This window comes from Hyaena hyaena, unplaced genomic scaffold, assembly GCF_003009895.1.
Source record: "Hyaena hyaena isolate Hyena2069 unplaced genomic scaffold, ASM300989v1 scaffold_60, whole genome shotgun sequence".
In the NCBI taxonomy this organism is placed as follows: domain Eukaryota; kingdom Metazoa; phylum Chordata; class Mammalia; order Carnivora; family Hyaenidae; genus Hyaena; species Hyaena hyaena.
This window is the reverse complement of record NW_024080692.1, coordinates 544,354-605,546: the sequence shown is the minus strand read 5'-3', so window position 1 is coordinate 605,546 and position 61,193 is coordinate 544,354. Positions and strand designations below refer to the sequence as shown.

Below are 61,193 nucleotides of genomic sequence, written 5' to 3'. Positions count from 1 at the left end.
CAGAGTGATCCTTTTAAAATCAAAATCAGGTCGTGTCTGCTCAAGGCTTTGCATGGCTTGTTTCAGAATAAAAGTGAAATTTACAATGGCGAACAAGTGCCTGCTGATATGGCCCCAGTTACCTCTCCTTGTTGATCTTCTCTTCAGCTCATCCCCTCCCTTGCTCTCCTTCACTCATGTGTCTCCGCATTGCCATGTGTGTTATTTGACAGTGCCGAGCATAATCCCACCTCAGGACCTTTGCACACGCTATTGTCTCTGCTCAATTGCTTTTTCTCCAGAGATGCTTAGGGCTTCCTTGTTCACCTCATTCAATTCTCTGTTCAGTTCCCTGTTGTACCTTAATTAATAAGCTCCTCTGACTGCTCAATTTAAATAGCACATACTCCCCATTGGTGCCTTACACTCTATGTCTCTACTCTACTTTGATTTTCTCCATAGCAACTGAAGTGTTATACATAAGTTTGTTTATGTGTATATTTAGCTTTATGAATAAAGGAACTCTGGGTTGTTTCTGAAGCATTTCCAAAACAACAACAAAATACAGGCCATCTCTCCAGCATTCGGGTACACATTGGATGCTCAACAAATACTTGCTGAAAGAATAGTAAAGTAGCAGATAAACTAAGGTGTTGATGGCTGTATCATATTGCTGAAATATTTGCATTGTCTTTAAGGTTTATGAAGAGGTGCTTTCATCTGAAGAAATGGATAATGAACACTCAGATACTTTCTTTTGTAAGTAAGGAACATAGATTTGGTGGAGAGGCCTCTTGAATTACAGCGTGCCAGAGATATTCTTTCCTTTTCACCTGCCAGCTAGGCTCAGGGTGTGAATCCGTGAAGGAATCTTAGATCTAAGAGTGTTGTCGGATAGATCATCCTGTGACAGGGGAGGTAGTTTTCACTTGCACTTTCCAACAGGGTGCCACAAGCCACAAGTAACTCTCAAGTGCTTGAAGTATGGTTAGTGTGACCTAGCAACTGAATTTTCTATTTTATTTTTTAACAACTCATGGGGCTGAGTCTAGATGATGACCAGAAGTGGACTCTGAAGAGGGGATCCCTCTCCCCTCAGCCACACCCCCCCCGATGGTATACACCAGGCCAGTAACATTGACCTTGCAGTTTCCACCAGATCTAAGAGGACCTGAGAAAACATGATTCCTTTTTCTTTTTTAAAAAATTTTTAATGTTCATTTAGTTTTGAGAGAGAAAGAGAGACAGAGCATGAGTGGGGGAGGGGCAAAGAGAGAGGGAGACAGAATCTGAAGCAGGCTCCAGGCTCTGAGCTGTCAGCACAGAGCCCAACGTGGGACTCAAACCCACAAACCATGAGATCATGACCTGAGCCGAAGTTGAATGCTTAACTGATTGAGCCACCCAGGCACCCCATTTTCTTTAACTGACTAGTTCTATCATATCAATTTCTGTAAGCTCGGTATATACTCTCCAAGAATCTCATGACCCCATTAGATAGCATCTTCTCTCTGTTGTTGAGAATAGGAAACTGATTCACAGCATGACTGCCATGAGCTGAGGCCTCAAAATGATTCATAGAAGATATAAGCCTGGACTTAACAAGACACCAACCCTCATTCCCTTAGCAGGCGGGCGGGTCAGTGACTCAAGTACAAATCTACCAGAGCCTGGGGGTAATAATAAGAGCATTGATGGTGGGAGGGGTGCCTGGGTGACTCAGTCAGTTAAGCGACTGACTCTTGATTTTGGATCAGGTCATGATCTCATGGTTCGTGGGCTCGAACTCCACGTCAGTCACTGTGCTGATAGTGTTGAGCCTGCTCGGGATTCTCTCTCCCCCCACTTCTCTGCCCCACCCATGCTCTCTTGCTTTCAAAATAAATAAATAGACTTTTTAAGAACGAACATTTTTTAGTGTTCCACTATGACAGAGCACTACATAGCGTTCTAAGAGGTTTACATCATGAAGTACATCCTGGCATTTTTCCATTTCACAAATTAAGAAATTTTCATACAGAGAGGTCAAGTTTCCCGAAGATGGCACAAATTGTGTAAAATAATAAATGTTGTTGTTTTAAAAGCTACTACATTTTGGACAGCTTTGTTATGCAGCAATAGCTAACTGATATTGGAGCTTTTGGGACTCTTTGGTGTCCTGAACACAGCAGTATCTTTCGTCAAAGATGACGCAGCAGGTAAAGGCTGAGTGAGGACTCAAGCGCAGCAGTATGACGGCCTAGCCAGTGCGTCTGCCCAGTGCGCTCCATTACGTCTCATGTGGCACGATCTGGGTGGGCACAGGTGGCCTCCTCTCCCCTTCCTGTCATCAACCTGCACAGCTTCAACCAGGCGCTCCTTCCCACGTACGACCTCGCTCTGTGTCCTACAGCCAGAGCAAGTCTCTCCTCCTTCTCTACCATCAATACCTGCCCTTCCTCCTCTCAATAAGTGGCTCAAAGAAGAATCACAGAATAGCAAAATGTGCCAAGGCCGTTAGTGTATAAGACAGAGTTGTGATTTTCTCAGTGGGAAAATCACCATGAGACTGGGCTGATGGGGACTGAAGGCAGTTGGAGGAAGTGAAGTCTAACAATGGCCACTAGATCATGTGATAGTAGATCTTATAAAGACTGGGGCCCTCACCTTGGAGCCAAAGGATTGGATGAGAAGCAGGATGCTACAGAGTCCCCCCAGAAGGCATCAGCATCAGGGAGCGTCTACTGCATGACAAAACACCCAAAAGCTTAGCAGCTTAGTTATTTTGCACAATTCTGTGTGTTGACTGGGTGGTTCTTGTCTAGGCTTGCATCGATTAGGGTGGTCTCACTCAATTAGGGAAGAGTTGAGATGATGGAAGTCTTTCTCCACATGGCTTCTCATTCTCAAGGAAGCAAGCCAAGACTCCTACATGTGGTAGCAGAAGGGTTTTCAGCAGCAAGAGAAGGTGGATCTCAACATACAAGCACTTTTCAAACCTCTGCTTGTCCAATTGGCCAAAGCAAGTCACAAGGCCGAGTCCAGATTTCAGGGACGAAGACACAGACTCTTGTTGTGGGGGAAGAGCTGCAGAGCCACACTGTAAAGTTGCATGCAGTGTCCCCATGGGAAAGAATTTGCAGGCAGCTTGCAATCCACCCATAGTTTTTGAGCGGAATGGTCATTTCCGAGTACTACCCAGAATACATTGGCCATCTTGTCATATTCTGATTTCTTCACCGTGGAACCATGTTCACCTAAAGGGGAAAATAGACATCAAACTTTAAATCTGAAATACATCAACTCTGGAATGATAGCTCAACTTGATGGGAGGAGGTTTGGTGGAAGTATAGAGGAAGGTGCTGCATAGTGGTAGACTTAGAGAAAATCCCAAAGAATTCCAAATTCAGTAAACATGGCAGGACCAGTCCTTATAGTGTCTTTCAGAATTGCAGCAGTTCAGTGGTACCTGGTTGGTTCAGTTGTTAGAGCCTGCAGCTCTTGATCTCTGGGTCATGAGTTTGAGCCCCATGTTGGGTGTATCGATTGCTTAAATAAACAAACTTAAAAAAATCACAAAAGTTCAGTCTTCTGGGCTGAAAGAGAATGAAATTCCTGAGTGAGCCTGCTAATTGGGTTATGATGAACATTCCAGTTAACTTATCTGTGAGACCAAACTCCTTCTTCTTACTTAACTTCTCCTGGTCCTGCAACCCCCATAAGGGGCAGCTCTAGGGACTATGTGACCCCCATCTCCCTGTCCATAGCTGGTCCACAAAGGTAGAGCAACAGAGAAATGGAACCAAGAAGCACAGAGGTTTTGACAAATAGCAGGGGCATTTGAATGGTGGTGGTGGAGAGCTTGGTTGGGACGAGGGCAAGGAAAGCTGTAGGCAAACTCAAACAATAAAAAATCAGAAACCACATACAAGCACAATGTGAGTATTCCGAGAGGAAAATGTACCGCCCATGCAGAAATGAGCATGTCTGGAAGTTTGGTTATGTCTTGTCTCCTGCCTATCTCCTCTTAGTGTTACCTTAAACATGGCTAAAATGATTTGTTTCTTTTTTTTAAGTTCATTTATTTATTTTGAGAGAGAGAGAGATATGAAGGGACAGAAGGAGAGAGAGAGAGAGAGAGAGAGACAGAGAATCCCAAGCAGGCTCCTCGCTGTCAGCGTGGAGCCCAATGCAAGGCTCAAACTCTTGAACCGCAGGATCATGACCTGAGCTGAAATCAAGAGCCAGACGTTTAACCAACTAAGCCCCCCAGACCCCCCAACTATAAGGATTTGATTCTAGATTCATTAGCTCTTCCAACTATAGCATTTATGACTTATTGATTTGCTGTCTCAATACCCCTGTTCCAATTTTTCAATAGACTTTGACTGGTCCAGCTTATCTTTCAAGACAGGCCACACGACATTGTTGTTGGAAGGCCAGTCGTGGCTCCTGTCGGCCCACATGAGTGAAGCATGGTCCCTCCTCAAAGATGCCACCACTGGACAGATGATGGCAGCCACATCCGGTATATAGCCCAGTTCACAACTTTATACTCACATACCCACTCACTCATACGTACATTTCTGTAAGAAACATTTATTGAGCACCTTCCCCAGATCCTTCTCTAAACTTCCCAAGACCACAACGTCATGACGGGCTGTAACTTTTGTTACTAGGCGTGATTCCTTTCGCACAAGCAGAGCTAAAGAGAAGCATTTTTGCATCCCTAAACTCCGGCTCTCTCCTATGTCTTTCCCCTCTAGAGGCAGAAAGTACCTTTGATACACTGGCTGGTTGCCTCATTCTCTAAGTCATGGTATCTTAGCCTTGTCCCAAGTGCTCATACTAACAGCCAACTGGCGCCCATGCCTGTGAGATGGTTCTGGAGCTCCTTGGCCTTGGCAGGCAGCTCTTGGGAGCTTCCCTGGGGCCTGGGAAGAGGGGCCGGATATTCCAGCTGCTGCACTAAGTCTGCGTCACTCCTACTTGGCACGGCCTGCATGAGTGCCACTGTCGTCATTTCTTCTGTGTCTCCTCCCTCTTGCCCATTGGTGTGAGTGATGGCTTCTCTAACAACTTCACCAGTGAGAAGTCAGGAGGGGAATGAACTCAGTCAGGCTGGGATCAAAGTGCTGCACACACTCTGGGTTGCACTTAGTGCCGCCTGTTCTAACCACACCCAGGGAGTGCATTCTGGAGCCGAAGCTTCCCTAGAATGCTGTGATGGGCACACCAGTTGTCCCCCTAAAAATTTCCATGTCCTAATTGCAGAAACTTTTGAATCCCTTACCTTACATGGCAAAAGGGACCCTGTGACTATGATGAAGTTAAGAAACTTCAGGTAGGGAAGGTTATCTTGGATTGTCCTAGTTAGCCAATGTCATCACAAGGGTCCTTACGAGAGGAAAACAGGAGGGTCAGGGTCAGAAAAGAGATGTGATAAGGTTGGAGTGATGCTCTTTGAAGACAGAGAAGGGGTCCAGGACCCAAGGAATACAGGTGGCCTCCAGGAGTTGGAAAAGGCAAGGGAACGGATTGTCCTCTAGAACCCCCAGAAGGAACTGACACTTTGATTTTAGCCCATAAGGCCCATTTCAGACATCTGGCCTCGAGACTGGCAGATAATAAGTCACTAAAGATTGCAGGGATTTGTTACAGCAGCAACAGTGAACTAATGTGGCAGCAAGGTGGCCAGCCCAGCACACACACAGACATCTTTCCTGTGGTTGTATGAGCTGAGGTCTTGGCTCAGCAGCAGCAGAAAACAATGCTTGTGAACACACACAGAGAAAGAATTCATTGATAGACTACTGGCAAGCTCACAGAATGGACAGGAAATCTGAGGACCCAGGCTTAAGACAAGACGGGGCTCAAGGGAGGCCAGCCAACAGGCATCACAGCCAAGGCTACATGACAGAGATGATTGGGTAAGTGCATTGGCCCAGGACATCACTGCTGATGCCGTGAATGGTTTCTGAGTTGTCTTTGCATCATTGTGTCACTTCTTCAGAATCCAAGCACATGGCCACAGCTTCTAAATGGCAGAGCTTAGGTCACTGGCTCGGGCTCTGGCTGATGGAGGGGGAGTCTGATCTCCCCATTTTGGTTTCCACAGTGGGGGGCAGGGCACTGAATCCTGATGATGCCAGAAGAGTCTGCACAGGCAGAGAGAAGTTTGCACAAACATCTGACAAATTCCGAATACAGCAGTCTTCCTGAGCTGCTCTCCTATTTTCGGTGCATCCTAAAGAGAATTCTGAGGCTGGGAGTGTCACCAGGTTCTGATGTCCAAGGGACTGAGGCCAGGAAGAGAGCAGATCTAAGTGGGAGACAGTAGGGAGTGAGGCAGACACCAGTGGTGGATAGGGGAACAGGCACATTACAAAAGTCCCTTGTAGGGTACCTGGGTGACTCAGTCAGTTGAGCGTCCGACTCTTGATTTTGGTTCAGGTCATGATCTCATGGTTCATGGGATCGGGCCCTAAGTGGGGCTCTGTGATAACAGTGTGGAGCTTGCTTGGGATTCTCTCTCCCTCTTTCTCCTCTCTCTCTCTCTCTCTCTCTCAAAAATAAATAAATAGAGAGGCCTGGGTGGCTCAGTCAGTTAAGTGTCCAACTTTGGCTCAGGTCATGATCTCACAGTTTGTGGGTTCGAGCCCTACATCAGGTTCTGTGCTGACAGCTAGCTCAGAGCCTGGAGCCTGTTTTCAGATTCTGTATCTCTCTCTCTCTCTCTCTCTCTCTCTGACTTTCCCCTGCTCAGCTGTCTCTCTCTGACTCTCAAAAATAAATAAAAAAACTTAAAAAATTAAAATAAATTAATAAACTCTATTTTCCTTCTTGTTGCTTCTTAATCTAGCCCCTGATGATTCAATCGAATCATGCTGAAGCCACAGTAAGGGCTCTTGCTGACATCTTGCACACCCCCTCCACTCCCTCTGCCTCCTGATGAACCTTGGTGATTCCCTGTGCACCCATTAACCCATGCATGGCATGTCCCCTCCACTCATGAACCTTGAGTAATAAACTATCTTTCCAATGGCCAATGTTTCCTGATCTGTTGGCCTCACCGTACTTGAGTGATCATAAAATTCCTGCTTAAGAACGTTGAATCACATCCCTGTGGGTGTAGGATGACAAAATTTTGACACCGATTGAATGGTGTTAAGGTATTAGATTTGTCTGTGGATCCACAGATCTTGGGAAATCACAGGACAAGAAGTCTCTCTAATTAACTCCAACTCAGTTTACTGTGTTCCAAGTTACCGTGGGGTTTATTTCTGAGGAAGCACCAGCCTTCTGTGGAGAAGCATAGAACCTCTACGGAGGTACTTCTGACAGCAGGCTCCACCGACCAGCAGCAGGGGCTCCACCCGGGCACTTGTTAGAAATGCAGTGTCTGGGGCACCTGGGTGGCTCAGTTGGTTAAGCGTCCGACTTCAGCTCAGGTCCTGAACTCATAGTTTGTGGGTTCGAGCACTGACAGTGCAGAGCCTGCTTGGGATTCTCTCCCTCTCCCTCTCTCTCTCTGCCCCTCCCCTATTTTCACTCTCACTCTCTCAAAATTAATAAATAAAACTTTAAAGATAATAAGATAAATGCAAAGAATTTAAAAAAGCATTATTGAGAGAAAAAATAGTAGTATCTGTATTCCAACTGTAGTTCAGTGTTGGGAGATGCATACATTTGGATGAAAATGGCTGCCTAGGAACAAGTATCCCTTTTAGGGCAGTGAAGATACTGTATGATATGTAAGAATGGATATATGTCACTACATATTTGTCCAAACCCAGAGAGTGTACAACACCAAGACTGACCCTTCACATAAACCATGGATGTTAGGTGATTATGATGTGTCAATATAGGCTCATCCTTGGCAGAAAGTGTAGCACTCCAGTGAGTGAGGGCAGTGACGGGGGACGCCATGCATGTGTGGATATATGGAGAAATGTGTTTGGTGGGTGGATGGGAAATCTCTGTTCCTTCCTCTCAAGCGTATTGTAACTCTAAAATTGCTCTTTAAAAAGTCATTAAAGAAAGTATCCACCTCTCTTCCTATCCAAATTAATTCTTATGAAAAGCATTTTTGCAGAAGGATCAAGTTAGAAGATCATTGGAAAATAGTGGATGGTCCCTGCGGGACCTGGGTGCTCACCCCCACTCCAAGCTGCTGCGTGTGTGGCTGCTCACGCCTGAGCTCTCTCCAAGGACCTCCCTCAGCTGGGGGAGGCGGGGTGCCCTGAGGTTACACCCTTCTCCTGGGGTCTCCTGCACCCAGTGACTAGTCTCTGTGAGGGAACTCGGTGCCCCTGTCTCCGCTGGGCTGAGGTCGCTGTGGTACCTGCAATCCTATTGCAGTACTGTAGCCGGCTCCTTCCTCTGCCCATTCCTGGGCCCTCACCTCACTCCCGCAAACCTCCTGCGTGCAAATCTGAGACTCAGACTCTTTCCCAGGATTTCATGGGTGGCTCCCAAGCTGTCAGGCCCTGTGTTTGTCAGGCACTGTGCTAAGCCCATGACAGGAAGATGCTACACAAACAGGGAAGCTGAGGCAAGATTTCATGTTACTCCTTTAACTTGGATCATTGAACAATCTCTTCAAGAGTTTCCATCTAACTGGTCATCGAGGTCTTCATCCTCAGTCCTTGGGCCATATAGACTCATTTTACTCTATTTCCACTCAATATCACCTTCTTCCTGCTCATGCTTGCTCCGTGTGTTTGGAAATGTCCCACTCTCCTCTGGCTTCTAATGGGAAAGTTTATCCCACCAACTAGTAATGTTATTAACCCAGTCAGTATCCCTTTGGGTTTCATGACCAGGAATCCTACTATGTCTTTAGCTTTCCATTGACCTTCTCTCAGTTCTCTCAGGGTCTATGCCCTTGGCCTCTTGTTCTGGAAAGCCACCTGAGAAGAATATGATACAGGAGAAGGAGAACCAGAACTGGAGGCAGGAGTTCAAGGTTCAATCTCTACCTCCCACATTTGTTAGCTGTGTGACCTTCCCAGACTCTCCCAAGGCCGCCATAGTTTTTGGCACCTGCTGAGCAGTACACCGAGGCTCACGTTTTACATACTCTCTGCAGTATTTGCCTTTGTCACAGATCACAGCACTCACCCAGCCCAGGATTCCTCCAAGACCCATTCAAGTTGTGGCAACATTCACCTTTACACATCAATGAGACTTCTAAGAGCTGAGGGAGCAAGCAAGACCATAGTCATGTGAACAGACCTCAGGTCTTTCTCTGATGTTGCTATGCTACTTCAGATTTTAAGCCACTTCAGGCTATTTATTCATCTGTCAACTTTACGGAATAGGTAGCTTCAGTAAAATAAGTTAAATTTTATTAAAATTCAAATTAAAAATGAAGTTCTCACAGAAATGAAAGAATGGGCACTTTAAAGTGGACATTGCTGGGAAAGTATTACACTTAAACTGCTATTTTGACATTAGAATAAAGGGGTAAGATGTACTTATTTAGAACATTTCACATTATGCAACACTCTGGGAGCCAGGCATTACTGTACCTTCCCCCTAAGCACACGACACATGGTCCACTACATAACCCTATTCTGGTGGCTTACACTTTACTTGTAAGATTTACTAAATCTTTCCCTTTATTAAAAGATTTTTAAAAAGGAAAATTATTTAAAAAGCATTTGAGGGGCACCTGAGTGGCTCAGTCGGTTAAGTGTCTGACTCTTAGTTTCGGCACAGGTCATGATCTCACGGTTCATGAGTTTGAGCCCCACATGGGGATCTATGATGGCAGCACAGAGCCCGGTTGGGATTCTCTCTCTTCTTCCTCCTCCTCCTCCTCTCTCTTCCCCTCCTCCACTCATTCTCTCTCTCTCACACACACACAATAAATTAATAAACTTAAGAAAGAAAGCATTTGAAATTGTTTGAAATGCTTAAACATTTATAAAGTCTTCCTGAAAGATGCTCAAACTACTGAGGACTAGGTTCCAGAATAGTCATTTAGAAATAGGGAAGATTCTAGATAAACATTAATGGAAACATTGCCAAAATGTGTAGAAGAGTTAGAAATGAATGAGCAATGAAATTAGTTAGAAATTTGAAAAATACAAAAGGCCAGAAATGGTCAAAGATGCCATCAAAAAACGTGCATAAAACAACTTAACTCAGACTTACCCAAGATTCTAAAGAAAAAACAAAACTGCATGAAAACACATTTCTGAAAGGAAAGGAAGGAAGAAAAGGAAGGAAGTCTTAAAACCCCTTCATGGTGGCCTCAGTTTATATTCGTATTAGAATGGTTAAGAGGCCCTGTCAGGTAGGGTGCAGGCCTTTTCCCAACACTGGGTTAGAGCATCATCCAGCATTGCTTGCTGACTCCACATGACCCAGTTCACTAAAGTCCTATCATCTGACTCTCACCCTTTGCCTTCCTCCTGGGAGAGAACTCCCTGAAATCTGCCTATTCCAGATAATAAATCTTTTTCCTCTGAATTTTGCTCCTTGTTAAAAACAAACCAGGGTGCCTGGGTAGCTCAGTCGGTTAAGCGTCCGACTTCAGCTCAGGTCATGATCTTGAAGTTGTTGAGTTCCAGCCCCAGGTCAAGCTCTGTGCTGACAGCTTGGAGCCTGGAGTCTGCTTCAGTTTCTGTTTCTTCAAATTTCTTTGCCCCTCCCCCACTTGTGCGCTATCTCTCTCTCTCTCTCTCTCTCTCTCTCTCTCTCAAAAACAAAAATTAAAAAAAGAAAACACACAGCTAATATCATCCTCAATGGGGAAAACCTGAGAGCTTTCCCCCTGACATTGGACCATGATAGGGATGTCCACTCTCACCACTGTTATTTAACATTGGTGTTAACATCAGCATCAGCAATCAGACAACAAAATGAAATAAAAGGCATTGAAATTAGCAAAGAAGATGTCAAACCTTCACTTTTCACAGACAACATGATACTGTACAAGGAAAACCTCAAGGGGCACCTGGGTGGCTTAGTCGGTTAAGCGTCCGACTTTCACTTAGGTCATGATCTCACGGTTCGTGGGTTCGAGCCCCGCGTCGGGCTCTGTGCTGACTGCCAGCTCAGAGCCTGGAGCCTGTTTCAGTCTGTGACTCCCTCTCTCTCTGACCCTCCCCTGCTCACGCTGTCTCTCTCTCTCTCTCTCCTAGAAATAAATAAAAACATTTAAAAAAAAAAAAACACAAGGAAAACCTCAAAGACTCCACCAAAAGACTCCTAGAATTGATACATGAATTCAGCAAACTCTCAGGGTACAAAATCAAGGTACAGAAATTGGTTGCATTTTTATACACCAATAATGAAGCAACAGAAAGAGAAATAAAGAAATGGATCCCATTACAATTACACCAAGAACCATAAAATACCTAGGAATAAACCTAACCAAAGATGTGAAAGATCTGTATGCTGAAAACTATAGAAAACTTATGAAGGAAAATGAAGGAGACACAAAGAAATGGAAAAGCATCCCATCCTCATGGATTGGAAGAACAAATATTGTTAAAATGTCTATACTACCCAAAGCAATCTATGCATTCAATGCAACCCCAATCAAAATTGCACTAGCATTCTTCTCAAAGCTAGAACAAACTGTCCTAAAATTTGTATGAAACCACAAAAGACCTCAAATAGCCAAAGTTACGTTGAAAAAGAAAACCAAAGTGGAAAGCATCACAATCCGGACTTTAACTTCTACTACAAAGCTGTAATCATCAAGACAAAGTATGGTTTTGGCACAAAAACAGACACATAGACCAATGGAACAGAATAGAGAACTCAGAATTGGACCCACAAATGTATGGCCAACTAATCTTTGACAAAGCAGGAAAGAGTATCCAATGGAAAAAAGACAGCCTCTTTAGCAAATGGTGCTGGGAGAACTGGACAGCAACGTGCAGAAGAATGGAACCAGACCACTTTCTTACACCAGACACAAAAATAAACTCAAAATGGATGAAAGACGCAAATGTGAGACAGGAAACCATCAAAACCCTACAGGAGAAAACAGGCAATAACTTCTTTGACCTTAGCCACAGCAATTTCTTGCTCAACACATCTCTGGAGGCAAAGGAATTAAAAGAAAAAGTGAATTATTGGGACCTCATCAAGATAAAAAGTTTCCGCACTGCAAAGGAAACAATCAACAAAACTAAAAGGCAACTGACAGAATGGGAAAAGATATTTGCAAATGACATATTGGATAAAGGGTTACTATCCAAAATCTATAAAGAACTTACCAAACTCAACACTTGAAAAGCAAATAATCCAGTGAAGAAATGTGCAAGAGACATGAATAGAGACTTTTCCAAAGATGATATCCGGATGGCCAACAGACACACGAAAAGATGCTCATCATCAGGGAAATACAAATCAAAATCATCCTGAGATATCACTTCACACCAGTCAGAGTGGCTAAAATTAACAACTCAGGAAACTGATGTTGGCAAGGAAGTGGAGAAAGGGGAACCCTCTTCCACTGTTGGTGGGAATGCAAACTGGTGCAGCTGCTCTGAAAAGCAGTATGGAGGTTCCTCAAAAACTTAAAAACAGAACTCCCCTATGACCCAGCAATGACACTTCTAGGAATTTATCCAAAGGATACAGGAATGCTGAATCATAGGGTCACATGTACCCCAATGTTTCTAGCAGCACTTTCAACAGTAGTCAAATTATGGAAAGAGCCCAAATTTCCATCAACTGATGAAAAAGCCCAAATGTCCATCAACTGATGAATGGATAAAGAAGGTGTGGCCTATATACACAATGGAATACTACTTGGTAATGAGAAAGAATCAAATCCTTGCAGCAACGTGAATGCAACTGGAGAGTATTATGCTAACTGAAATAAGTCAGGCAGAGAAAGACAGAGGTCATGTTTTCACTCATATGTGGAACTTGAGAAACTTAATGGAGGACCAAGGGGGGAGGGAAGGGCAAGGGGGGGAGGGAAGGGGAGAAAGTTTCAAACAGAGAGGGAGGCAAACCATAAGAGACTCTTGAATGTAGAGAAGATACTGAGGGGTGATGGGGTGGGGAAGGGGTGAGGGAGAGGGGGAAATGGGTGATGAACATTGAGAAGGGCACTTGTTGGGATGAGCACTGGGTGTTGTATGTAAGCGATGAATCATGGAACTCTATCCCCAAAACAAAGAGCACACTGTATACACTGCATGTTAGCTAATACATTTTTTTAAATGTCAAAGGATTTGCACCAAAAAACAAAACAAAAGAAAACAGCGATGGGTGACTGGTAGTTATAGCTCGATGTGATTTAGTTTAAGCCTGCCATACCCTCCCACATCCTTCCTGGTTTCAGATTGGGGTTCTTCCCCAGGGGAACTCAATAAACCTCTGCTGTAATACCATCAGAGACCCACTGTTTATCCCGATTCTGCTTTAAAGTTTCCCATCCACAAGAACAGGGGAGGCGTGCATTTGTGTTTAGTACGCCGTGGCATGTTTGGCATGCTGCCATTACATTTGTTCATGAACATCAAAGACCTTTCTAAGTATTTGATCATCAAAGTTCATAGTTACTTGGTGATCAGTCTGCTGAAGGTCACACATCACACAGTTTCAAGTCTTAGAAAGAAGCAATTCTTGGAAATTCCTTTCAAACAAAATTCTTTGTAGTAGATGTAGCCTAAAAAGGAAAAGTCAAAAGACACTAGCACATTAGTAGAGTTGCATTTAGTCATGAATCATCGATCTGGTTCATCATCTCTTAGGACCAGAATGCCTCTCTGAGTGATGTCACTCAGTGTTTTCCCCCAAATTTCTTATTTCATTTATTTTATAAATTTACATCCAAATTAGTTAGCATATAGTGCAACAATGACTCCTTAATAACCCTCACCCATTTAGCCCACCCCCCCCCAAACCCTCCAGTAACCCTCTGTTTGTTCTCCGTATTTAAGAGTCTCTTGTGTTTTGTTCCCCTCCCTGTTTTTATATTATTTTTACTTCTGTTCCCTTATGTTCATCCACTTTGATTCTTAAAGTCCTCATATGAATGAAGTCATATGATATTTGTCTTTCTCTGACTGATTAATTTCACTTAGCATAATACCCTCTAGTTCCATCCGTGTAGTTGCAAATAGCAAGATTTCATTCTTTTTGATTGCTGAGTAACACTCCATTGTGTGTGTGTGTGTGTGTGTGTGTGTGTGTCTGTGTACATACCACATCTTCCTTATCCATTCATTCATCAATGGACATTTTGGGCTCTTTCCATACTTTAGCTATTGTTGATAGTGCTGCTGTGAACATTGGGGTGCATGTGTCCCTTTGAAACAGCACACCTGTATCCCTTGGATCCCTTGGATAAATACCTAGTAGTAGGGTTGTAGGGCAGTTCTATTTTTAATGTTTTGAGGGTCCTCCATACTGTTTTCCAGAGTGGCTGCACCAGTTTGCATTCCCGATGTCACTCAGGTTCGGAGGCTGCTATTCAACCTCACCAGGTTTCAGAAACAGGATGGGTCTTGGCAAACATAGCTTCATTCTTCCGGGCATCTGGCATAATTGTGCTAAGAGATATTATTCTTCTGCTCTGAGCTCTCTTGAAGCATTCACATCATGTTGGATTCCCCCCATTGCATAACCCACTTATTGATCCTTTTACCCTCAGCTTCTATGTCTTCTTCTCTCCCTTTATCACTTATTTTTACCCAGACTTTTCCACCTTTGGAAGGGACATTAGGTTCAGCTGCTGTGCCGGGCCAGATCGCTGCAGCAATGCTACTCCAGGAAATGCCTTCCCTTGGTTCACTTCCATTCGCATAGGGGAGGATGATCCCAGGGCAGAACCAGCGGGCTGTCCTGACCACGAGGCAACATGGCGTATTCACTGTCAACTCCAAGTTTGCCAGATGGGATGAAGGCACAATTCACCCTATTAGGCCCTTAGGAATTCTGCCATAAAGATGTAAAAGTGTAGTTACAGTTTCTTGCTTAAGAATCACCCCTGGTTCTGGGAGCCTCAGTCACATCCCCAGTCCTGAGACCACTGCATCAGGTAGGAAAAAATAAAGTTGAGCACGTGAGGGAAAGAATTCTATAACTTTCCAGCACCCTCCCTTCACCCAGGCTCCTCTCACCCCTCCCCCACACCGTTTTAGAGAACACGTTTCAACTGCCTCTTCCAATCCTCTATTAAACTATTACTCTAAGGAGGATATGCAACCTGATTTTTTTCATTTGATAATGGACACTGGTAGACATTATGAGCCATAAAGTGTATCCCTTGGTCTGAAGAAATGTAATTTGGCGGCTCACATTGATGCAGAATTGTCTGTTCCAATTTTTTGGAAGTATTTGGAGCACTTGCATCTAGCATTGGGTTTGCAAAGCTAGTCCAGAGTAAGTATCTATTCCTGTTAGGACCCATTTATAGCCGCGGGGGCTACTGGCATCAGTCTAGTGGAACCCATTTGCCAGCTTTATGTGGGACTCTCTTAACTGGGAATCTGCCCCATAGCCATTGGCAGCCAACAACAGTTCCCGTTGTTATTTTGTGCCTTCTGTGAATGCACGAGGAATATGTCTAGCTTCAGGGCACCTTTCTATTGCTGCATCACACCCTATGTCTGCTTGTTTTATGGACTGAGGCGCCCACCTCAGGGGAGTACAGAAATAGGGCCTCCTAGTGGTGCCAATCACCTTCTGAACCGGGGATGGGGCTCTTCTGGTGGGCTCCCACGTGTGTCTAGTTTTGCTAACATTATATCCTTAGCATGTAATACACCACCTGTTAGCAAACTGTATAATCTCGGTAAATATTGAATGAACAAATGAATGAATCAATATTATCTTGGATATTATTTTTCCTCTGTGAATCTTTTTCATTATTAAAACTGATGGATACTAGTATCTCCTTTATAGGGTTGATATGAGATTAGATCAGTCAATGAAAGCACGGTAAGCGATGGTGTGTTAGTTGAGACTCAGGTAGTGGTTTTAAGATTTATCATGTTGCTGCCTTTCTAAGTACTTGGGTTTATCACTAAAATTGTGCTCTATTATATGAATATGATACAATTTGCTTATCCATTCTCTTATTGTTGGATATTTGGGGTTTTTCCAGTCTTTCACTGTAATGAATAAAGAACAAATAAAGCTGCTATGAACATTCTTGAGCCAAAAAACAAAAACAAAACAAAACAAAAAGTGACGTCATCAAGATGGCGGCATAGGAGAATCCCATCACCATCCTCCCACAGAGATCAATAATTAGACAGGTATCCATAAACAAAGACAGAGAGCTCTGGAGTCCATTTAGGTCTACTTAAGAACCTCCGCAACATCATAGAACAAAAAAATCTGAGAATAACCACATAAGAAAGAAAGAAAGAAAGAAAGAAAGAAAGAAAGAAAGAAAGAAAGAAAGAAAGAAAGAAGAAAAGCTTCATTTTAGCTGCATCTATCCCTCCCCCAAGCAGGCACATCTTAGTGCCAGGAGGGTAACTCCTAGTTAGAAAGCCCCTCACCAAGAAAGGGAGAGCAAGGTGAGTGACCAGCTTCCCCAACCTTTCAAGGCACCGCATGAAAGTCCCCTTCTGACCTTACTCTCACCAGAACGGCAAAGCAGAGACATACAGAGATGGTAGGGAACACGGAAGAAGAGGAGTGGGTACCAGTAGCGTCCACATAGTGGGGGCGATTGGCTTTGCCGGGCCGCTGTACAGTCGAATCTAGCAATTCTTGCCACTGAAGAAATAACCGACGGTCAGCACAGCTCCCCGTGGACCCCTGCTGCAGATCTCACCAACTGACGCCAGCCACCTGGGTCCCTCCCCACTCCCCCCTCCTCCACGGCAGCTGGAGGCCAGGATCTAGCCAACATGGACCTCACCAGCACGGCTGGACGTACTTGCCTCAGAGGAGACTGTGTAATCCCCAGAGAGCACACCCAATAGCCAGGGCTCCCATGGCCTCTTGTGCACCCCAGTCAGGTCCTGTCTGCTGACTCTGTCCTGCACCGCTGTGCTCACATGCAGCGAGCCCCGCCCTCAGCCAATCACCTGAAAGTCCCCAGCCTGACCCCGATCACCAGCCTTCACCACTATGCACCCGCATTGGATTCTCTCTCTCTCCCTCTCTCTGCCCTTCCCCTGCTCATGCTCTTTCTCTTTCAATCAATCAATCACTCAGATAATGAAAACAATTCACTGAAAAACCAGTTGATTTAATAATCTCTTTATAAAACGTTATAATGAGGATAATGCTTTCTTTAAGTTTTTATTTTTTATTTTTGAGAAAGAGAGAGAGATAGAGCATGAACGGGGATGGAGCAGAGAGAGAGAGAGGGAAACACAGATTCAGAAGCAGGCTCCAGGCTCTGAGCTGTCAACACAGAGCCCGATGTGGGGCTCGAACTCACTAACTGCGAGATCATGACCTGAGCCAAAGTCAGTGCTCAACCGACTGAGCCATCCAGGCGCCCCTAATGAGGATAATGTTTAAAAAGATTATAATTGTGCTTTTTTTTTTTTAAATATTTTTATTTATTTCTAGGAGAGAGAGAGATAGGGTGAAGAGGGGAGGGTCAGAGAGAGAGGGAGATACAGACTCCGAAATAAGCTCCAGGCTCTGAGCTGGCAGTCAGCACAGAGCCCGACGCAGGGCTCGAACCCACTACCGCGAGATCATGACCTAAGCGAAAGTCGGACGCTTAACCGACTAAGCCACCCAGGCGCCCCAATTGTGCTGTTTTTTTAATCTCTCCATGTAGATGATTTATTTTCCTTTTGTCAACCCAAGGCCCTCATTTCCTGGTGTTGGGCTAGCATCTGTTACTGAAGGATTGGAAAGAAAGATAGTGAGCATTTTCCAGTTTCTGCTATGGAGCCAAAAAACAACAGATGGGAAAGCCAGGTTTTATGTGAGATACTTTTCCCTTCATCCCCATTTATGAACGTGTAGAGAAAACAGCCATGACATTGGAGTCAGGAAAGAGGAACACCTCATGCAGGCAGAAGCATGCCCTCTGGCTCTAGAATGATAGGAAATAAAAAAGAGAGAGAAGGCGGGGAGCAAATCAGATAGGCCGGCATCCCAGACTTCCCACCTCTGGCCTTGCCTGGAGGGTAGGGGGTACGGTAGATGGTAGACGCTCTGACTAATGCAGGAAGTACAGCTGATACCAAGGGTCAAAGGTGCTCTCGCCCCTAATCCCATTTAAAACTCTGCTTCCTGACCTGTCTCTCCACAGCCTATCTCTGCCACACAGTACACTGGGTCACCAGATACTCTCCATCCCTACTCGTGTCATGAAAATACTCCCGGACTCCAAAACATCCCTACACACACACACACACACACACACACACACACACACACACACACACAGCTTTCCTGTGTCATAAAAATCTCCTGCCCAAAGAGACAGAGAAGGAAGCTCTGTAGAAAAGAGCTCTCTGGCCCCCAAAAGATAGTTATTCTTTTTTATTTTCTTAAATAGTTTATTGTCAAGTTGGTTTCCGTATAACACCCAGTGCCCATCCCCACAAGTGCCCTCCTCCATGCCCATTACCCCCTTTCTCCTCCCCCCCACCCCCATCAGCCCTCAGTTTGTTCTCAGCATTCAAGAGTCTCTCATGGTTTGCCTCCTTCCCTCTCCCCAACTATTTTCCCCCCTTCTCCTCCCCCACGGTCCTCTGTTAAGTTCCTCCTAATCCTCCTATATGTGTAAACATATGGTATCTGTCCTTCTCTGCCTGACTTATTTCGCTCAACATAACACCCTCGAGTTCCATCCACATTTCTACACATGGCCAGATTTCATTCTTTCTCATTGCCATGTAGTATTCCATCATATAAATGAACCACATCTTCTTGATCCATTTGTCCGTTGATGGACACTTAGGCTCTTTCCATAATTTGGCTATTGTTGAGAGTGCTGCTATGAACATTGGGGTCCATGTGCCCCTGTGCATCAGCACTCATGTATCCCCAAGAGATAGTTATCCTAAGAGTCCACTAAAGCTACCAAGCTAGATCTGTGTAGAGCAGAGTAAAAGAATGTTTGTACCATCAAGGTACTGGGTGGGTTGAGGAGCTAATCCCTTGTCATGTATGTGCTTCTCCCAAGTTTTCTTCCTCTGGGCAGATTAACAGTAGATGGCAGAGACTCATTTGAAAGGTTTGAGCCTGTGGTCTTCAATTTTCACGACAGCAGTCACATCATAACTAACTAGCTTCTAAGCATAGCTAAGCAGAGAAATACTAGATTACAGCTTCCTTCCTTGACTCTCTCTCTGTCTCTCTTTTTACTATTTACTTTTTAGTGTCTATGAGAGGTTTGGAGCCTATCTTCATTGGGTTCCTGGATGCACATTGCAAAACTACCTCTAATCACAAAGATATGAGAAGTTTGTGGGGTGCCTGGGTGTCTCAGTCGATTAAGTAACCCACCCTTGATTTCGGCTCAGATCATGATCTCACGGTTCATGAAACTGAACCCTGCATCAGGCTCCATGCTATGTGTGGAACCTGCTTAAGATTCTCTCTTTCTCGGGGCACCTGGGTGGCTTAGTCGGTTAAACGTCTGACTTTCGCTCAGGTCATGATCTCGCGGTTTGTGGGTTCGAGCCCCGTGTCGGGCTCTGTGCTGACCGCCAGCTCAGAGCCTGGAGCCTGTTTCAGTCTGTGACTCCCTCTCTCTCTGACCCTCCCCTGCTCACGCTGTCTCTCTCTCTCTCCTAGAAATAAATAAAACAATAAAAAAATTAAAAAAAAAATTCTCTCTTTCTCTCCTTCTGCCCCTCTGTGTCTTCTAAAAAAATTTAATTTAATTTAAAAAGATATGAGAAGTTTGTTCTTCCTTTGTGTAATGCCAGTAACATTACCCAGACACCGACCCCACCTACCAGGTAAATTTAGAACAAGCTACATATAACAAACAGAACAGTCCAGTCCTTTTTCTGGAGGACTAACCATTGTTTATCTTGAGAACATGTATGGAATGGGTTGTAGCTGTTTGGTGATATAAAAGAGTGAGATTTCTTGGGGCGCCTGGGTGGCTCAGTCAGTTAAGCATCCAACTCTTGATTTTGGCTCAGGTCATGATCTCATGCTTTGTGAGTTGGAGCCCCACGTCAAGCTCTGTGCCGATAGCATGGAGCCTGCCTGGAATTCTCTGTCTCCTTCTCTCCCCCTTCCCTTCATACTCTCTCTCTCAAAATAAATAAATAAACCTTGAAAAAAATAGAGTGAGATTTCTTTCCGTGTCTGTGATCTCTCAGCAAATTGCTTGTGATACACATCATATGAGTGTTTTCTTTCCCTCCTACCTGTGGAGAGGTTCTCTGGGTTGGGAGAAGATTTTGTGTGTAATTATGTTTCCAGAAGAGAATACAGCCCTGGGGTTTCTGGCTACCTCTTCAAGCTTAATAGGAATAAAATGCCACCATCCCTCTGGTCAGTGCCCCCCCTCACTTGACTGGTGCCTTCCACCACAGTCATACACCAGCGGGTGGAGGTCTAGCCCTTCCCATTCATCCATGGTCCCATCTGCTCCCCTTTCCAGTTAACCTCCAAGAGCTGGGCTCCTTTCCCCCACAACTCCTCCCCTTCATCCCTTTTCTCCTTTTCTGCTGCCACATCCCAAACCAGGATCCTTCTCACCTTCCTCTTGTTCTCATAATACATGTCTCCTCACCCATACGACATTTACTGAACACCTACTATGTGCTAGACACAGTAGTTCCTCGATCTCATGGAGTTTACTTTTGGGGAGAAGAGAGACAAAAAGTAAACAGCAAACACAGTAAGGGAGATAAGTCAGAGTACATTAGAAGATGCTAAGTGCCGTGGAGAAGAAGGCAAGGTTAAGCAGAGTAAGGGTGGCTGGGAGAGGTCCTGATGCAAGGAGCAGACTACCATTTTATAAAGTGGTTAACATGGGCCTTATCAAAAAGGCAACATTTCAGGGCTCCTGGGTGACTAAGTCCAGCTTTTGGGGGGCACCTGGGTGGCTCAGTCGGTTAAGTGTCTGACTTCGGCTCAGGTCATGATCCTACAGTTTATGAGTTCCAACCCTGAGTTGGGCTCTGTTCTGACATCCTGCTTCAGATTCTGTGTCTCCCTCTATCTCTGCCCCTCCCCTGCTCATGCTCTCTTTCTCTCTCTCAAAAATAAATAAACATTAAAAAAAAAGTCCAACTCTTGATTTTGGCTCAGGTCATGATCTCACGTTTCATGGGGTCGAACTCCATGTGGGGCTCTGTGCAGATAGCATGGAACCTGCTTGAGATTCTCTGTCTCTGTCTCTGTCTCTCTCTCTCTCTGCCCCTCCCTTCCTTGGGTTCTCTCTCTCTCTCTCTCTCAAAATAAATAAACTTAAAAAAAAAAAAGCACTGCAGCAGAAAGCCAAGCTAAAGTTTGTTTCTTGTTAGAGATACCTCTTTTTCTTTTTTCTTTTGAAATTCTGTGTTATTTAATTCTATGCACCTATACCACCCAAAGTTGTGGCACATGTTAATGTGTCCTATATTCTGGGAGAAATTGCATGGGTCAAAACAGATTTATTGGAGGAAATAGACTTCCTGATCTTGCGTTTCCTTTTGTGAGATGGGAACTTGGTTATTACAATGATTTCCTCATCTGTATCAGGAGAAATGCGATGTATGCAATAAGTAAATCATTTTTTTAAAAATGTTTGTTTATTTTTGAGAGGGAGACAAAGAGAGGGCAGGGGAAGGGAAGAGAGAGAGGGAGACACAGAAACCAAACCAGGCTCCAGGCTCTGAGCTGTCAGCACACGGCCCGAAGCCGGGCTCAAACCCACAGACTGCAAGATCATGACCTGAGCTAAGGTTGGGCACTCAAACTGAGCCACCCAGGTGCCCCTCCAATTAGTAAATTTAGATAAAATGAACTGGGTGTACCTGGTGCAACACTTTCCTTTCTTCTGTCGGACCCAAATCTGCTCTTAGAGAGTGTGAGTTCTTCTCTGCTCCATGCCCCCTGTCTGCCTTGAACTAACCCCTTACCCAGGTTGGACAATTGCTTGTTCACTTAATTTGTGAATTCAGTCAGCAGGCCCACTTGATTCTCACAGTACACTAGATACTAGTAACAGATAACCTCCCCTCTGCACCCTCCCAAAAAGATAAAATCACAATTCTCATAGAGATATGAAAATGAACCTGAACTAAAGATTTTATTTAGCTCATTAACGAAAAAGCTAGTAAAGTGTTACAACCAAATCAAAGGTAAAGGAAAACAGAGAAACATTTATAGATCGGGATTATTTAAATAAATGTGCACACGGAGGTAGAACTTTTTTTTCCAACAGTGGGCACTGGACAGAATTTATTTTCATGTCTATAAGCAAAAGCAATAATAGTTATTATATTATTTTGTCTGTGGAAAAGAACTGTTTTGCTTTGTGGACAGTTATCTACAGCTTAATAGGGCTGTTACACAGTTCCCATAAAATCCAAATCAAATAACTAGGATGGGATTTTATCAACAAATAAACATAGATGGATTTTAATTAGACTCTTATCTAATTATTCAAATAGATCGCAGTGCAGATAAGGAAAAGAGAGAGTTAGTTATTGGATGTATTCAAAATCCCAGCAAGATTTAACTTGTTTTCTCTTTGTAGCTATCAACCTTTAATATTCCCATTCATTAAGACAGTGTTCTTGTTTTTTTTATTTTTTTTTAAAAGATCCAAATTTTATTGTGGTAAAAAATGCATAACATAAAATTTACCATTTTAGTCATTATTGAGAGTACGGCCCAGTGGCATTAAGCACACTAACACGGTTGTGCCGCCATCACTACCATCCACCACCGGGATTTCTTCATCTTCCCAAACAGAAATCCTGTGCTCATTAAACAGTAACTCCCCACAGCCTTCTCTCCCCGGTTCCTGGCAACCATAATTCTATTCTCTGTCTCTGTGAATTAGAAACATTTGCTTTTAACATCTCCATGTCACATCCATACCATCCATTCCACCGTGGAACACCCATACCTTCCACCTGAAACTCCATTCTCCCCTTCCTTCCCCTCCATCTCAACAGGTACCTGCACCGTTACAGTCACCCCCCAAGATGGCGGTGTCCTCCTCTGGGGTGACTCTATCTTGTGGGGGAACCTCTCTTTGGTTTTTCTTCTTTGTTAGTATATCTTTATGATCTGAAGTTCTTAAGTGCAGCAGCCATAATGTATTCCTCTTACTCTTCTCCATGGCTCAGGGAAATCGAATCCATTGCGCTAAACCTTGAGAAATGCTTGCTGATGGTAAAGGTAAGAGTGAGGACAGAGATGATAAAGATATGTGTTGCTCGGTTCATGGGTGCAAGCCCCGGCTTGGGGTCTGGGCTGACGCCTCAGAGCTGGGAGCTCACTTCGGATTCAGTGTCCTTCTCTCTCTCTCTCTCTGCCATCCCCTGCTCGTGCTCTGTCTCTCCCTCTCTCTCAAAAATAAACATTTAAAATTTTAAAAACAGAAGAAATGTGTTGCCGATACACTTCAAAATGCAAAGTGGAAAAGTTAGCTAACTAATCCCTTGAAAATGGATATGAAGGACCAGGGCAATCCAAAATCCTTCCTGAATGCCGGCCACCATCTTCAAGCACGCTAATGTTAAATAAATTGAGCAAGGAGGCCATTAGACTGAAGTGGCTTTAAATTCTGAGTAGCCTCCAGGAGCAAATCCAAACCTAAATCTGAAATGCCTCAAGGTTAAGAAGTTGAAGCTCAAGGACAACCAACCAGTCACTAACCGCCCACTGAGCTTTCTCAAATAATGTAACCGCTTAAGGTATAGGCAGACAAGCAATTTCCTTGCTTCCTGTCCACCTCTTCTTCATAAGGCCTTTCCCTTGCTCCTGCCCGTGATGTGCTCATAACTACTTCCACTTTGGTGTTGTCTGCTTCCACTGGATTTTTGCTCAAATTAACTCTTAAAATTTTTAATATGCCTCAGTTTATCTTTTCAGATGAAGAATAAAATCAAGACAAGCAGAGAAAACATTACATCAAGAACAGACCAAGGGAGATCAGTTTAACACTTAAGGGGCGTCTGGGTGGCTCAGTCTTGATATCGGTCAGGTCATGATCTCACGGTTTGTGAGTCTGAGTCTTGAACTCGAGTCTGTGCTGATAACTCAGAGCCTGCTTGGAATTCTTTCAATCAGTCCCTCTCTCTCTCTCTCTCTCTCTCTCTCTCCCTCTCTCTCTGCCCTTCCCCTGCTCTCTCCCTCTCTCAAAACAAATAAATATTTTAAAAATGGTGATTTCTTTTTTGCAAAGTTAGGAACTAGAATAACTATGAGGTGTATAGAACTTACCATGGGCTCCCTCATTCAACTCTTAACATCCACTTTTCATTTCTTTGTATTATCCTAAGCCTGATCATTCTTTTATTAAAAGTACTCAATCCAAGAAAAAAAAAATATCTGACAAACTCACTGATGTTTACACACAAATGGGTGATAATCCCCTAAAATGCTGTCTCCTCTGTCAGCTCATATTTAACAAGAATCTGGTTATTCAAGCCACTGGGTTTTTTCAAGGCTTGAAAAATGGGGACACATACTATGCTTCACAGTGAGAAGATTCAACAATCTTCATAAACTATGCATTCAAAGCAATACTGAATTTTTAAATCCCATCGAGATTTTTAAAGAACATGGCAAGTTAATTTAAAAGTTTGTCTTAAAGAGTATGGGGCGCCTGGGTGGCTCAGTCGGTTAAGCGTTTGACTTCGGCTCAGGTCATGATCTCATGGTCCATGGGTTCAAGCCCTGTGTTGGGCTCTGTGCTGACAGCTCAAAGCCTGAAGCTTGCTTTGGATTCTGGATCTCCCTCTTTCTCTGCTGTTCCCCCACTCCCCCACACTCTCTTTCTCTCTCTCTGTTTCTCAAAAAATGAATAAACATTTTTAAAAAGTTTATCTTGAAGAGTAAGTGCATACATAAAGACAAAAAATGTTCAAAAAAGGATAAGAACTTTCCCTACCAGATGCCAAAACATGCTATAAATCTACAGTAATTTGAAATAAGCAGAATTAGTTCAGGAACATAAAAGAATAGATCACAGACCATAAGAACAGACCCATATCTATGTGAGACAATATGAGAAAGAATGAGCTGGTTGAGGAAAGAGAGTAAAACATTTGTTGATTGATTTCAGGGAAAAGAATACAAGACGATTATGGTTTTTACCCACCATCCACTTTCTCTTGTTTTTTTTTTTAATGTTTATTTATTTTGAAAGAGAAAGGAGCATCCATGCGCATGAATACAAGTTGGGGAGGGGCAGAGAGAGGGAAAGAGAGAACCCCAGGTAGGCCCTGTGCTGTCAGTGCAAAGCCCAACACAGGGGTCCAAACCCACAAACTGGGAGATCGTGACCTGAGTCAAAATCAAGAATTGGATACTTAACAAACTGAGCCACCAAAGCACCCCTTCCATTTTCCTTTCTTTCTGTTTTTTAGTACTAATGGGGGGGGAACATCATTTATATGATCTCCATATATATTCATTAGTCACTTTTCCACAACTGTTTCTTTGTTCAACCTAACATAAAAGCAAGGAAGCTCCACCATTTCTCTGAGTTTTCATTGCCCTGTGAGGGCTCCTGTGTCATGTAAAACTTTTACAAATTTATCTGCTTTTCTGCTGTTCATCTATCTTTGTTAGTTTAATTTACGGACCCAGTCACAGATCCTAAGAGGGTCAAGGAAAACTCTTCCTCCAGTACAGTAGCTAAATACCTTTCACTGCAGAAGTGTTGGAAAATATATACAAGAATATTTTTATAACCTTGGCTTCGATAAGATTTTCTACTTTCCTAAGTGGAAAAGTCTTTCTTCCTAATGACTCACAAAAGCCATAAGATATAAGATTGACTTAACTCACATAAAAATCTGTTCTATGAGAAATATGATGGTTTTAAGGGGCCAGGGACAGATGAGATAAAATATTTGTAACATACTAAACAAATAAAATATTAATATCCATGATATAAAAACACTCATATCAATCAATAAGAAAAAGACAACCCAATAGAAAAATATACTTATAGATAGGCAATTCATAGAAGAAATGGAAATGTTAATAAATATGTAAACATGAAGAAATATCCTCAAGTTTACTAGAGCTAGGAAAAGGCAAAATGAAATAATAATAAGGTAAATGTCTTACAAATAAAATTAGGATTAGAAAGTTGGGAGGGGGCGGTTGAGTGGCTCAGTTGGTTAAGCATCCAACTTTGGCTTGGGTCATCATCTCGAGGTTCATGAGTTCAAGCCTCACATAGGGCTCTGTGCTGTTAGCTCAGAGCCAGAGCCTGCTTCAGATTCTGTGTCTTTCTCTCCTTGTCTCTCTCTGTCCCTCCCCTGCTCATGCTCTGTCTCTCTCTCAAAAAGAAATAAACATTTAAAAAAAGTTGGATGCTATCTAGGTTGATTGGGATTTGGGAGTAAGGGTACTCATATATTGTTGATGATAATATAAATTATAAACTTCTTGAAGTAGTAGGGGAATATTTATCAAAATATTACATGCTTATACTCTTTGTCCAGTAATTCCACTTCTAAAACTTTTTCCTACAGAAATATTCTCAGATGCACAAAGATGTAATTTTTATTGTATCGTTATTTTATCAAACCCTAACTATGATCTAAACATTTTTCCAGGTATATTACATTTATTAACTTACTGAATCCTGTTGTGGAAACAAGACTATAGACTTTGAAATTGTTTAAAATTTGGCTTTTGCTGTTTGCTAAAAGGCTGTCAGTGGGAAGAAAGGAGACAATATTTAGTCTCAGTTCTCAACACATAAAATTTTCATATTCTCTTCATTTTTATATGAATTAATGCAAGATTGGGTCCTTAGTCCCACCTTGCAGGTATTGGTTTGGGATCCTTAGAGTAAGGAGTCCTTGTATTCATAGGAAAACAAATTTATAAGGATACATTTTGAAACAGGGAGAGGGAAAGTCGTTATATATAAATATGGTCAAATAAACATTGGAACGGAGATTCAGATACATATTTGGAAAGAAAGGGTGTCACGATAGTTGTTTAGAGTTTCTAACTTTAAAAATACATCCTGAGGGGGTGCCTGGGGGGCTAAGTCGGTTAAGCACCCAATTGTTGGTTTCTGCTCCAGTCATGATCTCATGGTACAGGAGTTCTAGCCCCATGTTGGGGCTCTGCATGGAGCCTGCTTGGGATTCTCTCTCTCTCTCTCTCTCTCTCTCTCTCTCTTCCTCCCCTGCTTGTGATCTCTTTCTTTCTTTCTCTCTCTAAATAAATAAATAAACTTAAAAAATAGTTAAAAAAAAAAAAACACATCCTGAAATGGCATGCAGGAGCCCTTAGCTGGTTCTGGACAGCTGATTATGCAGATCTCTTTTCAACTCTGCATTCAGTGACTCTACACTAGTCACTTGAAATTAGTCCTGGTTGGAGAATTTATACTGAAGAAATCAGCACACAGTACGTCAGGGCTTTCCCCTCATGGAGAGATGATTTGTAAGCATTTATCATCTCATTAATAAATATAACAAAGTGTTTTGCATATAGGTGGGTGGATTTTGCTCATCCATCCTCACAACAACTCAATGAGGAAAAATATTTTTTTATTTTACCCATTATACAGATGAGGAAACTCAGAGAGTTGACTTGGCCAAGGTTGCATAGCTAGTAGATAACGGTGTCAGGATTTAAAACCAAGCAGTCTGATGTATCACAACACATTAATAAAAGAGGATAGGAACCATATGATCTTGTCAATAGCTGCAAAAAAAGCATTTGACAAAATACAGCATCATTTCTTAATAAAAACCCTCAAGAAAGTCAGGATAGAAGGAACATACCTTAACATCATAAAAGCCATATATGAAAAGCCCACAGCTAATGTCATCCTCAATGGGGAAAACCTGAGAGCTTTTCCCCTGAGATCAGGAACATTACAGGGATGTCCACTCTCACCACTGTTGTTTAACACAATGTTGAAAGTCCTGGCCTCAGCAATCAGATAACAAAGTGAAATAAAAGACATCAAAACTGGCAAAGAAGAAGTCAAACTTTCACTTTTCACAGATACGTGATACTCTACATGAGTTCTTTTTAGAACTCCACCAAAAAGCTGCTAGAACTGATACATGAATTCAGCAAAGTCTCAGGGTACAAAATCAATGTACAGAAATAGTTGTGTTTCTATGCACCAATAATGTAGCAACAGAAAGAGAAATCAAGAAATCGATCCCATTTACAATTGCACCAAGAACCATAAAATACCTAGGAATAAACCTAACCAAAGATGTAAAAGATCTGTATGCTGAAAACTATGTAAATCTTATGAAGGAAATTGAAGAAGACACAAAGAAATGGAAAAGCATTCCATCCTCATGAATTGGAAGAACAAATATTGTTAAAATGTCAATACTACCCAAAGCAGTCTACACATTCACTGCAATCCCAATCAAAATTGCACCAGCATTCTTCTCAAAGTTAGACCAAACAATCCCAAAATTTGTATGGAACCACAAAAAACCTCAAGTAGCCAAAGTAATATTGAAGAAGAAAACCAAAACGGGAGGCATCACCGTCCCAGACTTTAGCCTCTACTACAAATCTGTCATCATCAAGACAGTATGGTATTAGCACAAAAACAGACACATAGACCAATGGAACAGAATAGAGAACTCAGAATTGGACCCACAAATGTATGGCCAACTAATCTTTGACAAAGCAGAATATCCAGTGGAAAGAAAACCGGCCTCTTTAGCAAATGGTGCTGGGAGAACTGGACAGCAACGTGCAGAAGAATGGAACCAGACCACTTTCTCACACCAGACACAAAAATAAACTCAAAATGGATGAAAGACCTAAATGTGAGACAGGAAACCATCAAAATCCTACAGGAGAAAACAGGCAACAATCTCTTTGACATCAGCCACAGCAGTTTCTTGCTCGACACATCTCCAAAGGCAAGGGAATTAAAAGCAAAAATGAACTATTGGGACCTCATCAAGATAAAAAGTTTCCGCACTGCAAAGGAAACAATCAACAAAACCAAAAGGCAACTGACAGAATGGGAAAAGATATTTGCAAATGACATATTGGATAAAGGGTTACTATCCAAAATCTATAAAGAACTTACCAAACTCAACACTTGAAAAGCAAATAATCCAGTGAAGAAATGGGCAAGAGACATGAATAGAGACTTTTCCAAAGACTATATCCAGATGGCCAACAGACACATGAAAAGATGCTCATCATCAGGGAAATAGAAATCAAAACCACAATGAAATATCACTTCACACCGGTCAGAGTGGCTAAAATTAACAACTCAGGAAACAACTGATGTAGGCGAGGATGTGGAGAAACGGGCACCCTCTTCCACTGTTGGTGGGAATGCAAACTGGTGCAGCTGCTCTGGAAAACAGTGTGGAGGTTCCTCAAAAAATTAAAACTAGGGGCGCCTGGGTGGCTAAGTCAGTTAAGCGTCCAACTTCGGCTCAGGTCATGATCTCATGGTAGGTGGGTTTGAGCCCTGCATCAGACTTTGTGCTGACAGCCAGCTCAGAGCCTGGAGCCTGTTTCCGATTCTGTGTCTCCCTCTCTCTCTGACCCTCCCCTGGTCATGCTGTCTCTCTGTCTCTCAGAAATAAATATAAAAATTAAAAAAAATTAAAAATAGAACTACATTATGACCCAGAACTAGCACTACTAGGAATTTATGCAAAGGATAAGGCAGTGCTGATGCATAGGGGCCCATGTACCCCAATGTTCATAGCATCACTTTCAACAATAGCCAAATCATGGAAAGAGCCCAAATGTCCATCAACTGATGAATGGATCAAGAAGATGTGGTTTATATACACAATGGAATACTACTTGGCAATGAGACAGAATGAAATCCTGCCATTTGCAACAATATGGATGGAACTGGAAGGTATTATGCTAAATGAAATAAGTCAGGCAGAGAAAGACAGATACCATATGTTTTCACTCATATGTGGAACTTGAGAAACTTAACAGAAGAGCTCAGGGGAAGGGAAGTGGAAAAATAGTTACAAACTGAGAGGGTGGGAGCCAAACCATAAAAGACTCTTGAATGGGGAGAAAGAACTGAGGGTTGATGGGGGTGGTGGAGAGGGGGAAACGGGTGATGGGCATTGAGGAAGGCACTTATTGGGATGAGCACTGGGTGTTGTATGTAAGCCATGAACCACAGGAATCTACCTCCAAAACCAAGAGCGCCCTGTACACACTGTATGTTAGCCAATTTGACAATAAATTATATTAAAAAATAAAAAATAAAAAAATAATAAATAAATAAAAAAGCCAAGCAGTCTAGCTTCAGATGCTGCAAGGCTAACCATACTGCCTTTGACAATCATTTGTAAGAATAAAATCAAACAAAAACCCCATACCCAAGTATTTATTAATAGGGCAAAGATTAAACAAGTATGGCATATCTATTCTCTAGAATTCCAAGCAGCCAAAATTTTTTTTAAATGAGGTGGGGGTGCCTGGGTGGCTTGGTAGGTTAAGCGTCCGACTTCGGCTCAAGTCATGATTGCACAGTTCGTGAGTTCGAGCCCCGCATCGGGCTCTGTGCTGACAGCTCAGAGCCTGGAGCCTGCTTTGAACTCTGTGTCTCCCCTCACCCCCAGTGCTCGTTCCATGTCTCTCTCTTTCATAAATAAATAAACATTTAAAAAATTATTTTAAAAATGAGGTAGATTTTTATATACTGCCATAGAAGGAAACATATATCTGTACCTATATATCCATATCTGCATTTATATGATGTTTGTGTGTATGTGTGTGTGTGTGAGCATATAAAAGTCACTTCTCCCTTTTCCCCCTGCGGTGAGCATGTGTGGTGGTGGGGATATAGATTGGTATCTATATCATTAGTCTGGAATTATATCCACACAGAGTTTTCATAGTAGTCATCTATAACATTATACATGTTGATATTTTAAATGATTTTTTGATGAATATGCATTACTTTAAAATGGTTTTATGTTTGATTTTTTGTAAGTAATACATTCACATGTTTTATAAAAACTAAACTAAAGAGATATACAGTGAAAAAAATTCCTGCCAGGGTTACTTTTCATCTATTTAACTTCCCCCACCATAGGGGTGCCTGGGTGGCTCAGTAGGTTAAGTTTGTGACTTCAGCTCAGGTCATGATCTCATGGTTCATGGGTTCAAGCCCCACGTCGGGCTCTGTGCTGACAGCTCAGAGCCTGGAGCCTGCGTCAGATTCTGTGACTCCCTCTCTCTCTGACCCTCCCTTGCTCACTCTGTCTCTCTCTGTCTCTCAAAAATAAATTAAAAATAAGAAAAAAAAACATTTAAAAAAACTTTCCCCACCATAAATATAGGTGTCCTTCTGAAATTAGATATAAACAAATATTAGTATATATATATATATATACACTAGTATTAGTATATAATTAGTAAATATTTTTTATATTGCCTTTTTTACATAAAGGGATATTACACACAGAATTTTGTACCTTGCCTTTTTTACTAACAGTATCTTTTAGAGATATTTTTGTATCAGTACAAAAGGAGCCTCTTTATTCCTATTTCAATCATAAGAATAGACCATCGGATGTAATATACAATTAATGTTACCAATGTATTATCCAATTGATGGACATTTAGGTTATTATCTTTAGCTACTTCTCATAATGCTGAAATAAATAGCCGTATACGTTTATCATTTTACACATGTGCCGGCACATTTTGAGAGTGCCTACAACTTGTAATTTTGACAGTTACTGCCTTCTTGCCCTCCTTAGGAGCTATACCAATAAATACTTCCTCAACAAAGTTTAAAATTCTCAATTTCCCCACAGCCCCACCCAGCAGACGGTTAGATCCAGACTTCTGGATTTTGGCCAATGTGATAGATGAGAAATGTGAACTTAGTGAAGTTTTAACGTGCATTTCCCTTATTATGAGTGGTCCTGAGCATGTTTTCCAGATGTTAAAGGGACATTTCTTTTCTTTTGGCCGAGCTTGTCACCTTCTTCCCCATATTTCTACTGAGTTCATCTTTCTGCTGTTAATTTTAGAAGTAGAAGCTCTTGGGGTGCCTGGGTAGCCCAATCGGTTGAGCATCCAAATCTTGGTTTTGGCTTAGATCAGTCTCATGGTTTCACGGGTTTGGACCCGGGGTCAGGCTCTGGGCTGGCAGTGCGGAGCCTGCTTGGGTTTCTTTCTCTCTCCCTCTCTCTGCCTCTCCTCTGCTTGCACAGTCTCTGTCTTTCTCAAAATAACTAAACCTAAGGAAAAAAACATTTTTTTAATTAAAAAAACTTTTTCAGAAGCTCTTTGTATTTTAGGAAAATCATCAATTTTTCCCGGAATAGGAATGGCAAATATTTCCCCCAATCTGTTGTTAACGTTTGACTTTCATAGTTTTGTGTCCTAATCTTCTATCTGAAAAAAAATTGAAACCAGAGAGAAAAGTTGAAAAAATGGTGCTATAAACCATGTGCCCTTTACCCAGGTTCACCATTTAACAACATGGCTCACTGTCTTGCTCTTTCTCTGTCTTCTCTGTAGATGCATGTGAGTAGCCATGTAGCTATGTCTGCATCTATCTACAGCTTTTCCCCCTCTGAATGATTTGAAAGTAAGCTGCCGACATCATGACTCTTCACCTTCCAATACTTTGCCATTACCTCCTGAACCGTAGACATTCTTCTACCACCCATGCCACCATTATCACAAGAAACTTCCCATTGATACAGTAATACCACCTAATACACAAAACATGTTAAATGTTTCCAATTGTCTCCAAAAGCCTTTATAGGCTCTTTGGGGAGCATGGGGCAAGGCTACAAGCCAGCACCCAAGGATGCAATCAAGGGTCAGACATTACATTTGGTTGCCCAGTTCCCTCCAATCTAGAAGAGTTTTATTCCTCTCCCTCCCTCCTCATTGTCTTGGGTGACCCTTCTTTTTTTTTTTTTTTAAGTAATTTCTACACCCATTGCAAGGCTCCAACCCATAGCCCCAAGATCAAGAATCACACACTCCATCAAATGAGCCAGCCAGGTGCCTCCAGATGACACTGATTTTTTTCCATGTGATGGTTGTACAACCTACTTCCCATCCAAGAGTAATAATTACTGCCAACCTGGCCTTAAAAAGTATCTCCAATAAGGATGTTCTCAAATTCTGAAATAATATTTATTCTATCCCATGAGAAGGCAATAATGAAGTAACAAGACTAGCTTTGGATGGAAGGTTAGAAGAACAACCTAGGCTCTGATAGATACTGGCTATAATATTTTAGAGAAATAAGTTTCTTATGTGGAAATAACAGAGTCAGACAAAAGGCTCCTTCAATTCATTAACATCTAGCACTCTATGATCTGTTTTATTAGTGACAGCATTTATTTTATTTTTGAAGGAAGGTTGCACATCAGACAGTATTTGTATGAAATTAAAATCAACTCCAGGGGCACTTGGGTGGCTCAGTCAGTTAAGCGTTCAACTTCAGCTCAGGTCATGATCTCACAGTTAGTGAGTTTGAGCCCCGTGTCAGGCTCTGTGCTGCCAGCTCAGAGCCTGGAGCCTATTTCAGATTCTGTGTCTCCCTCTCTCTCTGCCCCTCTCCTACTTACACTCTGTCTTCTCTCTCAAAACTAAGCATTTTTAAAAATTAAAAAAAAAAAATCAACTCCAAACTTTCCGAGACTCTGTGACAGAGGTCGTTCTTCATTGAGTTTATAATACCCAGATGGATAGTGACCCACAATATTGACCCACAACAATGAAGCAAAGCAAAGGGAAAAAGGGGAAAAGCTGTAAAATGGCTCCATCTGCAGGTGAATCTGTGAATTACAATGATTTATTTTAAGTTAATTGACTTGGTCTTTCACGTTTCTGCTGGGAGGTGATCTGGAAAAATCACCACTAGAAACTAACAAAATGGAAATATTAGAGGGAGACTCTAGCCCCCTGTTTCCACTTCAGTATCAGTGAAACCCTCTGGAGCCATATAAAGGCCACAGTATATTCTATGTGTTGAAGCATCCGCAGGAGGTCACCCCAAGCTGGAGTCAGTCCTTCCTGCGTCCTGGGAGTCGGTTCCAACCTCCCGTCAGGTCAGCAGACCTGGGTGATGTGGTATATAGACCAGCAGATCCTATAACTGGGTGCTCACTTCATCCATTACTGAGTGAGTCCCCTGGTCCAGGGTGCTGTGACTCTGACCCCGGGACAGAAAGTCAGACACTGGCATAGCGAATGACCGTGATGTGCTGTATGATGTCACAAGCCCTTCAGGCATAGTTCATACAGCCCTGGTGCAAAACTGTGCATAATGTGAATATACAATGCAAATGCAAACTGCTTCTGATCTGTTTTTCTGACACAGATAAGAAAAGGACACGTTTGTCAAACCATGTACCATGCATTCCGTGTACCCGGAGGTGTATGAGTCTGCTCTAGTGAGGATACTACATCTGGCCCAATCTGGGGCCACTTGTTTGAGCTCTGGTGTTGACTGCTCCCCTCCAGGATGTGCCTGGCTTCTTTAGGAGCGAAACGAGTTCAATTCAATAGGGACATAACTGGGAAGCCCTGGCGTGCCCTTTTGTTTGTTTGTTTGTTTGTTTGTTTGTTTTTGGTTTTGTTGTTGTTTTTTTTTTGATCCAGGATGATCTCGTCTTCAGATCTGTAACTTCATTTCTTCTACAAACACACTTTTTACGAATACAGTCACATCCCCAGGTTCTGGGGATTAAGATGTAGATGTATCTTTGGGGAGGGAGGGGCACCATTCAACCCACTCATCCACCCCAGGAGTGAGTTACACCATCTCCTGGGGTCCTGGGCGGCAGGTTAAGTCCCGTATCTCTGAGGAGGGTCCTCAAGTCAAGGGTCCTACCTTATCCACATGGTTGGCCTGGCTCCCTTGATCAAACCGCCTCGGAGTCCGGTCCCACGCTTACACCCCCACCGCTTGCTCACCCGTGCTGGCTGGCTGGTATGGCTTTGAGGGAGTTTGAGCCCTTCCTTCCTTCCCAAGGCCCAGAATTACTTCAGCTGGGTTACGCTTCAGCTGAAATCTAGTTATGTGCCTGGTAGCCAGGAGGGGAGGTGGGGCACATCCTCAGGGTGGGGGGACGCATGCTGTGTCCAAGGGAAGAGGCCTCTACATTGTCTTTGAGCAACAGGCGGAGGAGAGACAGGCAGTGGTGCCGGCTCTTAATATGGAGGGATGGACCACGTCTGTGGGCTTGGAGGAAGCTAGAAACTCCAGATGGGAGAAGGGGCATCAACACAGGTCTCCTTTGTCATATGTCAGAGCCCCTTGCTTTCCTAGCCAAGGCCTTGACTTTGGCAGAGCCAGTCAGTCTCGGTTGGGAGTTTAGAGTTTTTTGGGTTCATATGATTAATTCCTGGGCCTGGACTCAGCATTCTCTGGTCTTCCATGCACAGGAGCATCTCTCTGTAAGGCTCTGGCTTTCGCACTTTGATTTCAATGGCTTAGTAAGTGCTTTCACCCTTCCGTTATCTTTTCCTAGAGTGAAAAGAGCTTCATTACAGCCATTCCATCCCATTGTCTTTACAGTTATGATTGCTCCCACACTTTAAAAATATGGTAAAATGCACATAACATAAAATGTATCATAACCTCAAACATGGGGCGCCTGGGTGGCTTAGTCGGTTAAGCATCCGACTTTCGCTCAGGTCATGATCTCGCGGTTCGTGGGTTCGAGCCCCGCGTCGGGCTCTGTGCTGACTGCCAGCTCAGAGCCTGGTGCCTGTTTCAGTCTGTGACTCCCTCTCTCTCTGACCCTCCCCTGCTCACGCTGTCTCTCTCTCTCTCTCCTAGAAATAAATAAAAACATTAAAAAAATAAAAAATAAATAAAAAAAAATCTTCACCCCTCTATTCTTAAAAAAAAAAATGTATCATAACCTCTTGGAAGTGTATCATTCAGCAGTAGTGAATACATTTGAAACACCCTACAGCAGATCTCTGAAACCTTCTCATCATGCAAAGCTGAAACGTTATACCCACTAAGCAACAATTACCTGATCCCACCTTGCCCCAGCCCCTGGCAACCACCAATCGTTTTGTCTCTGTGAAATTGACACTCTAGGTACCTCATGTAAATGAACTTGCTGTGACTGGTTTACGGCACAGAGCATAATGTCCACAAGTTCATCCATGTTGTAGCCTGTGTCAGAATTTCCTTCCTTTTTCAGGCAGAATCATATTCCTTTGTCCATTCTGTTCATTGAATTATCCATTGACGGATGCTTGGGCTGCCATTGTGAATAACGCTGTCAGGAACATAGGTATACAGATATCTCTTCAAGATCCTGCTTCCAATCCTTTGGGATACAGACCCAGAACTGGAATCTCTGGGTGATTCTATTTTCAGTTATTGGAGGGACTGTCACCTTGTTTTCCACAGCATTTGTGCCATTTTGCATTTCCAATTTCTCCAACACTAGAATGTTGACATTCTAGTCAACATTTGTTACTTTCTGTTGTTTTTGTTGTTTAAATCTAGACCTTACACATGGGTGTAAGGTCTCTCTCATGCTTTTTTAAAAATTTTTTTTAAATGCTTTACTTATTTCTGAGAGAGAGAGACAGCGTGAGCAGGGGAGGGTCAAAGAGAGAGGGAGACACAGAATCTGAAGGAGACTCCAGGCTCTGAGCTATCAGCACAGAGCCCAACGTGGGTCTTGAACTCACAAACCGTGAAATCATGACCTGAGCTGAAGTCAGACGCTAAACCGACTGAGCCACCCAGGCACCCCCATAAGAGACTCAAACGCAGAGAACAAACTAAGGGTTGCTGGTGGGGTTTGGGGTGGGGGAAGGGGTAAATGGGTGATAGGCATTAAGGACGACACTTGTTGGGGTGAGCACTGGGTGCTGTTATATGTAAGTGATGAATCGCTAAATTCTATTCCTGAAATCGTTATTACACTATATGTTAACTAACTTGGATTTAAGTTTTTTAAAAATAAAGGGATACTTAAGTTCAGAAACATTTTTTTAATAAAAAGGGGGAAAAATAAAATAAAACCACATCGGATCACAGCCTTTCTCAGACCTTCTGCTGAAGATCGCGTCTTCCAGCAAGCATCTCTGAGATGGAGCTCAGTGTGCAGGGTGTTCTTTATGGAGCGTTGTCAGGATCCGTTATTTGTGGAAGGGAGGAGATGGGAGCAGGCTAGGGTGCAGGAAGAAATCAAGCTGCAATTGCAGGTCCACGACCTGAGCCAACGCACGGAGAGTTCTGGAGTTAAAATGGCCTGTGGGCTTTATCCCACCTTGAGTCAGAATAACCAGGTCTTTCTTTTTTTATTTTTTTTTAAAAGTTTATTTGTTCTTGAGAGAGCGATAGAGTGTGAGCAGGGGAGGAGCAGAGAGAGAGGCAGACACAGAAACTAAAGCAGGCTCCAGGCTCTGAGCTGTCAGCACAGAGCCGATGCAGGGCTCGAATCCACAGACCTTGAGATCATGACCTAAGCCAAAGTCAGACGCTTAACCGACTAAGCCACCCAGGCGCCCCATCAGGTCTTCATATCATGCGTCCATCAGTCACCAGATGGGGTCTGCCCCAGGGGGACCATACCCCGGGTGAGATGGCCTCAGCACAGCACGGAAGGGGCTGATGCTGAAGGCTGCCTGTTGACCACACCCCCTGAGGCTGGTGGGTCCTCGGGCTGGGAGTGCAAGGTGCCCACAGTCCGCACCTTCCAAGCGTGAGAGGGAGTGACAGGGCATTCCTAGCACCTGCTGCAGGAGCTGGGCCCCGAAAGGAGGAGTGAGGGAGCAGGAAATTGAGGGAGGGACTGAGGAAAACACAAAGTAAGGGTGCATTATCAAGGTAGGCAATAGTAGTGGTTCAGCACACGAACCCCTTCCCAGCATTGAGGCTGAGGCCGGAGCATTTGTCCTCGGCTCCGCCCTTGCTTCCTGGAGGGTTGCCAGCAGATGCATGAACTTCCATGTACTTCTGGGCTGTGCTTTCAAGAGCTGCACGAAGACTCCCACACTCTCCAGAATGCAAAAACTCAAAGAGGTGGAGGGCAGAGGCACGGCCCCCATCAGCAGGGATGTAACTCTCACAAAATTGTCCATAGGAGCTGCCGCTGAAATCAGGGTTTGGGCCAGGGATATGATACGGGCTTCCAGAATCTTCTTTTCCTGTGCTCACACTTCCAGTTACTTGGTGAATACCAAACCCTTAAAATTTCTCTAGCTACTTGGGTCCCTTTCTAGACTTTGAACATTAAAGTAGCTGTGCATTGGAAAGGGTGATGACCAGTTCCCAGTGAAAATGCAGCATAAGGAGGGGGAAAAAAGAGAGAGAAAGAGACAAAGAAGAGAAAGGGGGGGAAAGGAGGAGAGAAAAGAGAGAAAAAAGTCATCTTTAAAGTTTAGAAGATTTTTGGGGTGCCTGGGTGGCTCAGCTGGTTAAGCATCTGACTTTGGCCCTGGTCATGATCTCCTGGTTCCTGAGTTCGAGGCCTGTGTTGGGCTCTGTGCTGATGGCTCAGAGCTTGGAGCCTGCTTCAGATTCTGTGTCTCCCTCTCTCTCTGCCCCTTCCTTGCTTGTGTTCTCTCTCTTTCTCTCTCTCTCAAAAGTAAACATTTTAAAAATAAATAAAGTTTAGAAGATTTTTTTGTTTAGTATGGTTGAGGAAGGTGTGTTTCCCAGACATGAACAAGAATCTGAACTTGCCTTTCTTTCTTTCTTCCTTCCTTCCTACCTTCTTCCTTCCTTCCTTCTTCCTTCCTTTCTTCCTTCTTCCTTCCTTCCTTCCTTCCTTCCTTCCTTCCTTCCTTTCTGTCTGTCTTTCTGTCTTCCTGTCTTTCTTTCTTTCTCCCTCCCTCCCTCCCTCTCTCTCTCCTCTCTGATCCTCCCTTACTTTTGCTTTCTCTCTGGAAAGAAAGAGAGAGAGAGAGAATCCCAAGCAGACTTTGCATGGTTAGCATGGAGCCCAACATGAGCTTGAGCCCATGAACAGTGGATCATGATCTGAGCCAGAGTCAGCCGTTTAACCAACTGAGCCATCCAGGTGCCCCATAAACTTTCTTATCACATGCATACTTTGAGTGACTATGTTTTCAGATCTACTTGCCCTAAAGACCAAATCCACACCTTCCACTGTTTATTAAAACTAAACTTATTTATTTTTTTAATGTTTATTTATTTATTTTGAGAGAGCCTGTGTGAAGGAGGGACAGAGAGGGAGACACAACATCCAAAGAAGGGTCCAGGCTCTGAGCTGTCAGCACAGATCCCCACGTGGGGCTCAGACCTTTAAGTCATGAGATCATGACTTGAACCAAAGTTGGACATTGAACTGACTGAGTCACCCAGGCACCCCAAATTAAACTTGTTTAATGAGGTATAATCCTCACATTAAGCTTTAAATTTGATAAGATCACAAGTGGCCTCTATTGATTTTTATTTTGCATGTTTCCCCACTAACTTGATTGGGGTATATTTTTTGTTTTCTTATGGAAGAAAGGATTAGGGTGAAAATAATTGACCATCCTCATACATTTTTTTAATGTTTATTTACTTATTTAGAGAGAGAGGGGGATAGAGAGTAAGCAGGTGAGGGACAGAGAGAGAATCCCAAGCAGGCTCTGCACTGTCAGCACAGAGCCCAACGCGGGGCTCGAACCCACGAAACATGAGATAATGACCTGAGCTGAAACAGGAATCTGTTGCTTAACTGACTGAGCCACGCAGATGCCCCATCTTAACCATTCTTTTTTTTTTTTTTAACGGTTATTCTTTTTTGAGAGAGAGAGAGAGAGAGCGCCAGAGTGTAAGTGGGGGAGGGTCAGAGAGAGAGGGAGACACAGAATCCAAAGCAGACTCCAGCCTCTGAGCTGTCAGCACAGAGCCCGACATAAGGCCCAAACTCAGAATGGCAAGATCATGACCTGAACTGAAATCAGATGTCCAACCAACTGAGTCACCCATTGCCCCATCTTAACTGCTCTTAAGTGCACAATATAATAGTATTAAGTACATTCACGTGGTTATAGAGCTGACCTCCAGAACTTTTTTTATCTTGCAAAGCTGAAACTCTATGGCCATTATATAAGAATTCCCCATTTTCTTCTCTTCCAGCTAGCCCCTGGAAGCCACTATTTTACTTTTCATCTCCATGAATTTGATGCTTTGGTACATCACATGAATGGGTGTCTGTCTTTCTCTGAATGGCTTGTTTCACCCAACTAACATCTTCAAAATTCACCTATGTTGTAGCATGTGTCAGAATTCCCATCCTTTTTAAGGCTGAATCATACTTCACTGTACGGATGCACCACGTGTTGTTTATTCATTTATCAGTGGACACGTGAATTGCTTCCACTTTTGGCTATTGTGAATAATGCTGCTATGAACACAGGTGCCGACATATGTCTTCAATACCTTGCTTTTAATCCACTTGGGTTGTATACCCTGAAGTGAAATTGCTGGATCATAATAGTAATTCTATTTTTAATTTTTTAAGGAACTGCCATACTGTTTTCCAAAGTGGCTGCACCATTTTACATGCCCACCAACAGTGTGCGCTCAAGTGTTCCAATTTCTGCACATTTTCATCCACACTTTTTATTTCCTGGATTTTTTTTTTTTTATAATAGTCATCTAATTGGGACAAAGCTTAGCTCATTGTGATGCTGATCGGCACTCACCTAATGGTTAGTGATGTTGAACATCTTTTTCTGAGTTCATTGGTCATCTATTTGTCTTCTTTGGAGAAAAGTCTATTCAGGTCCTTTGTTCATTTATTTTTTAAAAGAAGATTTTATTTATAAGTAATCTCTACACTCAGTGGGGGACTCGAACTCACAACCCGGATATCAAGAGTTGCAGAAGCAGGGTTTGTAGCTCAGTCTTCTAAACCCTCTTTTTTAAGTCTCTCCCCAAGAAGAGAAGTTCATCCGAATGCTGGAGGAGCTGCTTCCCAAATGGAAGTGAAAAAGTGGTTTTGAGCAGCATGGTGGTGACCCAAAGGAGGTGGAGGACCACATGTAGGTGGACATGGAGATTCCCATTCAAGGAAAGACTTGATTCAGCTTTGGGAATGCTGTGAGCAGACAGCCTACAACCACCAGATCCTTGAAAGTTTGTTTGCCAAGAGCTGCCTTGACCAAGGTCATGTCTTTCCTGGGGCAGCTCACTTGCCATGACTGATCACTATATGAGTGTAAGGGCCCAACCGCTTTGGCCCAGTGCCAAACGTTATCTAAGAACCAGATTTCCCCATGGAACTGACCAAGGCTTTTTCAGACCTGCAATGCAATTTGACCTCTCCTTTTTCCAATCCTTCTTTCTCCCCATTTTTCCCAGAGGTAATAAATAAACTTCCTAATAAATAACCTGTTTGTCAAATTCAGTGTCTACTTCCAGAGACATAGCTGCAGCCTCCATCTTTGTAACTGGGATTGAGACTGTAATTGATAGTTTGAATTTTCTTTTTCCATCAGCATTCAATGTCTCCTTTGCTTTCAGTCAGTACCTCAACTGGTTGAGGTTATTTACTTAGTGGGGTGGCCTAAACATGTATTCCTCAATCTTGGGAGCTAAGACCTCCAGATCAGCAGTCTAAAGTTGTGAAGATGGGAAGCAAAAATTCTGTGAGTGGATTATTAAGCATCACAGAGAAAGTTTCTTGTCCACCTCTTGATTATTGAACCTATACGTCCTGTCAAAAAACCAGTATCATAATCTGGCTACTAATTTAAAGCACAAACTATATCCTGTAAGAGAGAATCCTATCTTTTTGGTGTGTTGTCTCCAAATTAGTATCATGACTGGGTCTTCAGTAGGCCAGTCTACCATTTTATTAGATACTAATAAGCGAATTGATATAAACATAGTATAGCAAATAAGAGAATTGATATAAACACGGTATAGCAAAACATGAAAATATACTACTTGTGCTCCTAGGTGAAAGTGACCTACTTCTTATGGGACTTTGCAAACTCTGGCCGGTGTTTCAAGTCTGACCCACTGTCTGTTTCTGTAGATTAAATTTGATTGGAACATAGACACATCATTTACATACTATTTATGGCTACTTTCATGCTATGACAAAATTGAGTAGTCTCAACCACATGGTCTGCAAAGCCTAAAATATTTACATTTCTGTCTATAAGAGCATTTGCGTAATTGCCAGCCCTTGAATTATACATTCCAGAGTTAGACTAATAATGACAAAGTTGATGCCCGTGGTGAGATGGTTGGTCAAAAACCCCATTTGCCACTGTAAGCCCCCACTTCGAACTGTGGATCATAATGGTACATTATGTTTCCTAGAATTAGCAACAAGTCAAAGTTAGTATCTAGTAATCTACAAAAGATCAAGATAATAAAACTGGGTATTTCTCTTTCTGTGTGCCTTATACCCTTAGAAAGGATCACAGATCTATTTGCAGAAGTTTTGAAGGAGGAAATATATTTACTTATGACAGTGTTTCTGGGTCTTTCTCAAAGTGACTCAGCCTCCTCCTTCAGCAAGGGCCCCAGGTCTAATAACTGGCTTGGATCTGGAAACTGAGTGAGAGGTTATGATACTCCACTGTGGCAACTCAAGTCAGGTGTCTGGTCACCAGACCTAGAGTTTTGTGTGTGATATAGATTAAGCAATACTTCAGTAAGCCATCATCTTTTGTTATCCTAAGGACAATGTGAACAATTTGTCAACACCAAAGGTCTCTGTAGGTCAAAACCTTCTGTTGCCTATTATATCATTTGTAGCCACTTTGATTCTGGTAGGAAAGGGGGCTCTCATACCACATATCCCACTGAAATCAGAAAGCCCGTGTCTGGGGTGCCTGGGTGGCTCAGTTGGTTAAGTGTCCGACTCTTGATTTTGGCTCAGGTCATGCTCTCATGGTTCATGGGATCGATCCTTACGTGGGACTCTGTGCTGACAGTGGGGAGTCAGCTTGGGATTCTGTCTCTCCCTCTCTCTCTGCCCTTCCCCTGTTCTTTCATGCATGCGTTCTCTCTCCCACTCTCAAAATAAATAAATAAACATTAAGAAAAAGAAAATGTCTTTAGATTTCTTGGTGCTTCTGCACAAGCCCTAGCCTATTTAGAAACAGAAAACTATACAATATGAGGGTTTTTTCACTTCCTTAAGAAATGTTTTACTTGTCACGTATCTTAAAAGACACACACTGATCTTAAAAGATAATAAAACTTCTCTTATCTCCCCAAGGAGGCCAAATGGTTACAGCCCAGACTCTGTCCCTGGGCTATGCCCTAAGGTCCTAGGAAAACTGAAGCACTTGTCAGCTAGGAATTTCCAAGTCAGAAAGGATGAAGCCTAGAATTTAGAGCCATCTCTGGGTTGTAACAGCAAGATTCACCTGGATAGGTACAACTGGTCCTTGGAAAAACACATGTACATTCCAAAACGTCAGAATGAGAATCTAAGGCCCTTTCTGTCCAGTCTCAGAGGAGTAAAAAACAAAAATTATTATTTTTCTCCTTCTAGGAGGGGAGGGAATGGCTCTCTCTCCTATATCTAAAAAGAAAATCATTCTTCTCCATCCTTGGTCTATGCGGTGCAATCCATCACCCACATAGAAAGCTGCCAGCAGCTCTCACTGCATGAGATTCCTCTCACTGCAGGAATAAGGTGTGGGGGAATGATTCTGCAGTGTTAACTTGGGCTGTGGCTCTGATCCTATCAATAAAGAGCTGCTTTCCCCAACTCAGGTGCCTTATGTTTCTGTTGTATTCAAGTACGCAAATTACAGAACTGCACTGTACGCAAAATACAAAAATACAGACGTGGGTAACATCTGAGATATCTTACAGTTCAGAGTAAAACATGGGGTTCTCTGGGACCCTCTCAGGGTGTGTGTTGGGGGTGGGGCAGTGGTGGCACATGATTAATGGGGACGTTCCTTTCTCCTTCGTTCTTCAGACTCCTTTCTCTGCATTACTCCAGGAAGGTTTACATCTTAATTTTGTTGAACATAGACTACCACTGAATCCAAAATTTACCCAACTCACCAATGCAATTATTGAAGTCAAATCCTGGCTGTGTAAGCAAACACATTAAATTCAGAATCCCCAGTAAGTGCTCGCATCATAAAGTGACCTGATGCAATATTAGAGTCTGTTCTAACATCCTTAGAATCCAGTCTTATACATATTTTCCAGATTTCAGCCAATGTATACTGGCAAAACGTTCCAATTTTTTTTTAAAGTAACCTCTACGCCCAACATGGGGCTCAACCTCATGACCCTGACTTTAAGAGTTGTATGTTCTACTGACTAAGCCAGCCAGGCACCCTAAATCTTGCCTTTTTTTTTTTTTTCAATTTAAGCCATCTATTCCTAGGACATATTTTGTGCTTTTCTCCCTGAAACAACCTGGGTTTTGACTCCAGTTAGGGTTGCAAAAGCAGTAAGGAATGAAAGAGCCCAATATTGGGAAGGCAGGTATAGGCATCTTCTTGTAAGGTAACTGCCTCAGGTGAGAGGCAAGATTTTCAAGCAAGAGAAAGCTGATCACCTCACATATATGAAAAAGTTGCTTCTGCTGGTGAAAACAAGACTTGGGGATTCAAAGCTCTCAGCTCTGTCGAAGCTCATCCAGAGGTCTCATTCATGCCCAGCCAAAGCTCTCCAATGTAAGACACTTGGCATGTCTGTGAAGCCAACTTACACTGTAATTCTGTAACCTGCAAAATTAAACTTTGATTTACAGTGAAGTCTGCCTGAAGCTACAGAAAATAAGAGATTGGGGGGGGGCTGCCATAGATACACTCTGACTCTCTGATTCTGACTCTAGCTGAGTGCTCAGTTCTGAATTTGTCTCCCCAAACCCCTTCCCCTGTAAGCTCTCTGGGGTGGTCAGAAATAATTACTCCATCCATGTTAGACAGAGTTCTGAGATGACCCCCAAGAATCCCACTCCCTGGCGTACATATCTGGTATAATTTCCTCCCCTTGAGTGGGCGTAAAATAATAACGCGGGATAGGAGTATCATGACTATGTTATAGTTCACGCTAAAAGAAATTTTACAAAGACAATAGAGGACGCTAATCAGTTAACACTGAGTTTATCAAAGAGGGGGGATTATTTAGGGGGGTCTGACCTAATCATAGCAGCCCTCTAAATCGTGTCTAGAAGTCAGAGAAATGGGAGTCAGAGATTTGAAGCATGAGAGGGATTTGATGTAAAGGAAATTCTCCACTGCTAGCTTAAAGAGGAAGGGACCATGTGGCAAGCAGTGTCAGTGGTCTGTAAGAGTAAAGATGGCTCCCAGGCCACACCTTAATGTCAGCCATGTTCAGTCGAGAGTTGAGAACCCAGCTGTGCCATGTCTGAACTTCTAACTTACTGGACCATGAGCTAATAAATGAATTTTGCTTTAAGCCATGTGTGTGGTACTTTGCTATTTAGCAAAAGAAAGCTAATACACCAGCCCATAGCCCTTGTAATGACCACGGCTAGCAAATTAGGGAAGTGCAGCTCCTGCTAGGTGTCCCAGCACTTGCTTCCCTAGGCAGCATACCATAACCACAAGAGATGATAATGTAATTATCATGGGGCCACAGCATGTATGGATTACTGGCATTCCAATCTACAAGGAACTCGGCACTGTGTTCTATGCAGGGGATATTTCCAATCTTACCCTGAATCTCACTCTTGATGTTCTATTTCCTGGAACCACTCCCGGTAACAAGATCCTGAGTCAGGATCAGTCAGGAAAAAAAGAAACAACATAATGTATTTCAACAGATGAGATTCAAGAAGGGGAATTGGTACTACAGGTATTGAAGGGCTGAAAGAGGATAAAAACCAAAACAGCCCTACCCCCAAAACAACAACAAAAAAAACCCCACACTGATAGAACTCCTTCCTCTAAGGGCTGGGGGAACTAACAGGAGAGTTTGGAGTCACCAGAACCTAGAAACTTAGTAGACAAGCCTGGAGTGGGTTGAATAACCCTTTCCAAAATTATTCACACCCACCTGGAATGTGAATATGACATTATTTGGAAGGCTGCAAGGGGTGTGTGTGTGTGTGTGTGTGTGTGTGTGTGTGTGTGTGTGTGTGTGTGTAGGTGGGTTGCAGAATGTGTAGGTAAAGAGGCTGGACAGATGAACAATGCAAATATTCTGCGTCTCTGCACCCCTTGAGAAAAGGGGGCTCAGGAAGTGTCCGAAGGAAAGTTTATTCAGCAAAATTTGCTGTCATAATGAGGAGAAAAAAGTGAAATCTATACCTTTGCAAGGCACATAATAATGAGAAGGATGCCACTACATTAAAGACTGCTTTGGAGTTTGGAGGCCTTTTCATGATTTAAAGACAATTTTTGGGGTGCCTGGGTGGCTTAGTCGGTTAAGCGTCCGACTTTCGCTTAGGTCATGATCTCGCGGTTCGTGGGTTCGAGCCCCGCGTCGGGCTCTGTGCTGACTGCCAGCTCAGAGCCTGGAGCCTGTTTCAGTCTGTGACTCCCTCTCTCTCTGACCCTCCCCTGCTCACGCTCTCTCTCTCTCTCTCCTAGAAATAAATAAAACATATAAAAAAAAAATAAAGACAATTTTCAAGGAAAAAAATAGTAATACTGGAATATCAGAATTAGATTTAAAATACTTTCCCTGTGAATATTAATAGTTTAAGTATTGGCCACAGCATTTATGTATTAAATGGTTTCTTCTTGGTTTTGTACCTCGATCCTGGAAGGAAGATTCCCTCCAGGGGGAGCTGTGGAGCAGGTAACAGTAGTGTTCCCAACCCCCACTCCCATCCTCACCCCCACACCCTTCTACCTTTGAAACTCGTATTTCCATACACATCTCCAAAGCAAGCAGGACCCGCAAGCTGTTTTTCTCCCCCACCCCCAATACAAAGCTCTGCCAGGGTTCACTCTCTAGATCGAACCCCTTCTGACCTTTTCTTTCACCCACCTGACATCTGGTTTTCAATTCTGGTCAGTTAAAGAAATAAAAGAAACCATTAAAAGTGCTGAAAACGATAGCTATTATTTCTTTCTTTCCTTTTCTTTCCTTCCTTCTTTTTAAAAAATTTATCCTTATTTTTATTTTTTTATTTGCGCGCGCGCGCGAGAGAGAGAGAGCACAAGTGGGGGAGAGGGGCAGAGGGAAAGAGAGAGAGAAAGAGAGAATCCCAAGCAGGCTCCAAGCTCAGCTCGAAGCCTGATTCGAGACTCCATCTGGTGATCCGAGGACCATGACCTGAACTGGAAATCAAGAGCTGGAAGCTCAAACGACTGACACCCAAGTGCCCCTTCTTTTTTTTTCTTTAATATTTTATTTTTTATTTTTTTAAAAAAAATTTTATTTACTTCTAGGGGAGAGAGAGAGACAGCGTGAGCAGGGGAGGGTCACAGAGAGAGAGGGAGATACAGACTCTGAAATAGGCTCCAGGCTCTGAGCTGGCAGTCAGCACAGAGCCCGACGCGGGGCTCGAACCCACGAACCGCGATATCATGACCTAAGCGAAAGTCGGACGCTTAACCGACTAAGCCTCCCAGGCGCCCCTTTAATATTTTATTTTTAAGTCATCTCTACACCCATCGTGGGGCTCAAACTCATAACCCCAAGGTCTAGAGTCACACACTGTGCCTAGGTAGCTCAGTCAGTTAAGCATCTGACCTCAGCTCAGGTCATGATCTCGTGGCTCACGAGTTCAAACCCTGCATTGGACTCTGTGCTGACAGCTCAGAGCCTGGAGCCTGTTTCAGATTCTGTGTCTCCCCCTCTTTCTGCCTCTCCCCTGCTTGTGCTCTGTCTCTCTGTCTCTCTCTCTCAAAAATAAATAAACATTAAAAAAAATAGCACACTCCACTGACTGAGCCAGTCAGGTGCCCCTCTTGCCCTCTTTCTTTCCTTCCTTCTTCCTTCCTTCTTCCTCCCTTCCTTCCTCCCTCCCTTTCTTCTTTCCCTTCTTCCTCCCTCCCTTCCTTCCCTTCTTTCTGACAGCTACCATTACTTTACTACATGCCAGAATAACTGCATTCTATCATCACACTCTTTTTTGCAAGTAGTAAGCCTTCCTGATTCAGTCTGAGCAAAAAAGGAATTTTACAATAAGTCTACAAATATATCTCATCGAGGCTCAAAGCTAAAAATCAGCCTCGGAAGGTACTAGAACAAAGGGTCTAAAAAGGAGTCTGGAGCTCTAGAGCTCTTAGGTTTATAAGAACGTGTTCCAGATGGAACTGGAGTCTTGTAATCCCCATACCTAGTTCTCAGGATAGAGCTCCTGATTGGCCTTATCTGGAGGTGTCAATCCCTGGTCCACCCAACTCAACTCAATTATAGGATCCTTAGAAGCTGAGAAGACACTGCATAATATGTTCACCATACATGTGATTGCTCATTAGTCTTCAAGATACTTGTGAGAGATTATAGGATCACCTCTGTATTAGAGATGAGGAAACTGAGGCTCAGAGACCAGACTTAGGTTTTATCTGAAGGATTTTTGCCCCCAAAACCATTTTCTCCCCTGCTCTGAACTACATCTCATGGCCTGTTGTTCAATGGCTGCACTGCATTAATCTGTCCATTCATTCAATAATCTCATGGGTTTAATGCTCATCTGGGCTCCACCGAGATAAAGCAGTGGACAAATAAGGTTGCTGCTTTCAAACGTGGAATGAAAAAGGCAATAAGCAAATAATGTACGTTTCAGGTGGAAATAAGTACTGTGAGAAAAATTGGGCCAAGAAAGGGGTGAGAAGGGTGGAGACAAGTGGTATAAATTGGAGATCAGAGAAAGACTGGCTGGTAGGGGAGATCTTGTGCAGGGGTAACAAATTCTAGGCTCAATCAAAAGCCAACAAGTCAGACAGTTTTTCTCAGGGTCGAGGGCTGTGTCTTTCTCAAATAATAAGAAACCCTCACAACATTGAGCTTTCCAATTACCAGCTGCTTGCACATTCTCTGATAACAGCAATTTGCTTTTTCTGTATCTAATGGCAACACAAAAAGAAGCTTGCAAAACAAAAACAAAAACAAACAAAAAACCTATCCTTACTGTTGGTTAAATAATTGTGTTTGCTAAATCAGCTAAAATGTGATGTCAGAACAACCCTGGGCAGGCTGTCATTTGGCCAGGACTCTGGGAGAACCTCTTCCTTCAAATTCATCTGCGATCAGCTGCCTTCTAAACTAATCTGGCTTCCCCTCCCCCCAGGACCCCATTCTCCCTGAGTTTCTCCAATGACTGCTTTCTCTTCTGTAACGTTTGTGCCACTGAGTCTAGGGATGGAGTCAACCTCCCCCTGGCTCTTCCTTGCGACTTCCAAGGTGCGTTCTCATTCCTCTTCATGGATACCTCCAGCTAGAAATCTCACGCCATGATCAGACGATCCTATTCATTATTCCTCTTTGCTGGCAGTCACCTGCTGACCCTGGGGTCACACCCTCATTCCTTGTAGAGGCACTTTGCCACTCTATCCAATGCCGTACCTGTCCCAGTTCTGGGTGATTTCAATGTCCTTCCAACACCTTGGGCTGTCCCTTCCCTGGCATTTCTCGAGGACCCTGTTAGCGGGGAGGACTATACAAGCGCAAAGATACCGGGAAGCAAGGAACAATGGTGGACCTCAGGGCCATCTTGAAATGAGCCCTCTATGGAGCTACGATCACGTTCAGCTTGTGCCTTGGTAGGTGTGAGAATAGGCAGAATAACTCTTTCTAGACTTGTAAAGTATTTCTAATGTTCCTGTTTAGGACATGATCTCCATGATGGCAGGCGCCGTGTCTTGTCCGCCAAATCCTCTGTGCCTACAACTGGCCATTGGTAGGTGCTCAGTGCAGATTTGTTGAATGAACAAATGCTCAGAATCAAATGCTCAAGGAATAGTTAAGTCAATAACCAGCGCTCTATTATCCATTCCAGGCGAGAACAGAATAGCAGATCGACCACCCAGATAGATGGAAAACCACAAATGGGGGTCCCCGGTCTGGTTAGTGGGTAGAGCATGCAACTCTTGAGCTTGGAATCACAAGTCTGAGCCCCCTATTGGGTGTAGAGATTACTTAAAAAATAGAATCTTTAAAGAAAACCTCACAAATAATCCATTTATATTAGTCAGCGTCATGACTGCAATTTTGAAAAATGGCACAGTAACAATGGCAGGGCATACGAACCCCTGGTGAATCTCCTACACCATTTCAGTATCCTGATTGTTACCAAAAAGAGAATAATCCAAAAACAGAGTTGCGCAATTCCAAGTTTATTTGACCTTCTGTGACCATTGGTAATGAGCACCACCGACTCACCAGGTCACCATACAATCTTTTTTTTTTTCTAACTTTTTGCTTTTGAGTTGGCAAAAAAATTCAAAACCTACAGAAAAGTTGGAGAAATTGTATAACACCCACATACCCTTTGCTTGAATTTATCAAATATTGTAAACACCACAATACTTCTCTAAATACTTCAGCATGTTGCCCTCTAGATTAAAAATATTTTCTGACATATATGAAAGAGCATTACTGTCTAGGAAAATTCATGTTGATATCATATATCATATCACATAGCAACATATAATAAGCTGGCCCATATCGACATTTTCCTAATAGTGCCAAAATTAGCTTTAATAGCTGTTTTTTTAGTTTTTTTAATTTTTTAATGTTTATTTATTTTTAAGAGAGACAGAGACAGCGTGAGCAGGGGAGGGTCAGAGAGAGAGGGAGACACAGAATCTGAAGCAGGCTCCAGGCTCTGAGCTGTCAGCACAGAGCCCGATGCGAGGCTCCCACTCACGAACTTCTAGATGATGACCTGAGTCAAAGCTGGATGCCCAACCCACTAAGCCACCCACATGCCCCAATAGTGGATTTTTTTTAATAATCCAGGATTCAATTGAGGATCAAACGTTACACTGAGTTTTTATGTCTCTTTAGTGTCTTGTAATCTAGAACGATCTCAGAATTTTTTTCATGTATGGAATTGTTTGAAGAGTCCAGAGCAGTTGTTTTGTTTCTTTTCTTTTGTTTGCTTGCTTGTTTTTATAAAACATCCTACATTCTGAATTTGTCTGCTGGTTTCTATATGTTTACCTTTTTGTCCCTTTGTTAAGAATACCACATAGACAACGTCATGTGTCTCCTGCGTCACATCAGAAGGCACACAATACCAGGTTTTCCTACTATTGGTGATTCTACGCTTGATCATTTGGTTAACATGACTACTCAGGTTCTTTTCATATTAATGGCGTATCTGTTTCCTTCCCCTTTCTTCCATTTTCAGAGAATCCACAGACACAAATCACTGCCTATCTGATAGATGAGCATTTATCTTTTTAACCTTCCTGGCATCTGACCCATCCAGTTTTTCCTGGACTGAGCCTGGCCTACATCCCCCAGACCCAGAGGAAAAAAAAAAAAGGTGTTACATTTTTTTTTAAATTTTTTAATGTTTTATTTATTTCTGAGAGAGAGAGACAGAGATAGAGTATGAGCAGGGGAGGGTCAGAGAGAGAGGGAGACACAGAATCTGAAGCAGGCTCCAGGCTCTGAGCTGTCAACACAGAGCCCGACACAGGGCTCAAACCCATAAACTGTGAGATCATGACCTGAGCCGAAGTTGGAGGCTTAACTGACTGAGCCACCCAGGTGCCCCAAAAAGTGTTGCATCTCATAAAGTTTCCCCTCACCCCTTGGGCTCTTTGCTGCAGGTGTTACCCCAACATCCAGATGTTGCCTGAGGGCTATAACTGGCGTGCTGTCCTGGAGAGTGGCCTCTGTCTTGGTCCCGGGGACCTGACTCAGAATTCTTTCCTTAAGAGATGAGAACAGTAGATTAACAATGGCCCCTTCAAAAGATATCTGCATCCTAATTCCTGGAAACTGTGACCTTATATAGCAAAATAGGACTTTGCAGATGTGATTAAGGACTTAGAGATGGAGAGATTGTTCTGGACCATCCAGATAGATTTTTTTTAAATGCTTATTTATTTATTTTGAGAGAAAGAGATACAGAATGAGCAGGGGAGGGGCAGAGAGAGAGAGAGAGAAACAGAGAGAGAGGAACAGAGAGAGAGAATTCCACTGGCAGCACAGAGCCTGACCTGGGACTTGAACTCACCAACTGTAAGATCATGACCTGAGCTGAAATCAAGAGTCAGATGCTGAATCCACTGAGCCCCCCTCCTGCCCCAGGCAACCCTCCGGGTGATTCTTAAAAGGCAATCATAATGTCCTTCTAAGAAGGAGATTTTACACAGAAAAGGAGGTGGCAAAGTGACCAGAGGCAGAGACTGAAGCGAGGGGGCCATAAGTGGAGGAAGCCTGGCAGCCACCAGGAGCTTGAAGAGTTAAGGAGTAGTTCTCCCCCAGAGCTTCTGGAAGAGTGGGGCCCTGCCAACACCTTGATATGGATCCCCTGATACTGACTTCCCTGGTCTCCAGCACTGTGAGAGAGTAAATTATTGTTTCAAGCTACCAAGTTTTCGGTCATTTGTTACAGCAGCCACAGGACACTAATACGGTCAGGTAGTGAATGATTTGAAATGTAAATTGAGACTCAGGGTCGAGTTTTGTTTGTTTCAAGTTTTTCTTTAAATTCCAGTTAGTAACATAGTGTCGTATTAGTTTCAGGTGCACAATACAGTGATTCAAACTTGCATACATCACCCAGTGCTGATCACAAGTGCCCTTCTTAATCCCCATCACCTATTTCACTCACCCCCACCCCCACCCCCTGCCCTCTGGTAACCATCAGTTTATTCTCTGTAGTTAAGAGTCTGTGTCTTGGTTTGCCTCTCTCTCTCATTTTCCCCCTTTGCTCGTTTGTTGTGTTTCTTAAATTCCACGTATGAGTGAAATAATATGGTATCTGTCTTTCTCTGACTGATTTATCTTGTTTAGCCCGATACTCTCTAGTTCCATTCATGTCATTGCAAATGGCAGGACTTTATTCTTTTTAATGGCTGAGTAATATTCCATTGTATATAGATACTACTTCTTTATCCATTCATCGGTTGGTGGACACTTGGGCTGTTTCCATAATTTGGCTATTGTAGACAATGCTGCTATAAACATGGGGGTGCGTGTATCCCTTCAAATCTGTATTTTTGTATCCTTTGAGTAAATACATAGTAATGCAATTGCTGGATCCTAGGGTAGTTCTATTTTTAGCTTTTGAGGCACCTCCACTCTGTTTTCCAGAGTGCCTGCCCCAGCTTGCATGCCCACCCGCAGTGCAAGAGAGTCCTAGGATTGAATCTGGATTGCCACTTGCTAACAGTGTAATTTGGGGCCAGTTGCCTGATTTTACTCTCAATTCTTGCTTTTGCAAAATAGGGATAATAATAGCCATCTCATAGGGCTAATAAAAATATTACATGACACCATAAAAAATTCTATTTAAAATAGTAAGAGTCTTGGCATATAGCAGGCACTCAATACATGACAGATTGTGGTACTCATTATTTAATTCAACAGATAACATGTTGAGTCCTTATTCCGCACAATACTGCCACCTAAGGAGCTTATATTCTAATAGGGGATAAAGACAGTAAGCTAATAAATAAACAAACAAACTATATATATATATATATATATATATATATATATAATGCTAGATGTTATAAAGAACAAAAACAAGCCGAAGAGAATTAATTGGTTCTAATTAAGGCTCAGGATACCTCGGCAAAATACCCCGTAGCCCACTTGTCATAAAACATTCTTAAGATATTAATAACAACTGCCATCTATTGAATATATTATTTCATTGCATTCTCATGGCAATGCTTAAAGAAAGGATAAAACTAGCTCCATTACGTAAATGAGGTACCAGGCTCAGAAAGTTTTAACTACATTTATCTCAAACAACTTCCAGGACCAGGAATCAGAGTCCAAGATCCAGGCTCGTTCAGTTCCTCCACACTGCTGCTATTAAAGTAGAAATCTGCCCCTAGTCCGTCAGTCCTTCTACAGACCATGGAGTGGCTGTACAATCCCTGTATGGGTTCCTTGCAAGGTTAGTTCCCCACATGAGAACAGTATGGTCCTTCAGGCTCGTCTCAAACCTTTTACAATGGGGCCATTTTAGTCATGGAGCTGTCTTTCTCTCTAAAGCTGTACATTCTTTGCATGTGAGGTCTTTGCCCCAACCTTTCCTAAAGTGTTACTGACAATCGTGTGAGTAATCGTTGGTCAAGTAAGTTCTGGAAATGCTAGGATAAACAACATGAAACTGTTTGGTTAGTGATTGTTCTGTGGGGACCTCTCCTTTAAAACGATCATATCACCATTAATTTACAAAAGGGGTTTACAGTAGGTAGCAGTTCCAAAATTTGTGTGACGGGAGAACTTTTGCATGGACCATCTGTCGAGCTAGTGGTCTGTAGACCACACTTAGAGACACACTGCTCTCTGGAAATTCCATAGCTGCAGAGGTAGATAAGCTTCTAGAACTTAGTTGAATCACGACTTTTGCTTGCTCCACAAAGTCAATATTTTTAAGCAGTGAGGATTCTTTCAGTCGCCGGTGACAGCACTCGAACTCAAACTTGCTTGAGCATAGGGGGGAGTTTACGGATTCCTAAAATTCAGAAATCTACAAAAGGACTGCCTTCAAGTAAGGTTCGATCCAGCAGTTCAAGCAATATAATCAAAGACACAAATTCTCCATGTTCCTCACTCTTCCTCTCATGGTGTCATCTTCATCATCAGGCTACACCCAGGGGTAGGGGTGCTTTCCACTCCCGGCTTGCCCTTTGTGGTAGCAAAATGGCTACCAGGAGTCCAGACTTTGCATTTTCACTCTACAACATAACATCCCATGAAGAAAAAAGACTCTACCCTGGCATACCTCTTACAATTCCCGAGAGCCTTTCTCTCATTGGTCTAACATAGGTCATTTGCCCATTCCTTAACCAATCAGTGCAATGAGAAGAAAGGCATTATTTGCTGATGAACCAATCAGGGCCCATTCCTGGAGCTACAGGAAGAGCTTGATCCTCCCCAAACTCCATAGCTGAGGAAGGGGAGGGGTACATTTCCCAGATCCACATGTGAGAATCTTAACCCTTTGCTGTTCTTTGTCCCACATAGTCTTTTTAATGTTAACTCTATTTAGGAAACAGTATTTTACAACTAATAAGCACAAGTGCTTTTCTAAGTGCTTCATAACTACCAACTCTTATAAAATTATTGTTCTGCAGATGAGAAAATGGCACAGGATGGTTAGGTATTTTGTCCAAGATCACACAGCCAGTAAGTTAGAAAGTGTCAGAATCAAGATTCGGATGCAGGTGGCCTGACTCCAGACTTCCTGCTTTCACCCTGCTTCTCTAGTTGATCCTTGTGATTGTGTTTGCTAATATATCCTTACTAAGATGGCTTATAAAAAGCCTGCCACCCTCATACATTATGAGCTTCTTGGTGGTAAGGAGCTCCTCTATGTATAATAATGGAGATTTGGAGCAGAAAATAGTGAACTGCTCACTGTTTTTAAATTTTAATTCCAGTAGAGTTAACATGCAGTGTTATACTTGTTTCAGGTATACGATATAATGATTCAACAATTCTGTACATTACTCAGTGCTCCTTGTGACTGGAGGTCTCTCAACCCCCTTCACCTTATTAGTTACTTAGAAGAGACTAATAAGCACTGCTTATTAGTTACGTTAGAGGAGAAGAAACATTTTTTATAAATTTTTTAATGTTTATTTACTTTTTACATTTTTTTAAAGATTTTTTTAATGTTTTATTTGTTTCTGAGAGAGAGAAACAGCGTGAGCAGGGGAGGGTTCACAGAAAGAGGGAGGTACAGAATCTGAAGCAGGCTCCAGTCTCTGAACTAGCTGTGAGCACAGAGCCCAATGCAGGACTCAAACCCACGAACCATGAGATCATGACCCGAGCCGAAGTCAGACGCTTAACCAACTGAGCCACCCAGGTGCCCTTGTTCATTTACTTTTGAGAGAGAGACAGAGACAGAGTGTAAGCGAGGGAGGAGGAGAAAGGAAAAGCTACAGAATCTGAACCAGGTTCCAGGCTTTGGGCCGTCAGCTCAGAGCCTGATGCGGGGCTCGAACTCATGGACTGTGAGATCATGACCTTTGTTGGAGTCAGCCACTTAACTGACTGAGCCACCCAGGCGCCCCTGCGAAGAAACTTATTTATAAACACAATGGATAAGTATTATAAAACAGTGCCCAACAGTGCTCAATAAATGCCTGTTTGTTGGACAGGAACCATTATTGTAGTGAGGATGCGTGTTAATTTAAGGTCCGGGTGTCTTCCGTAGTGTAGCTTCTGGCCGTCAGTGTGCTCGGGGTCAGGTGACTCTTCTATCACATCCCCAACTCCTGCACTTATGCAAAAACCACCAATCTGCACCTCAGTTGCCTATGAGGTGATCTGGCCTGAAAGTTTACCAAATAAGCGCATTCCATAATGAACGGCTCTCCAGCCTTTGTATGATGATTCACTTAACCAGCCCAAATACTCCTCAGCCCATTTAGCCTACTCACCCCACTTTTTGACAAAATATTTCGACAAATATTTATAGCAGAACATAGTGAACATGTAAAATATTGTTTACATGATAGTATAAAACAATGCACCATAAACTTTAAAAGTAGCTTTATTATACATATTTTGATATGGCGTTGAAAATGAACCACACACGTATGTAAGCAGCTCATCAGCCATGAAGTGTCCATGTTTTACCACAATTTGAAAATTGATAATATATGTGTTTTAGCAATAGGGGCACGGGTTATTTCTACTTAAGCAGTAATGCATACAACTTATCTTCTAGTCTAGCTGCTAGAAAGTGCAAATCAGAAATATAGACGGGCACCTGGGTTGGTTGAGCATCTGACTTTGGCTCAGGTCACGATCTCGAAGTTTGTGGGCTCGAGCCCCGCATCAGGCTCTGTGCTGACAGCTCGGAGCCTGGAGCCTGCTTCGGATTCTGTGTCTCCCTCTCTCTGCCCCTCCCCCACTTGTGCTCTGTCTCTCTCTCTCTCTCTGAAAAATAAAAAAGATTAAAAAATTTAAAAAAGAAATATAGGCAGATGTTTTGCTGCACATTGTAGGGTTAACCAAACAGCACGCAACAAAATCAATTGATAAAGACAAAGAAAACCAGTAACACTGCATAATTAAAAGTCACTACCGACTTAGAATAACTTCGCCTTATGTACTAGATGTGGACATAAATCTGCTGAAGAAGTCCATGCACAGAGGTGACCAAATGTCTTATTTTAGACAAGCTGGCTCAATTTCTGGATTACCTCTTTTTCGAGGGCACATGGAATGGGGGGGGAAGGAGGAGAGATTCGGTTTCCTGGGCCTTCCTCCTGCCCTGACCTCTGCTCACTTGCCAAGATGAACAACAGCCTCGGGCCTCAAAATTCTCTTCCAGGAGGGTGGGAAGCCACGGGCCCCTTGGGGGTCAGCTCCCCACGTGGCACCTGAGATCCAGCCAGGGTTCTAAAGCCAGTTCGTGCCACAGAAGGAGTTAACTGTCCGTCATCTTGATAGTGCCTAGTCACTGCCGACAGCTTACGGAGAACGGCCGGAAGAACTTTTAAAAAACACATTCAGACATATAGCACTTCCAATTTGGCCGTGGGAAAATCAATTTTTTAAAACACACACAGTTGTATATGAAAGACATTTTTGTAAAGTACTGTCAACGGACATTTTTGCTTTTACACTCTTGGCTCTGCACGGGTTGGAGGAGAGGTGGCATGATCAGAGGACAGGATGCAAGTCGCCGCTCGGAGAAGGTAGAAGACACTTGATCTGACGAGCCCTCACTTCTGTGACATCTCTCCGCTACTTACAGTTCCTGGGAAATCATTCCTGTTTGTTTCCCAGTAGTGTTACTTTTTAATAAAACTAAAAGAGTTTTGTTTTTTTTTAAGTATTAATTTAGGGGCGCCTGTGTAGCTCAGTTGGTTAAATACCCAACTTCAGCTCAGGTCAGATCTCATGGTTTGTGAGTTCAAGCCCTGCATGACACTGTCTGCTGTCAGTGAGGAGACCGCTTCACATCCTCCGGCCCCCCTTTCTCTGCCTCTCCCCCTCCCCTACCTCTCTCTAAAAATAAATAAACATTAAAAAAGTACTCATTTGGGGAGCCTGGGTGGCTCAGTTGGTTAAGCGTCTGACTTCGGCTCAAGTCATGATCTCACGGTTCGTGGATTCGAGCCCCGCATCGGGCTCTGTGCTGACAGCTCGGAGCCTAGAACATGCTTCAGATTGTCTCCCTCTCTCTGCACCTCCCCTGTTCACTCTCTCTCTCTCTCTCTCAAAAATAAATGAACACTACATATTTTTTAAAAGTATTCATTTAAGTAATATGAATATAGGTAGATATAATTAATGAAATACATGATGAATATAAACACTTTCTAACTTGTTCAATATATAAGGCACCTAAAAAGTTATATTTGCCAAATGTCTTACTACATTTTGATACCCCAATTATAAGGCATTTAAAATTGCAAATCAAATTCTATCTTAATGTAACTATTTTCATTTGAGCCATTATTATGTTTTCTGTCTTGGGTTTTATAGAGAATATTCTCAGGCACTAAATATTACTTACAATTCCCATAAAGGGAAAAAAAACCTTTCCATTTGAAGAGACATTAGTTTCAAGAATAAACTACATTCATAAATCAAAATAAACTGTTAATGCTAGGCTTTTACCTCCCCTAATTAAAAAAAAGGAGACTTACATGTATCATGTTTAAGACACTACTGCATGATCCACTGGAATAAACTGATAGACACAAAACGGGGCTTCCCTTAATAACCAATTCTGACCAAAATTTGAACAACAAAAACAGCCCTCACACAGAGCCACAAGAACTCAGGATAACGGTGGCCTGTCACTAGCTAAAAAGTATCCTTTCCCACTGCTGGAATTCAAAATATCTACTCTGGAAATGCACACAGCACAACTACAAAGTTGCAATCGCGACTTTTTGCTAGTCTACGGATTCAGAAGCCTCAGGAGATCAATTTTAATTTATCAATACCAAGGTTAATACCATTGAATTATTCTTTGCATCGGTTACCATTAAACAGGCCTCGGTCATACATTCAAACGAAAGTGTATGACACCCTTAGAGCCACAGTGTATTGATTAGCAGCAAAGAAGTCCTTCCGTTACCTTGAATTCCCACAACACATGTGTGCGTGTGCGGGGGCGCACACACACACACACACACACCACTGCCATTAATATGAAAGCAAATGGCTGCAGCGGACTCCCCCCAGCCTCTGCACACACTCACACGTTGATACCTGCCGTTGGAGGTTTCTGTGGCTTTGAGGATGGGCCTTGGTATTTATTCATCCATTCATCCAATGTCAGCTGGGCCCAAATCCTGGAGGAAAGGGGCTGATTGACCAGGTCTTGAGCTCCACCCTTCATGCTGCCCCTGCCCGTGACCTGCTACCCACCTCCCTCCAGCACCCAGAGCTGACGTTCTCTCCTACCTCTTGTGCGAGAATGGGCACCTTTGCTCCTTCACATCCTTGCCTTGGCTTAGAATTTGGACTCCGTTTTGAAGCCAGTGAGGAGATCACCAACGGAGTTAGGAGGGCATAGGGCATTTCTGATGCACGTGAGTCTATTTCACAATAACATGCCGTTAATGACACGGACAAGGCTCACCGAATGGACTTTCGCAGGCTGCTCTCCTGCCTGGCTTCCTACGGTCATCACCCCAGAATGGGAGCGTGTCCACTCTTGCCTGTCCTTCCTCCCCCGAGGATCCGGCCAGGGCACCATTCCTGTAACAAGTGATTCCAAATGTCCCAGATGTCAGGGCCCGAAAGGGGCTGCCCGTGGCACGGCAGAAACCACTCTCCCAATTCAAGAGGGCCCTCGTCTCTGCTGCATAGAGCTAGTGCCCTGTGAAGAAGTGGGAAGAGAGGGAGAAACAGCAAAGTGTATACACTCCCAGGGATGAGAGGCAACGAGCGAGAGAGACATTGCATGCTTGACTCACGGTGGAGAGTAGGCGCCTATTCTGGCTCTGGGGGAAAAACTTTCCTTGGACATGGCCGGCCTTCCCATCAAGGGCGTCCATGCTCGGCTGAGCCCCAGTGGTGCTGAAGGACACCTGTGAGGGACCATATGTGGCTCCTTTTGGCCCTTTCTCTGAGTCTCAGCACACTAAGGCATAGTATTTTTTAAAAAGGTTTTTTTGTTAATATTTATTTATTTTGAGAGAGAGCGAGCAGGGGAGGGGCAGAGAGGCAGGGAGACACAGAATTGGAAGCAAGCTCCAGGCTCTGAGCTGTAAGCACAGAGCCCGACGCGGGGTTTGAACTCACGAACCATGAGATCATGACCTGAGCCGAAGTTGGATGCTTAACCAACTGAGTCCCCCACCCCCCGCCCCATTGCCCTGAGCCTTACTTTTAACTTTGTAGGTGAGACCAGAACAGCCTTTGATCTGGAGCTAGTTCTTCCCCACAATTGAGGCAGTGCCCTTCTGAGTACCGCTACCCAATGCCCTGTGTGTTATGAAGTTTTTTCCAGTCCGGCAGCAGGGAACTTGAATATTCCAGGAATTGTGTGAACTCATGAACTGCAAGGTCAGGACCTGAGCCGAAGTCGGACGCTTAACCGACTGAGCCACCCAGGCGCCCCAGGCATAGGATTTTTTTTTAGGCTGATCTGTTATGCCCAGTGAGAGGTTATTGAGTGAACTTCTCTGTTACTTATACAAACGACATATGGACCAGGATTCTAGAAGGGAGATGAGCTGTGCCCATAAGGAGATGAAGGCCTTTTGAGAGATTAGGACCCACTCACTCAACCCCTGTTCCCTAAGAATCAACCTCAGGCTCTCTGGCAAGAGGGCCTGAGCAGCTCTAATGAAGGCCCAGGTTCTGGGAAAGGCAACAAGATGACCAGAATAAAGTTACCCCGATGTGCAAGAAGAATGGGACCATAGGCTAGCCCTGGCATCAAGGAGACTTGGGGAAGAGGCAGTAGAAGTGTGGGTTCATTGGGGTCACTGACACCCTAGCACATTCTTCTGATCCCTCCTGGGATTTGCCTCCGAGAGGGGAAGTAACCCAGGCAGGGAATGAAAGAGGTTTAAGAGTTGTAAGACATGGGACTTGGGCCTCCCTGGGTGTCTGAGAATCACCCCCGCTCCCCAGCTCTGGACGCAGCCTGTACATGACCTTCATCATCAACTGTTGATTAGAGGGGTGCCTG

At 43.2% G+C, this 61,193-nt stretch overlaps 1 long non-coding RNA gene across 1 annotated transcript; it reads right to left on the bottom strand.

Annotated features, from left to right (window-relative positions):
* Window positions 1-1,873: 1,873 nt before the first annotated feature.
* On the bottom strand, window positions 1,874-59,553 carry LOC120231650. The gene is made up of 2 exons (XR_005528371.1): window positions 59,456-59,553; window positions 1,874-3,215 (listed from the first exon to the last, which is right to left on the bottom strand). It is a non-coding gene; the product is annotated as an uncharacterized LOC120231650 (long non-coding RNA).
* Between the last annotated feature and the right edge of the window lie 1,640 nt (window positions 59,554-61,193).